General features: G+C 37.1%; 1 protein-coding gene across 1 annotated transcript; it reads right to left on the reverse strand.

Annotated features, from left to right (window-relative positions):
• Window positions 1–7375: 7375 nt before the first annotated feature.
• LOC116757526 (doublecortin domain-containing protein 1-like) lies at window positions 7376–49519 on the reverse strand. Its single transcript, XM_032639287.1, has 14 exons — window positions 49386–49519; window positions 47278–47376; window positions 43383–43482; window positions 40427–40562; window positions 38501–38654; window positions 34936–35094; window positions 33605–33805; window positions 27960–28053; window positions 20216–20386; window positions 14303–14488; window positions 12691–12894; window positions 11316–11508; window positions 8098–8256; window positions 7376–7377 (listed from the first exon to the last, which is right to left on the reverse strand). Coding segments are annotated over exons 1-14 (1992 nt in total).
• Window positions 49520–72089: the final 22570 nt, after the last annotated feature.

Consider the following 72089-nt stretch of genomic DNA (forward strand, 5'->3'; position numbering starts at 1 on the left):
CACCAGAAAGACAAGATCCATCCTCATCCACTAGAACACAGGCAACAGTCCCCTCTACCAGGAAGCCTACACACCCACTGAACCAACCTTAGCCATGGGGGCAGACACCAAAAGCAATGGGAACTATGAACCTGCAGCTTGCGAAAAGGAGATCCCAAACACCGTAAGTTAAGCAAAATGAGAAGACAGAGAAATATGCAGCAGATGAAGAAGCAAAGTAAAAATGCATAAGACGAAAGAAATGAAGAAGAAATAGGCAGTCTACCTGAAAAAGAATTCAGAGTAATGATAGTAAAGATGATCCCAAATCTTAGAAATAGAATGGAGAAGATATAAGAAATGTTTAACAAGGACCTAGAAGAACTAAAGAGCAAGCAAACAATGATGAACAACACAATAAATGAAATTAAAAATTCTCTAGAAGGAATCAATAGCAGAATAACTGAGGCAGAAGAATGGATAAGTGACCTGGAAGATAAAATAGTGGAAATAACTACCATTGAGCAGAATAAAGAAAAAAGAGTGAAAAGAAAGGACAGTCTCAGAGACTTCTGGGACAACATTAAATGCACCAACATTTGAATTGTAGGGGTCCCAGAAGAAGAAGAGAAAAAGAAAGGGATTGAGAAAATACTTGAAGAGATTATAGTTGAAAACTTCCCTACTATGGGAAAGGAAAGTGTCAGTCAGGTCCAGGAAGTGCAGAGAGTCCCATACAGGATAAAGCCAAGGAGTAACACCCAAGACACATATTAATCAAACTATCAAAAATTAAATACAAAGAAAAAATATTAACAACAGCAAGGGAAAAGCAACAAATAACACACAAGGGAATCCCCATAAAGTTAACAGCTGATCTTTTAGCAGAAACTCTGCAAGCTGGAGGGGACTGGCAGGACATATTTAAAGTGATGATGTAGAAAAACCTGCAACCAAGATTACTCTACCCAGCAAGGATCTCATTCAGATTCAATGGAGAAATTAAAACCTTTACAGACAAGCAAAAGCTAAGAGAGCTCAGCACCACAAACCAGCTTTACAACAAATGCTAAAGGAACTTCTCTAGGCAGGAAACACAAGAGAAGGAAAAGACCTACAATAACAAATCCAAAACAGTTAAGGAAGTGGTAATAGGAACATACATATGGATAATTACCTTAAATATAAATGGATTAAATGTTCCAACCAAAAGACATAGATTGGCTGAATGGATACAAAAACAAGACCTATATATATGCTGTCTATAAGAGACCCATTTCAGACCTAGGGACACATACAGACTGAAAGTGGGGATGAAAAAAGGTATTCCATGCAAATGGAAATCAGAAGAAAGCTGGAGTAGCAATACTCATATCAGACAAAATAGACTTTAAAATAAAGACTATTACAAGAGACAAAGAAGGACACTACATAATGATCAAGGGATCAATACAAGAAGAAGATATAACAATTGTAAATATTTATGCAACCAACATAGGAGCACCTCAATACATAAAGCAAATGCTAACAGCCATAAAAGGGGAAATTGACAGTAATACAATAATAATAGGGGACTTTAACACCCCACTTTCACCAACGGACAGATCATCCAAAATGAAAATGAATAAGGAAACACAAGCTTTAAATGACACATTAAACAAGATGGACTTAATTGATATTTATAGGACATTCCATCAAAAACAATAGAATACACTTTCTTCTCAACTGCTCATGGAACATTCTCCAGGATAGATCATATCTTGGTTAACAAATCAAGCCTTGGTAAAGTTAAGAAAATTGAAATCGTATCAAGTATCCTTTCACAACACATTATGAGACTAGATATCAATTACAGGAAAAAAAAAAAACTGTAAAAATTACAAACACATGGAGGCCAAACAATACACTACTACATAACCATGAGATCACTGATGAAATCAAAGAGGAAGTCAAAAAATATTTAGAAACAAATGACAGTGAAACCACAATGACCCAAAACCTATGACATGCAGCAAAAGCAGTTCTAAGAGGGAAGTTTATAGCAATACAATCCTACCTCAAGAAACAAGAAAAACTCAAATAAACAACCTAACTTTACACCTAAAGCAGTCAGAGAAGAGGAACAAAAAAACCCAAAAGTTAGCAGAAGGAAAAATCATAAATATCAGATCAGAAATAAATGAAAAAGAAATGAAGGAAACAATAGCAAAGATCAATAAAACTAAAAGCTGGCTCTTTGAGAAGATAAACAAAATTGATAAACCATTAGCCAGACTCATCAAGCAAAAAAGGAAAAAGACTCAAATCAACAGAATTAGGAATGAAAAAGGAGAAGTAACAACTGACACTGCAGAAATACAAAGGATCATGAGAGATTACTACAAGCAACTATATGCCAATAAAATGGACAAGCTAGAAGAAATGGAAAAATTCTTAGAAGAGCACAACCTTCCGAGCCTGAACCAGGAGGAAATAGAAAATATAAACAGACCAATCACAAGCACTGAACTTGAAAGTGTGAATAAAAGTCTTCCAACAAACAAAAGCCTAGGACCAGATGGATTCACAGGCAAATTCTATCAACCATTTACAAAAGAACTAACACCTATCCTTCTCAAACTCTTCCAAAATATAGCAGAGGGAGGAACACTCCCAAACTCATTCTATGAGGCCGCCATCACCCTGATACCAAAACCAGACAAAGATGTCACAAAAAAAGAAAACTACAGGCCAATATCACTGATGAACATAGATGCAAAAATCCTCAACAAAACACTAGCAAACAGAATCCAACAGCACATGAAAAGGATCATACACCATGATCAAGTGGAGTTTACCCCAGGACTGCAAGGCTTCTTCAGTATATTCAAATCAATCAATGTGATACAGCATATTAACAAATTGAATGATAAAAACCATATGATAATGTCAATAGATGCAGAAAAAACTTTTGACAAAATTCAACACCCATTTATGATAAAACCCTCCAGAAAGCAGACATAGAGGGAACTTAACCTCAACATAATAAAGGCTATATATGACAAACCCACAGCAAACATCATTCTCAATGGTGAAACACTGAAACCATTTCCACTGGAAAAGATCAGGAACAAGACAAGGTTGCCCACTCTTACCACTATTATTTAACATAGTTTTGTATGTTTTAGCGATACCAATCAGAGAAGAAAAAGAAATAAAAGGAATCCAAATTGGAAAAGAAGAAGTAAAAGTGTCAGTGTTTGCAGATGACATGACTATACATAGAGAATCCTAAAGATGCTACCAGAAAACTACTAGAGCTAATCAATGAATTTGATAAAGTAGCAGGTTACAAAATTAATGCACAGAAATCTCTTGCATTCCTATACACTAATGATGAAAACTCTGAAAGAGAAATTAAGGAAACACTCCCATATAGCATTGCAACAAAAAGAATAAAATACCTAGGAACAAACCTACCTAAGGAGACAAAAGGCCTGTATGCAGAAAACTATAAGTCACTGATGAAAGAAATTAAAGATGATACCAACAGATGGAGAGATATACCATGTTCTTGGATTGGAAGAATCAACATTGTGAAAATGACTATACTACTCAAAGTAGTCTACAGATTCAATACAATCCTTATCAAACTACCAATGGCATTTTTCACAAACTAGAACAAAAAATCTTAAAATTTGTTGGGAGACACAAAAGACCCTGAATAGCCAAAGCAATCTTGAGGAAGAAAAATGGAGCTGGAGGAATCAGGCTCCCTGAGTTCAGACTATACTACAAAGCTACAGTAATCAAGACAGTATGGTACTGGCACAAAACCAGAAATATATATATCAATGGAACAGGATAGAAAGCCCAGAGATAAACCCACACACATATGATCACCTTATCTTTGATAAAGGAGGCAAGAATATACAATGGAGAAAAGACAGCCTCTTCAATAAGTGGTGCTGGGAAAACCGGACAGCTAAATGTAAAAGAATGAAATTAGAACACTCCCTAACACCAAACACAAAAATAAACTCAAAATGGATTAGATACCTAAATGTAAGACCAGACACTATAGGTCTCTTAGAGGAAAACATAGGAAGATCACTCTATGACATAAATCACAGCAAGATCCTTTTTGACCCACGTCCTAAAGAAATGGAAATAAAAACAAAAATAAACAAATGGGACCTAATGAAACTTAAAAGCTTTTGCACAGCAAAGGAAACTATAAAAAAGATGAAAAGACCACCCTCAGAATGGGAGAAAATATTTTCAAATGAAGCAACTGACAAAGGATTAATCTGCAAAGTTTACAAGCAGCTGATGCAGCTCAATATCAAAAAAACAAACAACCCAATCCAAAAATGTGCAGAAGACCTAAAAAGACATTTCTCCAAAGAAGATACACAGATTGCCAACAAACACATGAAAGGATGCTCAACATCACTAATCATTAGAGAAATGCAAATCAAAGCTACCATGAGGTATCACCTAACACCAGTCAGAATGGCCATCATCAGAAATCTACAAATAATAAATGTTGGAGAGGGTGTGGAGAAAAGGGAACCCTCTTGCACGGTTGGTGGGAATGTAAATTGATACAGCCACTATGGAGAACAGGATGGAGGTTCCTTAAAAAACTAAAAATAGAATTACCATATGACCCAGCAATCCCACTACTGGGCATATACCCTGAGAAAACCATAATTCAAAAAGAGTCATGTACTACAATGTTCATTGCAGCACTATTTACAATAGCCAGGACATGGAAGCAACCTAAGTGTCCATGGACAGATGAATGGATAAAGAAGATGTGGCACATATATACAATGGAATATTACACAGCCATAAAAAGAAACGAAAATGAGTTATTTCTGGTGAGGTGGATAGACCTAGAGTCTGTCATACAGAGTGAAGTAAGTCAGAAAGAGAAAAACAAATACCGTATGCTAACACATATATATGGAATCTAAAAAAAAAAGGTTCTGAAGAACTTAGGGGCAGGACAGGAATAAAGACACAGACGTAGAGAATGGACTTGAGGACACGGGGAGGGGGAAGGGTAAGCTGGGACGAAGTGAGAGAGTGGCATGGACATATACACATTACCAAACGTAAAATAGATATCTAGTGGGAAGCACCTGCATAGCATAGGGAGATCAGCTCGGTGCTTTGTGACCACCTAGAGGGGTGGGATAGGGAGGGTGGGAGGGAGACACAAAAGGGAGGGGATATGGGGATACATATATACGTGTAGCTGATTCACTTTGTTATAAAGGAGAAACTAACACACCATTGTAAAGCAATTATACTCCAATAAAGATGTTAAAAAAATGATAAAATGATTGAATTTTAAGAAAAGGAAAAAAAACAGAAGCTCACAATCCAACAGGGATTGCAGTTTACTGAATTTAAACTTGCTATTATTTCTCCTCCTAATCCCAGCAACTAGAAAAGACCATTCTCACAGTAGGTATTTTATAAGTTAGCAATGAATGTACATTTAATAGCAGAAAACATAACAGTTTAGCAGTAGAGACAAGATTTATCTTAGTACTAAATTTTAAGAGAAACTACATTAATGGATTTCCCCATAATGGACACCATCTTACTAAAAAGACTGTTTTCCACAGTGATATTGTGGATGATGCCAACTGAACTTTAAATACCTTTTTAATACTTAATTATAATAAAAGCTAAAGACATGATATAAAATCAGAATTCAGTAAAAGCAGCTCTGCCGGGTGCTATTTTTAATATGTTACTTTCTATTGATTTAATTTGATAAAGAAATAGAGCTTAGAAAGCTCATTGGAGTGGATGGCTGAAATTCCATTTATTCTTTAATTAAATAATTCTACAACTATTCAGAGAACAAATTAGAAGGGTATAGAATTTATAATGTAGCATAGGAGAGACAGTCATATGATCAGGTATGTATAATAAAGTGATAAGGGCTATCGGGGGAAGTTAAGGGTATGACAAACCACACTATTCCTGACTTAGAATGTTAGGGAAGACTTTTAGGAGAAATAATGAGTAAGCTGAAAAGTAAATAATGAGAAGCAATCCAAGAGAACAGGAGAGAGAAAAGTTTGAGGCAGAGGGAACTGAACAGAAAGCTGACCCAGTAACCCAAAGAATAGATGACGATAGCTTGAACTTGGATAATGACAGTACGAATCAAGATCCTTAGAATTAATTTGAAAAAACAGATTCAAAGCAACAAGACTTACTGATATTTGCTTAGAGATAGCGAGAGTGGGAGATGCCAAGGATGACTGCCAGCTCCTTGAGATGGAACACCTGGTTGTGGTAATGCCCACAGAAGAAATGAAGGAGGCATTGGTGTGGTAACATATGAAATGAAATGGTGGTATGGTCACTATATGGTGACGTGTTAACTTCAGTTTTGGACATGCCTATGGGACATTCAAGTGCAAGTGTCAAGTAGTTGGAGTAGTAGAGGTTAGCAATAGTAATAGATGCTTTTCAGTTAGACCCAGTAATTCTTTTGGTAAAAACTGAAAAATAGCCATTTCAACCCAGAGTGCTGTCTAGTGCACTTAGGACTAATTGTCTTATTTATTGAAGTAAGATTCACATGTTTCTGACACCAGACGGTACAGATACTCAGGAGCTGAAATCCTGCTATGGCAGTTACAGAGCCTGAAATGTATTCCTTCCCAGACTAAAGTCCATAACATATTTATTCCCCAAAGAATCATTTGGTGTCTGAAGTGCTGGGAATAATACAAGATCAGGAACTTAAGATTCTGTGACAAACAGAATGGAAGAAGAGGACAAATATTGTCAATCAATCACTTTGTCTATGAATAACATATCTTATGCCGCATAACAAGATAACCTCCCTTCCGTGATAAAGACACTAATCTTTGAAGAATTTAGTACTTCCTCACTCAGATTATTTAACAAAACTTCTTCCCAAGCAATACCTAAGAAATAACAGAAAGTTTTGTTTAATGAGTAATTCCAAAGTCCATAAAATGTCAGTTCAGGAATTGTTTCAAAACCAATAGGGTGGTTATATGATCCACACATCCTCCAAATTTTAAAAATGTATATATAAATCATGTGATATTCATTTTAATATAAAATTTACAAATACAAAATCAGTACTGAAAAGACATATTAATAGGTTTTAGACTTGCTCAAGTGACTTTTGTAGCACAATATATGATATTCAGTTAAACATCTGGTATCTAAAGGTTAAAAAAAAAACTACCAGCAAATTAAGGTTAAGAATTAAAGGTTTAGAATTAAACATGGTGATACTTGATTTTGTTCATACTGACCTTTTAACTGTCTCAGTTTGTGTTTCATAGTGTCTAGATCAGCCAAAATTTTGTCCTTTTTTAGCCAGTTCTGTTTTTTTATTTTTTCTGCTTTCTTCAAAGCTAGAATTAAAAAACTACATGATATTTTATCTTGCATTCTTATTATCAACAGTAATTTATCATGCAAGCCAATAATTTATAAAGAACTTTCTGCTCCAAGAAACAAATTCAATTAGAAACAAGTAATTAAAAGGTAAGGGTCATTAAAAGAAACTTCATTTGAAAGATGACAGGGCTTAAGGCATTTCTTTATGGAATGGAGGGGGAAAAAAGAACAGTGCTGTTTTATTATATAGATTTACCATATGTAATAGCCATATTTCATTTTCTATTTCCACAAACTATTTAGAGGTGATGAAAGTCTTCCTTAGAACCATTCATTTTTTTAAACATCTACCTACTACCTAAAGGGTGCAATTCTTAAAAATGAAAATGTGCAGACAGGTCGTCTTCAGTGTGAATTAAACTCATTTGTTATTTTCTAATGTATATCATTATTCTCAGTCTTATAGACCAAGGATCTCTTTATCAATGAAATCAGACACTTTCCATGCAGAATACTCCATTCCAGTAAGAAAAAAACAGGCAATTGTGCAAATATAGGAGTATAGCTATCCTTGTGCACATGTTAATTGATGAACCTCCCGTTCTTTGCATAAATGTGATGTTATTATGTTAACATTATACACATTTAACTGATTTTCTTATGGTGACCAAAAATTTATTTCTCTCTCTCTTTATGCACTTGCTTGAAAGAAAGCAAAAACAAAACACTTACCATTCGGACTTAGAAATGGTTCACCGCAAGATACCCAGATGGCAATAGGATTTCTGAGGATGAGGGTGAGCAAAGACTTATCTATATCATCCAAACTATCAGATGTCACAGACTTTGGAAATAATTTTGTTTTCACTGTCATTCTTGTTGTTCCTGGGAAACAAATGACACATATACTATTGTTCAATGAATAATGAATAAATTTGCTGAATTCACTTGTTTATTCAAAATATTTTATTCTTCATTAATGACTTGATTTAAACAGGTTAATGCCCAAACCAGATGCAAATACATAAATTTGATCAGAAACTTCATATGCAACTAAATAATTTAAACAAATCTTATTGTAAATACATATTTTAATTCCTTTCTTACACTTTATCTAGTCATGAAAAAAATATGAGGTAGCTTACCAAAATATCTACACTGAAAAGGGATAAAATAAAGAGAAAAAAAAGCAAGGAAGGGGAGAAAGGAGTATAGGAATAGACCAAAGCCAGAGATAAGGTGCTTCAGAGAACTCATCAATTAAATGATTAATAGTATCTATCTCATTCTGCTGTTGGGATGATTATAAAAAGGAAAGTGTTTAGAATAATATTTGGTCTAGTTAATTGTGCAAGTATCCAAAAAATGCTACACAATATATTTATCATCATTATGATACTAGACATGAATACCACATTATTTTTATTTGCTGGAGATAAAGCACTATTTGGGCGCTGAGAATCCTTGTGGCTAAAGCAAAGAGGAAAACACCATTTCAAGATACACATGGCTGACAGAGAGAGATAAATTCCTCAAGATACAACTTTCCTGGTCCTGAGAAATTTATTTCAGGGTCTTCATAAAGGGGTTATTTGTGATACAGCAAACAGTATCCTAATATATAATTAATACATATTGAGAACTTACTATGTGCTGGGCATTTTACTAAGACCTCTATAAACATTATCGCATATAATTCTCAAAATGGTACTCTGAGGTAGGTCCACTCCTCTTTTGCACAGTAACTGAGATTTAGTCACATAGCCAGGCGGGGGCAGAGCCAGAATTAGAATCAAGGCCATCTGCTTCTAGAGCCAGTGCCTTTAACCACCACCTTTATAGTAAGCATGACACTGAGTTTTAGATTGATGCCTGTTTCTTTTAATTTCCTCAATGCAAACCGATGTCATAACTCCAAGTCATGATTCAGTAAAGGGGACAGCCAGCTAATGCCCCTGCCTAATTCAAGGATAACCTTTAGAATATGAGGGGAAGGGATGGCCATACCCTCTTGGTAGACCTGCATGAATAACATTACCTCCAAGCAGGTTTTAAATAAGAATTTGAAAGAAGAATGTTTGAAATTTTAAATCTTCCAGAACCTGGAGATCAGATACTCCACATGCCAAATAAAGGCAGAACTATATGCTTTAGTGATCAGCTAGGCATTAAATATTCACATAATTATTTTTTAAAACTCATTAGAAAACCAAAAAATAATATCATTATAAAATAATAGAAAAAAATATTGGTCTCTGCCCCCAGTTCCTGACACAGAGCTCCTAAATTCTTTGGAATTTCCTGGGTGCTAGCAGTGCCTTTTGCTCTAATGAGATGAATCTTGGTGGGCTCCTGGATGGGGGCTGGTCACCAGAAAGTCCAAGCCATGATTAGAAACTTGGAATTTTCAACCCTACTACCCATTCTCCAGAGAGGGACTAGAAATGGAGTTGATGATCAATCATGCCTACATGATGAAGTCTCCATAAAAATCCCAAAAGTACACGGTTCAGAAAGCTGGTTTGGTGAACACATGGAGATGCTGGGAGAGTGGAGTGTCAGAGAAAACATGGAATCTTCATGCCCCTTCCCACGTATCTTACCCTATGCTTCTCTTTCATCTGGATTTTCATCTGTATCCTTTACCATATCCTTTTATAATAAATGGGTAAACAGTAAGTAAACAGTTTTCTTGAGTTCTGTGAGCTGCTCTAGCAAATTAATTGAACCTGAGGAGGGAGCCAATTTATAGCCACTCAGTCAGAAGCACAGGTCTGGACCTCTGAAATGGGGTGAGTGGGAAGCAGTGTTGTGAGACTGGGCCCTCAACCTGTGGGATCTGACCTTATCTCCAGGTAGGTAGTGTCAGAATTGAGTTAAATTGTAGGACATCCAGCTAGATGGTGTGGCAGTTGGTGTGGGAAAAAACCCCACAGGTCTGGTGTCAGAAGCATTGTGAATGGGATACTAGTATGAGAATGAAGGAGAGACACACAGGAAGGAGTGGGTTTTTCCTCTTTAATCCTACACACAATAATGATAACTAATATTATTAAATTGCTAAGTATCAACCAGGCATTAATCTAAGTGATATATATTCATATGCATATATATTCTTATGAATACACATTCATATTTATGAAGACTGAACTAGTATATATTCATGTGACTGTTAGTGTCCTCATTTTACAAATGAGGGAACTGAGGTACAGAGAGTACCCACGATCATTCATCTAACAAGTGACAGGTAGGAGCTGGTATTTTCAGCTCCAAAATCCACATTCTTAACCTCTAAACCATGCCTCTCAACACAACAATGGAAACCTGAGACAACCGCCGAATCACTGCTAGCAAGACTCTTTTTCATTTACCAAATTGTTGTTGGGTGCACAGGCCCTGCCCTCAAGTTGTACCTAGTCTAATGAAACGCACAAAGATGTAGACAGATAATTATAACACAATGTGCTAGGAGCTGTGATAGGGGTGCATTTGCTGTAGCTTCTGGGAGTTCATAGGAGCAGTGGAGATGGGGGAGGGGAGTTGGAGGACAGGAGGTGTAGAGAGGACACCTTCTCTTCTAATAGTAGGAAGAGATTTGCATTGATCTAGTCCCACTTTCTTAAGCGGTCTCCAGTTGGTTTTGGTTCTGAATTTAAGAACAGAACCTGCTCATGTTGCATAAAGTAGCTAAACTGTCAAACATGTTTTATAAATTCTAGGCAATTTATTTATTGTTTTGGGGCTGAAATCAAATTTACATTAAAAAATTTTTTTCTTATTATTCTGCAATGTAAAAACATTATGAGAATTTCATATGAGTAGCTTCCTGTGATTTTTTTAACTCTCGAAGGGGTGACTGAATGAAAGAATTACATTTAACTTTCATATGATCAAACGTAAGTAGAATCAGCTAAATCCTGTAGAATGTAACCAACCTTCCATACTTTTAACAGGTGTCTCTTTTGTTCCAACAGGAGCTGCCTCTTCCTTTTGTCCCTCAGAGTCTCTCTGGATAAAAGATTTATCAAGAGCCCATAAAACCAAATCCCACAAGGAAAGGATTGTGGTTCCATCTTTGGTATATACTTTGGAGGCTGCTCTGGCAAGACCAAGTTGTTCCGTGCATTCTGCAAGCAGCTAAAAAACACAGACTATAAGGAACTGAGAAGAAATAGTGGTAGAACTGAGAATAATCATGACGAGCGTGTTAATTTAGAACTCTGAGAAAATCCTTTAATTTGAGAAAATAGAAAGCAATAGCTACCAACTTGATCTTTGATTAGAGATGATTTTTGATATTGGATTGTCCTACATAATCTCACAAATTAGTCCAATCCATCTGTGAAAATTCTTAGCTCCAAAAATTTAACACAGCAGCTATTGTATGTTAATACATTTTATCATCAGAGTATTTATTTCCTAAGAAGTGTAAACCTAGAAATCCATTTTCAATTGTGTGCTTAAGAATGAAGAAAATTATTCTAACACTTCAGATGAACTGCTTTAAAATAAATGAGTACTTGACTTTCAAACCAAGAACTGACACATTATTACTTCCATTTGGCAGATGGGAAATCAGGCTGAAAGGTTAATATTTTTGCCCAAGACCACAAAAGCCAGGGTCCCAGGGTGAATTCTGGAGTTGCTAACTTTTGTCCTTTGCTTAGTCCATTGAACAACAATATCTTCATAAAAAATCTGTTCGTACTCAGAGGGGTGAGTGAATGATTATGTGTGTGTGTATTTGCAAGGAAGTCTCCAGGGTAACTCCATATCATATTTAACATTGCTTGTAAAATACGTTGTTAAAGGTATGGGCCAGAATGTACAGACACAAGACAACCATCATGCAATGGAAGGACAAGGCTGGGTTTGGGTCCTGGGGACTCTCCTCCCTTCCCATGGCTGTGGGGAGCAGCCTCTAAGACAGAAATCCCATGTTCCCTCCTAGCACAACTCCTGCCTCTCCAATTTGAAAATGAAATGAAACCCCCTATCAAGAAATTAGTGCTCCGATTCTCCAGATGATAAAGGAGGTGGCATCTCTTAGGATACTGAGCTGACATACAACTTGAAGCTGGAAGGGGAAGGAAGGCAAAAAAGGCTTTCTGTTTCTCATTTTTCTAAGTCTATATCTGAAGAAATACCATAAAAAATAACATCTTTAAGAAAACAGAGATCTTGATCTCAGCAGCTTAAATTGGTAAAACTGGCCAGGGATATTTGTCACTCAATCTCACTGCTTTTTTTCTTGTCAGAGAAATCACCATTATCTTTACCTCTGATGATTCGAGAAGCATTTAAGTGATAGCCACTCACCATGGGGAATGTTCCAGCCACAATTAACTTCCCATTTCGATATCCATCTCCATTTTTGTATGCAATTATTTTCACTGCCTTCTGGTGAGTAACTGCCATGCCACTATGAGATACAACTTGCGTGCAGGTCTTCATCCGTAAAGATAACAGACGTTCTTCATAATAACTTAAAGTGTTTTCAGCCTCATAAGAAGATAAATCAGCCTGATTTTTTTTTTAAAAGAACAACATAGATCAAATCAAACTTTTTTTCTTTTAGTTTTATTATTTTGTTATACTTCAGCCTCTTGATTTGTGCGTGTACATGGGTGTGGCATCTAAATTTTGAAATGTTCACTTCATATGCTAAAAGTATTAGGTGCTGTAGTGGGAAGGACATTGGGTCTGAACTCCTCAGTTCTCTTCCCAGCCCTGTCACTGAGTCTCTAGGTGACTCTGGGCCTCTGGCTTGTGTTTCTGGCCTCCTCCTGCTTTCTACTTTGCCTTCCCCTGGACAGAAGATGGGGAAGAAGGATGCCAGGGCCAGAGAGAGCCTGGGGTTGAAGTAACGGACGCTAATAGTAAAGATATTCTCTTATTCTTTAACTTTAGGATGATGCCATCCTATGGTGGCGGATATTGATGAATGAGGAGGGGAATGAGTGAAGCCTTAACCACGTGATAATGAGGGTGGTGAACGCCACACTTCACCTTTTCCTTTTCATGGCTACTCAGGAAGCTGCCCTGAGGGAGAAGTTGTGTCCAAGATGCTGTAACACTGGGGATGCTTTCCGATCAGCTCACCCCCACCTCCTTAACACAACCCTACTGTCACCAAAGCAAAGCCAAATGCCTGCAGGCTTTCCCAGAGGACTGACTCCCCTTTTCCTTCAGTGATTGTTTCAGTTGATGTTTATTGCAACTGTTACGACCCTGCTCTTCTGCAATGTGTATCAGGTTTAGGGGAGAGAGGACAGTGACCTGGGAATAAGACCGGCAAGCCCTGAAGAGCACACCAGGTGGAAGGTTCCCACCCCTAAGGAATTGCTCCTTTTTATACAGTTGTGTAAGTTCCTCTTAGCTCTTCTCACTTCTAAACTTGAAGGAAAGGATTTTTTAAATGGTGCCATTTTAAATTAAGATCACAGGAAAGCAGCAGAGATTATTTTCTCCATGAGCTATTAAAAAAAAATAGTATTAGACATGAATGCATGAATTCAGGCACCCAACATGAAGAGTCATTAACAACAACAGATCAAATTAGCCCTGAAAATACTAGGAAAAAAGGAGTTTACCCTGTGGATATAGGCAAAAAGCTACTCCACTAAGCAAAGATTTGCAGTTACTTCCTCATCTAAAAGCAACACAGGGAGTAGTGCAAGGTGTCAGGAGATGATTAAAGCTGCAGAAGAGCCCAATTAACTTCAAAGAGTATATTGAACTATTAACAGATAATGTATTTTAAGTTACAGTGGGGAAAAGGAAATCAATGCAGGTGGAATGGTAAAGGTGCCTCAATGAAAGATGAATTGGATGAGTGGAGATGAACTTGAGTGCAAGGCAAGTAATGAATGTATCAAAGTTTCCAAACTGATGCCACACACGTGTTAGCAGAGCTCAGATCATTACATACTCTGGCCACATCGATGACCTTGAAAGGTCCTTGTGAGAAGGGCTTCTGGGTCTCGGAGCCTGAGGCACAGAGGAATGGCAGCCCTGGAAGCAACTGTTTCAGTCTCTTCTCTGCTCTCATGGATCGCCCACATGCCAAACAGAGCATTGTTTTTTTCTTTCCACTGGGTGAGAGATAATAGTATCCCTGAAAATGGAGGTAAAGATGCTTTTATTTGGTTACATCTAAATTATGATAGCACTTTTGTAGAATATTTTGCCATACAAATAAAGCACTTTTATGATCCCCAAATGCTAAATTTGAAATCTCAACATGAATGCATTATTTTGCTCTCTAATTATTATTATATAATATAATTATATTATATTATAATTATATTATAACTATTATATTATAGAGCAAAATATTTCCAAACGTTGTTGACTGAAAAAGCCTAGAGGCAATGACAACTCAACATCAATGAGTATAACTTGTATCCAGAACCAGAGTTTCTTGGAGGAATGGCCAATTCCAGATTTGGGGCAAGAAATATACAAGAGAAGCAAGGATCTCTTGCGTGCCCAGAAAAAAAGAAGCCATCCAAAAGTAAAGGCATTCTGTCAAAAAAGACACAGGCGCCAACACAAAGGACATTCCACTGGCCCAAAGTGGGACAATTTGGGAGTAAAATAAAATTATAACCAAAACACTTCAAATATGTTTGAATAGGTAAAGTCCCGTGAGTTCATAATCATGTTACAAATATAAGTAAAAAAAAAAAAAAAAAAGCAACAAAAAAGCCAACAAACAAATAAAAACAAAACCACTACTTACTGGAGTCCATTAGAAGTAAACTGGCGCCAATTTACAACTCTGAAATTGGCCATTAGAAATTGTGGCAGATTATTTGCAAAGATGGCCGTAGTAAAACTATCCCATTCTTGTTTGCATGCCCTTTTGAAATGTCATTTTGCTGCTCCTCCAATCAAGAAATAAGAGTTTCTTGCTCCTTTCCTCCTTTCCTTGAATCTGGGCAAGGCCATGTGACTTGCTGTGGCCAATGTAGCATTAGCAAATGTGATGCAAGCAGATGCATAAGAAGTGCTTGCACATTTCAGCTTGTTCTTTTTTGGCTGCATTTGGAAGCCAGAGACCATAATGTGAGCTCACTTGAGCTAGCCTACTTAAGAAGCCTTGAGGAGAGCTAAGGCCCCCACCAGACATGTGATTTGACCATTCAGACACCATGGCACCACCAAACTACTGGTGTGCCACCAGATAACTACAGCCACATTAGTGACCCTGGGCAAGACCAGCAGAACTGCCCAGTTCAGCCTAGCCCAAATTGTTGACTCAGAGCATAAAAATGGTTGTTGGCTTAAGCCACTAAATTTTCAGGTGATTTGCTATACTACAATAGATAATTTAGATAGAACAATTTAAGCATTCATCCTACCATCCTTTACAAACCATATTTCTGGGCAGTCAAATACCTAGTTGAAGAGGTAAAGTTCTTCCTTACACTAAAAGTTCAGCTAGGGGGCTTCCCTGGTGGCGCAGTGGTTGAGAATCTGCCTGCCAATGCAGGGGACACGGGTTCGAGCCCTGGTCTGGGAAGATCCCACATGCCGCGGAGCAACTGGGCCCGTGAGCCACAATTACTGAGCCTGCGCGTCTGGAGCCTGCGCTCCACAACAAGAGAGGCCGCGATAGTGAGAGGCCCGCGCACCGCGATGAAGAGTGGCCCCCGCTTGCCACAACTAGAGAAAGCCCTCGCACAGAAACGAAGACCCAACACAGCCATAAATAAAGCAAACTGTCAACAAGTAAAAATAAATATACACTATAAAAAATAATAATAATAATAAAAAAAAAAGTTCAGCTAATATATGTCAGGGAACGTAATAGAACTTTTAAAAATTGACACTTTTGAAACTTCTAATGAAATTATTGATTTAGGCAAAGATCACAAAAAAGGGAACACTAAATGAAAAGTCATTGGGAATTGTTTTTTGATGTGAGATTAGGTTGTAATCACCTGAGCCCATGGAAAATCCACACTGTAACCCTGCATAAGTGATAAATATGAAATACACAGTAAAACCTATGAAGATTCTTGTCCAAAAAATGCTGAACATAAATATAATTAAACTCCAGTGCTAAATTTCTTTTATAGGCATTATGGGAGCCAGAGAAACAGGTTAAAGGATGCCATAGGAAGCAAACAGAAAAATCCAAACAAGAGGCATTCTATAGGATGGATTCTGCGACCAGTGTCACATAGGGACCTTGTTTGAATCCTGACTCAAACCAACCAAACATAAGAATTTTTTAGGAAACCTGGGAAATTTTATTATGAACAGGGTAGTAGATGGCCAAAAATTACTGTTAATTTTATTAGGTGATAATGGCATAATGGTAATGTAAGAAAATGGTCAAATTTTTACAGGTGCATACTTAAATTTGAGGTGAAATGGTATCATGCCTAGGATTTGTAAATATTGCAAAACCTTGATAATAGTTGAATTTGGATGATAGGTATATGAGAATTCACTGAACTAGTCTCTCTACTCTTGAATATGCATGAACATTTTAAAGCACTTTTATATAGACTCTCTGATTTGCTTTGTTCCTCACAAGGCGAAAAGTTAAGTACAGCCAGAGTTAATGTCATCATTCTCAATTTACAGATGAGAAAACAAAAGCTAAGAGAGGGAAGTTTTTAATCCAAGGATATCCAAGTAGTATGTGGCAGAGCTGAAATACAAAGCTGTGACTCCTGATTCCAAGTTTTTGTTTTTTTTGCCTTTGTCATATTTCTTCAACTATTCCATTTAAATACTTAAAGCTACCTCAATTCAAAGCCAACATTTAGATGATACTTTTGAAGATGTAATTCTTAAGTTCCACTATGGATTTCTCTATATGCATATCTGATTTCCATTTTCCTAAAAATTACTGGGAGACAGAAAATTAAAACATCTCCTCTCAGATGGAATTGAATGAATACTACATACAGAGTAATTTGTACAGAAAAACACGGACTTCATGATGAATCGTGTGCCAATGGTATTTCTTATTATACACTAAAGAACCCTATTGAGGGCTTCCCTGGTGGCGCAGTGGTTGAGAGTCTGCCTGCCAATGCAGGGGACACGGGTTCGTGTCCCGGTCTGGGAAGATCCCACATGCTGCGGAGCGGCTAGGCCTGTGCGCCATGGCCACTGAGCCTGCGTGTCTGGAGCCTGTGCTCCGCAATGCGAGAGGCCACAGCAGTGAGAGGCCTGCATACCACCAAAAAAAAAAAAAAAAAAAAAAAAAGAAGCCTATGAAAGTATCTAGAAAATGTATTTTCATTCATTAAGACATCAATCCCTATGACTGTGGTGCTACTATTTTGATGGTTCCCAAATTGTTTTATTTTGGCAATGGTACACGTATACAATGCAAACGGAATTTTTGGTTAATTCATTCACCTTTAACACAACATTTAAACTGCTGCTGGTAAGGAAAATGCAATACACTGGGGTAGCTCCCTAGGTTAGGCTATGTCTACAGAATGCAAACTGAGTTTAAAAGTTCAGCAAGTCAGCTGCTGGCTCTATACACAGAATACCAAGCAATTGGTTTGACTGATTATTTTCCTCTATAAAATTTCCTTGATTTATTGAAATGACTAACTTGCTCTGTTCATTTGACCTTATAGAAATATGGTCTATAACTTGGAGTTTGTTTGATCAACAATGACACTTACTGTATATATAATAGCTTGTGTGACTGTGAATAAATTATTCGGTTTCTTCATCAATCTTAATTTACTGAATTATTGATATTGTTTATATTTATGTTATATTATTTATTATAAGATAATCTATGTAAAAATAATTAATACTGCATCAGTATCTAACATACAGTAGCTTTCCAGCATATAATGGTTACTTCGTATTAGTTTTCTTTTCTAAGCTTGCCAAGCAAATGTGGCCTAGAGGAGAAGTTCTTACCCTATGTCCAAATTGGATTTCAAGGGGAGTCTACAAACTCCCTAAAATTTTATACAAAAAGTGCTGTGTACACATGTGCATTTTGGGGGGAAGAATATCCATAATTTTCACGAGACTCTCAACGAGGTCTGCATCTCTGAAAAGGTTAAGAATTAATTACTGATTTAGAGCCTTTGTGTAGAGAGTTGTTTTTCCCAGGTCCAAGAGAGATAAGCATTTTTTTAAATTTGTGAATCCTAGAATTGATATATTATTGTACTCTTCAGATTAACCATATTAATTTCTATCAGATAGGTTATCATTTAACTAGTAGGAAAGGAAAGTTATAATCTTTTAGAAGAAATATTGTTGAAAATTGGGAAGTTTTATCCTTCCCAAATTTCAAATAAGAACTCTTTTATCATAACTATAACATCATACCTAAAATTAATAAAACCCTAATATAATCAAATATTCAGTCAGTATTCAAATTTCTACAATTCTCTCACTCCCTTACAATTTATTTGAAAGAGAATCACAATAAGGCCAATACCTTACAATTAGTTTAAATACCTCTAAGTCTCTCTGAATCTTCACATTCCTTATTTCTTTTTTCTTTTGTTGTAATTATTCATTGTACATTTTCTCCAGTTAGATTTGGGGGGGCAAGACCCCATCATAAATTGTACAGTGTATTTCTATCAAGGAGCAACTCTTTTGTCTCTTTTTGTTATGTTAGTAGCTACTGATGATCATTGCCTAGATCCATTAATTTATGAAAGTTCACAGTATAATGATATTCTGATTTCCTCATACTTTACTCATGTATTAGCTGGGGTATTTCTACGAAGTGAAGTTTCTTCTTGTGAACTGTCTTGTTATCTTGAGGTACGGTTCATAAAGGAAGGGAAAAATAAATGCTTGATTCTTTATTTACTGGTTTTCAAAGTAACAAATTTGTTCCTTAGCATCATCTAATTGTGACAAATTGAGTTGTTGTTGTTGTTGCTGTCGTTTAATATCTCTATGAACATATGGATTTAAACATATCTAATGTATGTCAATCCACTGCATTCAATAGTCATATTGATGCTTAAATTGTCTCATCTTTGGAGCCTTTTCAAGTTGACTCGATTCTTTTTAAGATGACTTCAGCAGTCTTTGGCAGCATACTGTCTAACAGGTATGAGATCACAGACAAAGGAGAAAAAGTCAGGGGGGAGAGCATAGTTGAAACCAGAGACATGCAGAATGGTATGGTACATTTGACATCTCTTATTCAGTAGAGCCAGGGAATGACGAGTGAAGAAGCAGCAGTGGTTTAGAGACGACTGAGGGGAACAGTAAAGAGGGTCTTGGGCAGTCTTGTAATGTGCATACATTATGAGATTTCAGTTTTCTGTAGGCCAATGGTTATCAACAATAGCAAGGTGCCTTGATCCACTGACCCACAAATATCTCGGGTATCTGTAAAGTATGGTGCAAATAATTCCTTACTAATAAAAATTAAAGGACCAAACTTGAGAAAGTATTTCTTTTAAAATTAGAGTATATCATACTTAGCCCTATGCTTGGTATAATGTAATATAAAGCAACTTACAATCATTGGCATTTTAATATGCTTTCTGGAGTGGAGTGACATCGAGTGTGGCCAGCACACCTGTGGGAGTGAAGTATGTGCGATTATCCTGCTTCATGCCTGTTCTGGTGAGCTGATGATGAACCAGAGATGGTGATGGTGATAGGGAGCCATCAAAACAATATAAGAAGAGGGTAATATCAATATTCCTTCATTCTTTCCTAACCAGAATCACAGAGTCTAAATGATTTCACTCACAAGTCAGTGTTTAATTTGTGTGAACTTAAGGTTTTCTGGAAAAAAGTTTCTTGCTTTATTAGACTTATCCATTCCCCCACCCCTCTTTTTTGTCCTCAGAAGGAAGGAACCACTTACTGGTTGATCAATGTGTTTTTCTTTAATCACAGAGGATGTACAAATACCAGCATAATTTGCTGCTGTGACTTCCTTATCCAGTGTAGTGCTATGAAAGGCCATAAAAGCTTTCATATTTGTCATGTAATTCCACTTTTGATTAGAAGTCCCATTGTTATGTGGTTTGTATTTCTGAAAAAAATGAGACAAAATATGGAGTCAAATAGGAGAGGTTATGATTTGTTTATAGCAGTCCTAGTTTTCATTGTATACAGTCAGGAAGTACAGATAATTACTCAAAACTCTACTATGTAGTGATAACTATTATTGATATTTGATGATCATACATATATATATGAATTCTTGGACTTACAAAAATGTAATCACAAAATGCACACAATTTGGTAATGGCATTAGTTTTGCTTGTTTTTTTTTTTTTTAAGGATATATACTATTTGATCTTAGGGTATTTTATTTTACCAATATCCAATAGTTAAACATGTAGATTGTTTCTCAGATTTTCCTTAGTATAAGCAAAAGAGCAATCAACAATCATAAAATAAATGTTTGTGTAAATCCATAACTTCTTGAGAACAAACTCAAGTAGAATTGCTAATAAAGGAACAGGATCACCCTCCCATCAGGAAACTTGCACAAGCCTCTTAGATAGCCTCATCCACCAGAGGGCAGACAGCAGGAGCAAGAAGAACTACAATCCTGCAGCCTGTGGAATGAAAACCACATTCACAGAAAGATAGATAAGATGAAAAGGCAGAGGGCTATGTACCAGATGAAGGAACAAGATAAAACCCCAGAAAAACAACTAAATGAAGTGGAGATAGGCAACCTTCCAGAGAAAGAACTCAGAATAATGATAGTGAAGATGATTCAGGACCTCAGAAAAACAATGGAGCAAAGATCAAGAAAATGCAAGAAATGTTTAACAAAGACCTAGAAGAATTAAAGAACAAACAAACAGAGATGAACAATACAATAACTGAAATGAAAACTATACTAGAAGGGATCAAAAGCAGAATAACTGAGGCAGAAGAACGGATAAGTGATTTGGAAGACAGAATGGTGGAATTCACTGCTGCAGAACAGAATAAAGAAAAAAGAATGAAAAGAAATGAAGACAGCCTAAGAGACCTCTGGGACAACATTAAGCACAACAACATTTGCATTATAGGGTCCCAGAAGGAGAAGAGAGAGAGAAAGGACCCGAGAAAATATTTGAAAAGATTATAGTTGAAAACTTCCCTAACATGGGAAAGGAAATAGCCACCCAAGTCCAGGAAGCACAGAGAGTCCCATACAGGATAAACCCAAAGAGAAACACACCGAGACACATAGTAATCAAACTGGCAAAAATTAAAGACAAAGAAAAATTATTGAAAGCAGCAAGGGAAAAATGACAAATAACATACAAGGGAACTCCCATAAGGTTAACAGCTGATTTCTCAGCAGAAACTTTACAAGCCAGTAGGGAGTGGCATGAAATACTTAAAGTGATGAAGGGGAAGAACCTACAACCAAGATTACTCTACCTGGCAATTATCTCATTCAGATTCGATGGAGAAATCAAAAGCTTTACAGACAAGCAAAAGCCAAGAGAATTCAGCACCACCAAACCAGCTCTACAACAAATGCTAAAGGAATTTCTCTAAGTGGGAAACACAAGAGAAGAAAAGGACCTACAAAATAAACCCAAAACAATTAAGAAAATGGTCACAGGAACATACATATCAATAGTTACCTTAAATGTGAATGTATTAAATGCTCCAACCAAAAGACACAGGCTTGCTGTATGGATACAAAAACAAGACCCATCTATATGCTGTCTACAAGAGACCCACTTCAGACCTAGGGACACATACAGACTGAAAGTGAGGGGATGGAAAAAGATATTCCATGCAAGTGGAAATCAAAAGAAAGCTGGAGTAGCAATACTCAAATCAGATAAAATAGACTTTAAAATAAAGAATGTTACAAGAGACAAGGAAGGACACTACATAATGATCAAGGGATCAATCCAAGAAGATATAACAATTATAAATACATATGCACCCAACATAGGAGCACCTCAATACATAAGGCAACTGCTAACAGCTATAAAAGAGGAAATAGACAGTAACACAATAATAGTGGGGGACTTTAACACCTCACTTACACCACTGGACAGATCATCCAAAATGAAAATAAATAAGGAAACAGAAGCTTTAAATGACACAATAGACCAGATAGATTTAATTGATATTTATAGAACATTCCATCCAAAAACAGCAGATTACACTTTCTTCTCAAGTGCGCATGGAACATTCTCCAGAAAGATCACATCTTGGGCCACAAATCAAGCCTCAGTAGATTTAAGAAAATTGAAATCATATCAAGCATCTTTTCTGACCACAACACTATAAGATTAGAAATGAATTAGAAGGAAAAAACGTAAAAAACACAAACACATGGAGGCTAAACAATACGTTACTAAATAACCAAGAGATCACTGAAGAAATCAAAGAGGAAATCAAAAAATACCTAGAGAAAAATGACAACGAAAACATGATGATCCAAAACCTATGGGCTGCAGCAAAAGCAGTTCTAAGAGGGAAGTTTATAGCTATACAGGCCTACCTCAAAAAACAAGAAAAATCTCAAATAAACAATCTAACCTTACACCTAAAGGAACTAGAGAAAGAAGAAAAAACAAAACCCAAAGTTAGCACAAGGAAAGAAATCATAAAGATCAGAGCAGAAATAAATGAAATAGAAACAAAGAAAACAGTAGCAATGATCAATAACACTAAAAGCTGGTTCTTTGAGAAGATAAACAAAATTGAGGAACCATTAGCCAGACTCATCAAGAAAAAGAGGGAGAGGACTCAAATCAATAAAATTAGAAATGAAAAAGAAGTTACAACAGACACTGCAGAAATACAAAGCATCCTAAGAGACTACTACAAGCAACTCTTTGCCAATAAATGGACAACCTGGAAGAAATGGACAAATTCTTAGAAAGATATAAGCTTCCAAGACTGAATCAGAAAGAAATAGAAAATATGAACAGACCAATCACAAGTAATGAAAATGAAACTGTGATTAAAAATCTTCCAACAAACAAAAGCCTAGGACCAGATGGCTTCACAGATGAATTCTATCAAACATTTAGAGAAGAGCTAACACCCATCCTTCTCAAACGCTTCCAAAAAATTGTGGATGAAGGAACACTCCCAAACTCATTCTATTAGGCCAACATCACCCTGATACCAAAACCAGACAAAGATGTCACAAAAAAAGAAAATTACAGACCAATATCACTGATGAATATAGATGCAAAAACCTCAACAAAATACTAGCAAACAGAATCCAGCAACACATTAAAAGGATCATACACCATGATCAAGTGGGATTTACCCCAGGGATGCAAGTATTCTTCAATATATGCAAATCAATCAATGTGATAAAACATATTAACGAATTGAAGAATAAAAACCATATGATCATCTCAATGCAGAAAAAGCTTTTGACAAAATTCAACACTCATTTATGATAAAAACTCTCCAGAAAGTGGGCATAGAGGGAACCTACCTCAACATAATAAAGGCCATATATGACAAACCCACAGCAAACATCATTCTCAATGGTGAAAAACTGAAAGCATTTCCTCTAAGATCAGGAACAAGACAAGGATGTCCACTCACACCACTATTATTCAACACAGTTTTGGAAGTCCTAGCCACGGCAATCAGATAAAAGAAAGAAATAAAAGGAATACAGGACTTCCCTAGTGGCGCAGTGATTAAGAACCTGCCTGCCAATGCAGGGGACCCGGGTTCGAGCCCTGGTCCGGGAAGATCCTACATGCCACAGAGCAACTAAGTCTGTGTGCTACAACTACTGAAGCCCGTGCACCATAACTACTGAAGCCCGCACGCCTAGAGCCCATGCTCCGCAACAAGAGAAGCCACTGCAATGAGATGCCCGCACACTGCAATGAAGGGTACCCCCCACTTGCCGCAACTAGAGAAAACCCGCACGCAGCAACCAAGACCCAACACAGCCAAAACTAACTAAATAAATTTATAAAAGGAATATAAATTGGAAAAGAAGAAGAAGAAGTAAAACTGTCACTCTTTGCAGATGACATGAAACTATACATAGAGAATCCTAAAGATGCCACCAGAAAACTACTAGAGCTAATCAATGATCTTGGTAAAGTTGCAGGATACAAAATTAATGCACAGGAATCTCTTGCATTCCTATACACTAATGATGAAAAATCTGAAAGAGAGATTAAGCAAACACTCCCATTTACCACTGCAACAAAAAGAATAAAATACCTAGGAATAAACCTACCTAGGGAGACAAAAAACCTGTATGCAGAAAACTATAAGACACTGATGAAAGAAATTAAAGATGATACCAACAGATGGAGAAATATACCATGCTCTTGTATTGGAAGAATCAATATTGTGAAAATGACTATACTACCCAAAGCAATCTACAGATTCAATGCAATCCCTATCAAATTACCAATGGCATTTTGTACGGAACTAGAACAAAAATCTTAAAATTTGTATGGAGACACAAAAGACACCGAATAGCCAAAGCAGTTTTGAGGGAAAAAAACGGAGCTAAAGGAATCAGACTCCCTGACTTCAGACTATACTACAAAGCTACAGTAATCAAGACAATATGGTACTGGCACAAAAACAGAAATATAGATCAATGCAACAAGATGGAAAGCACAGAGATAAACCCACGCACCTATGGTCAACTAACCTATGACAAAGGAGGCAAGGATATACAATGGAGAAAAGACAGTCTCTTCAATAAGTGTTGCTGGGAAAACTGGACAGCTACATGTAAAAGAATGAAATTAGAACAGTCCTTAACACCAAACACAAAAATAAACTCAAAATGGATTAAAGACCTAAATGTAAGACCGGACACTATAAAACTCTTAGAGGAAAACCTAGGAAGAACACTCTTTGAGACAAATCACAGCAAGATCTTTTTTGATCCACCTCCTAGAGTAATGGAAATAAAAACAAAAATAAACAAATGGGACCTAGTGAAACTTAAAAGCTTTTGCACAGCAAAGGAAACCAAAAACAAGATGAAAAGACAACCCTCAGATTGGGAGAAAAAAAACAACCCAGTCCAAAAATGGGCAGAAGACCTAAATAGACATTTCTCCAAAGAAGACACACAGATGGCCAAGAAGCACATGCAAAGCTGCTCAACATCCCTAATTATTAGAGAAATGCAAATCAAAACTACAATGAGGCATCACCTCACACCAGTTAGAATGGGCATCATGAGAAAATCTACAAACAACAAATGCTGGAGAGGGTGTGGAGAAAAGGGAACCCTCTTGCACTGTTGGTGGGAATGTAAATTGATACAGCCACTATGGAGAACAGTATGGAGGTTCCTTAAATGACTAAAAATAGAATTACCGTATGATCCAGCAATCCCACTACTGGGCATATACCCAGAGAAAACCATAATTGAAAAAGACACATGCACCCCAATGTTCATTGCAGCACTATTTACAATAGCCAGGTCATGGAAGCAACCTAGATGCCCATCGACAGACTAATGGATAAAGCTGATGTGGTACATATATACAATGGAATATTACTCAGCCATAAAAAGGAACAAAATTTGGTCATTTGTTGAGACGTTGATGGATCTAGTGACTGTCATACAGAGTGAAGTAAGTCAGAAAGAGAAAAACAAATATTGTATATTAATGCATATATGTGGAACCTAGAAAAATGGTACAGATTAACTGGTTTGCAGGGCAGAAATTGAGACACAGATGTAGAGAACAAATGTATGGACACCAAGGGGGGAAAGCTGTGGGGTGGTGGTGGTGGTGGTGTGGTGAATTGGGCAATTGGGGTTGACATGTATACACTGATGTGGATAAAATTGATGACTAATAAGGACCTGCTGTATAAAAAAATAAATAAAGTAAAAAAAAAAAAAAAACGGAACAGGATCATTAAAAAAATTATGATGTATAATATAAAGCTTTATCATAACAAATGCTTTCTAGAAAGGTTATTTTAGTTTACCCTTCCACCAATATTATACGAAATTGCCTCTTTTCCTCACATTCTTGCCAAAGCATCATGAATTTAATGAATGAAAAATAGTACCTTGTTGATATTTCAATTTACATTTCACTGGTTATCAAGGTTTTTTTCAAAAATGTGAGTACACTCCATTTTATGTATTAGAAACAGCATCTTTATTGTAATTATAAAACTTGGTTTGAGCATAAGTTAAAAAAATGAGTAGTTTCAACTTCAAGGAACTTAAACCACTAGATTAGTTCCAACTAAACATATCATGACACCTCAAGGAACTTTATAATGAATAACACCTACTTTACCAGGGAGAGATTGATAGTGAAGAGGAAAATAAATGATCTCAGGAATTGATTTAATAAGTCAAACCACAGAGCATCCCTCAGAGGTATGGAAAACAAAGATTATATTTCAAGGAACAGGGAGGGGGTTTAGTAACATTAACTTAACATGTCTCATTTTTATTATTTTACATGAACTTTAATATGTTCTCACAAACTGATTGCTTCAAGAAATAAAAACAAAACACCAAGCAAAGAAAAAACTCTTGAAAGGTAATACAAATAACTTTGGAATCAAACTCATTTCTTATAAAATGGGAACCTTAGGGGAAAAGATCCATATCTATAATTTTATGTAACAGATTAAGGTACAAAATTTGTGTCTGCATAAGGTTTTATCTCACTGTGGTCCATGCCAAAGAGGCACCTGACAGGGAAAAATTTGATGTTATATATACTGTGTCTCCTAGAATAAAATTTTAGTCCATATTTATCATCAGGATAGAAGGCTTAATTAAGCTTTAGTATTTGTCCAGATTGCTATATCCCAATTTTGGATTCAGGACCTGCAAAGCAAGTTGCCTCATTGTTATTAAAATATGGAATAAGACAAATGTTATTCGGAGACAGTATATTCTGTTCAACACAAAGATGACAAATACTGTGGAGGATACAGAAAGTAAATGCAGAGCAGGGACACTCCTAAACTTTTTCTCCTCCTAACAAGGAAAAATATATACCCATCTAGGAGTGCCTTTGGTAAGTGAGGATAACAGACAAAAGTGGGAAAGAAAAAAACAACCCCATAGGTCTTTACCCAAAATTCAAATGAAGCCAGCCTTCTCTGGAGTCTCCAAAAATTGTTTGGCTGCTATAAGCATTTGCAAAAGTATGTTGAAAGTATATTTCAAATGAGTCTCAGTAGAATTAGCATTGAAGAGCTCACACCCTCCAGAAAGACGCCTGACCACGGTCTTTCCCACCCGTTGCCAGGTGAGAGGGGACTTGCTTATGTCTCCAAATTACTGAACTTAAAATGCACGCATCTAACAGCCATTCACCTGACTGCACCCACCACTGAGACGCTATGAATGCTATTGGGGTAATTTCTCACACTTGCCATTGGATTTGATTTAAGTAACTAGCATAGCTCCTGACATGCAGCAAGCCCACAATCACCATCTGTTGGATTAAACTAAATTCAGAGCTACAGGAACATGTTCAATTTGAAATCTAGGCAGACTATTGTAAATATTTTAACAATGGCATTCAAGATAGGTTTCTATGACAGCCATTTTCTTTCTCCACAACAAGGAAGCATGGAGCTTTCCTTAAATTTAACTAAATAAAGGGCTATAATTACTCTTTAGCCTCTACATATCTTACCTGAGCAATAACCGGATAGCCACAGACTTCATCTCCAGCCTTGGTCATAGACACTGCCAGCACCAGGTCTGGGTTACTCACCAGGTGAAAGGTCCTTGGGAAAACAGGATTAGGCCCATTACAAAGCAGCATGACCAACTTAGAGCTCCCTCTGTGCCCCTCATCTGCGTGTTGCCTCTTGTCTCCATACATACTCTGTGCTAATGGATGTGAAATCCTTTGGGCATTTCTCCCCCACCATAAGCACGATGTTGAAGTTCCTCAGTGCAGAGTGCTGGAAGAACACTGAAGGAGAAAGGGGGCGCTCCTGTTCTTTCTGGCTGCTGCCTGGGGTCAGTGTTTGGGAAGTGAGGGTGTCCAGGGATGCTCTGTCCCAGCCATGTGCCCAGAATGCACGTGGTCCTTTAATACCCTCACATCCCAGGCCTGGCCTGGTGATCAACCGCTTATGGCCCTCCCAACATGGACACTACGTGCTCCAGACCTTCTGCTGTACCAGCAACCCCATACCTTTGCATCTCCACATGCCCAGCAATAGCTGCACACCCACGTAAGTTCCAGAGGGTTACTTCCTGCTTGCCCAGCAACCACACAACAGATCTGGCCATGCAAACCAACACATTTCCCCGCCATCCAGTGGACAGCACCCATACTTCTTCCAATGAGCTCTGAACTCCAGCCTTAGGGAAGGGACCCAATCCCAAGTTTGTCCTCAACCCCCTCAGCCCTAGAATACCATATAGAGGTTTTTATTTAAAAAATCTGATAGTTACTCGTTTAGCATAGCTTAATAATTCTTTATGTTAAACATCCCTTGTTTAAATGACAGCCTGTTTTCTGTCTCCAGATTGTACCCAGACACTCTCCTCACCTGTTTTGCTGTTGTGAGAGGCAACGTGGCAGAGTGATTAGGGGCATGGATTCTGGAGCCACAATGCCTGAGTTTAAATCTTGAGTATATCTCAAGACCTGCTTAACAACTCTCAGCCTCAGTTTCCTCATCTGTAAAACAGGATAATGGTGCATACCGCACAGGACTTTCGTCCTGAGAATATAATGAGCTAATGCATAAAAAATGCGTTGAATATTGTCTGGCTCATGGCACTTAGTATAAGCTACTATTATCGATTGTTGTGATTTTTTTTATAGCTTTCCCTCAAATTCTTCTTTTCTAAATGAGTATTCCCTAAAAGTCCAAGATATATATTGAATATTTTTAAGTTATCTTATATTGGAACTAAAATAAAACCTCCTTGACTGAAAAGAAAGAAAGCAAAGTACAGAGCTAAAACCCTCAAGTTCTTTCCCGTACATCACTTAAAAGCAAGAATAGACCAAACATTCAAGGATATTGTCTGCATAGAAAAAGCCAGTTCTTTATGTCTGTCAACATAGTTACATTACAGAGCAGCAGTGGCAATCCTGCTGTGGAAAATATAACTAGTCCTGAATATAAAATTTAATGATGTGGGAGTGGAGGAAAGGGGAGAAAGCGGGGGTGGGGGAGATCTGTGATAAGAGTAACGTATTTTTCCTTTCAAGACAAAAAATTCTAGATATCTAATTTAAATCTCTGAACATAAAACAAAATATCCTCATTGTAAAGCATTTACAAAATACTAGAAAATATAGTAAAAATTAAAACAGAATTTGAAACATCGTTTATATTCCTAAGACAATCACTATTAATCTTACAATGTGTTTCTTCCTTCTAGTGTTAGTTAACGAAGTGTCAGTTTAAATCCAAAGTGGGTATTCAATTTTATCAAATACCTTTTTAGCATTTATCAAGTCTGTGCATAGCACGAGAGCTGGTATTCAATATTGTTCATCTCTGTAGCCTCAGCATGTGGCATAGTTTGCATCTTGCATTTTTACTGGCACTCAGTAGTTGTCAGATGAATGAATGATTGTATATTTCCTGCAACAACTTACTGAGGTGCCTAGATTAGTTGCCTAGCTTTCTCTGTTTTTGCTGCCTAGAATAGATGTAGCAACTTCTCCCATGCTTCAGTGCCATGCTCAGCCATGACAGTGTTGACTTTTCTTTTCCTTTTTGGACTGTCAATTGTCACTTGCCCATCACAGGAGTGCTTCCATTCTGCAGGAAGCCTGAGCTTTTAGACTTCTACATAAAGCCCACTACGTGCCAAACGGCAGTGTGAGAACTGTGTCCCAGAAATATCCCAGCATGACAGCACAGCCTCTTCTACTAACCCACAGTGCAAGTGCATACAAATCACTTCATCCTCTTGAGCCTCAGTTTACCTAGCTTTAGAGTCAGGTGACTAAGACTAGAAAAATTTCAAAATCTCTTTCAGCTCTGAATTCCATGACACTGTATTTTCCCTTTTAAAATTTTGAAACTTGTTGAAGGGGATTTTTTCCCCTGAGCACTTTTTTCATATTTCCCTTTTGAGACCAAATGATTAATTCAGATTGTGCCACGGTTGAAAATAGGAGAAAGATACCAGTTTATCTCAAAAGTTGACCTGGACCATTTTTCTGTGTGACTAGAAACCAAGTAAGTGTGTCTTTGGTAAGCTCCTACTGCCCGCCAGTGCCCCCTTGCTCTTTTACTACTTACTTATACTACTCTCCTAGACCATGTGCTCTCCCAGCTAGGCCTTGTTCTCATAGTCAAACTTTCCCTTACGAGGTTTTGCTTATAATTGCTTAAGATATCAGATTTTCTAGTTATTCTCTATTTTAAATAGAAGGCCAAAATGAAAAAGTAATTCAAGACCCAAAGGACTGAATGAAAGGACTAATGGTAGAAAATTCTAGGCACAGTGATAGCACTTGGCACCTCCCGTCATGCTGGCAGTGAGCTACCGGGCTTCTGCTCTATTGACACAAATTCTGATTGGGAAGTTCCCTCAATAAATGCTAATTTACTGCCTGGGAAAAATATGGAAGATCAAAAGACTATGGTTCACATAAATGGAATTTTCTACAGGTTTCTGCTACGTAGTGTAACCCAAGTTTCTCCAGGCCTCACCAGCTTATCAGAACAAATGGGTTTCAAAACCCAGTTACACGAAGAAGAAAAATGTCAAGGGAAAATGTAGAAGAAAGCTCAGAATTACTGTCACTATACAGACATTTCTGCCATGGGACATAAGTTCCTCTGAATAATGCCCACATCTAATCATCAAGACTTCTGCAAAACCTCTCCTGCCCAAGTGTCTGTGGGAGTCCCTAAATGGTGACCCATGTGTTCAGGAGCGAACCCTGTCCCACTGCCCCTCCCCCTCACGGCTCCACCTCTTCTCTCTGGACCCTACAGTTTCCAGCCAGCGATCAGTCAATACCACCATCTCCCTCCAACTGTCCCTCTCTTCTACGGCTTGACATGGGAAGGCCTCAATACGACAACATTGCAGAGCGCTCTGGAAAGTGGAAGGAAATTGGAAGAGACCATCCTCTTTGGTGTTACATGTGGTTAGATTTTCCAAAGCAGTAAGGGAGTGCCTAGAGTTTTAGGCGAGCTTCCCTTTGTTTTTACTTAAACAGCCTTCCTGTTCTCCTCATTTCCCCACAGCACTTAGGGTGAAAACCAAAAGCAGTACAGACACTGAGCAGTACTCAGAACTTGCTCTCTCTTCTGATGACCAAGTGTTCCTTAGTTAAACTTATCAAGTGTGGTTGTCTAGTGCCTTGGGTCACTCCTCTCATTCCCCATGCCGTGTCCACCCTATAGCCCTTCAGCATACTCGAATTCCAACTTAGGCTCAAGTGGGACCTCTACTATAATACAGAAAGCCAAGGCAGTAAGATGTAGCTCTAAATTCCAGAAATGTAGAGATGGGGTAGCACTAGCTTCGTGGGCAGGAATTTTTATGTTTTGTTCTTTGCTAAAACACCGGCACCTAAAACACTGCCCTCGATAATCTTCTGCAGCTAAAGGAATGAATTCTGGTTCCACAAAGCAAACCATTCGCAGGGCCAAAAGCCTGCTTCTGAGCTCCCCTGTCGCAAAGTCAGCTTAGCTAGGATAAATGGGGCAAAAGAACACATTCGCCAGGTCTGTCTACAGGTTGGCTTTTCAGCTGTCTCTGAAACAAGGCTGCATGTGTTCCTTGCTGGCAGCTCTGAATCTCAGACAGTGAGCAGAGGAAGGCTAGCTCCTTTCCTGTCCATGCTGGGCCCTCTGCTGCCGTCTGCTGAAGATTTTACAGTCTCTCTCAAAGCAGCGATCCCCTAAGCCTTTTGCATCACACACCTTCACAGCTCTTTCCCAGAAAAAGAAAAAAAAAAAGTATTACACAGATACACAAACACATTTCTGTAGTATTTCAAGAGACTGAAGAGGGCCCTGGAGCCCCACCATATAACACTAATAGTAGACTTTGAAGCAAACCATCTAAAACCAAGGAGCTGTCATTTCTCTTGTTAAAGAAATTTCAAGCATGCACAAAACCAGAGAGAAATGTATAAGAAACCGCCACAGACACAACAGTTATCAACATTCTGCCATGCCTGTTTCATCCCCTCCCCCGTCCCCATTAAAAAATTTTTTGCTTTGCTCGAATATTTTAAAACAAAGCTGAGATCCCTCTTAATTTTATCTGTAAATACTACAATATACATCCAAGTGATTAGGACTGTTTTTAAACATAGCCATTAAACCATTATGACACGCAACAAAATTAACAAGACTTCCTTCATATCATCTGGTACCCAGACTATTTTAAATTTCTTCTGATTGTCTCAGAATTAACCTTTTTGACAGTGGTGGGCTTCAAGCTAGATCCAAACAAGGGCCAGCCATCGCACTGGGTTGATTTATCTGATTAGGGTAAGAATTCAATTCGATTTCACTGTGTGAGTGGAAGCCACATCAGTTGGTTATATGATGGAAGTAGGGGAGAGAGGGAAGGCATGCATGTGGGGCGGCGCAGAAGACTGTGTTAATGAAAAGTACTGCAAATTTTTTAAAATGGGACTTTTTAGAATTCTTACTTGATTTTATGATGTTTTCAAATCACACAAATAAGTTAGATGAGAGTCTAGCTCTCTCTTGACCTCAATGGCCCATTAAAACTATGAACCTGGGGCTTCCTTGGTGGCGCAGTGGTTGAGAATCTGCCTGCTAATGCAGGGGACACGGGTTCAAGCCCTGGTCTGGGAGGATCCCGCATGCTGCGGAGCAACTAGGCCCGTGAGCCACTACTGAGCCTGCGCGTCTGGAGCCTGTGCTCCGCAACAAGAGAGGCCACGATAGTGAGAGGCCCGTGCACCGCGATGAAGAGTGGCCCCCGCTTGCCACAACTAGAGAAAGCCCTCGCACAGAAATGAAGACCCAACACAGAAAAAATTAATTAATTAATTAATAAACTCCTACCCCCAACATCTTCTTTAAAAAAAAAAAACAAAAAAAACCCAACTATGAACCTAGTAGGCTAGACTTCACGTTTCTTACCTGAAGCTGTAGTGGATGAGTTGTGTGTAGACTACTGAGCACTTACATTTGACTTCACAATCTTTCTCTTCCTTGAGTAGGTTAAAATATTATTGGCCACATTAAATAGAAAATCCAAAGTCCTCAAATATACCCCTGCCTGGTCTGTGGGGACCATGCTGGATCCCTTAGGCTCCTATTCACCCTTTGATATATTGAGGCCCAAATATAATGGGTTTACCTGCTGTCTTCCTTGTACCTCCAGTGTTGATGACTATCATCTGCTTTTTTCTTCACCAAAACAACCTCCATGCCTGAACGCAGGCTGGGGCCTTGCACCCCCAAGACTAGCTGAGGAGAAGCATAGCTTATAATTTGCCCATCTCTGTATTCAAACTGCTGGTGGCACACCTTCTGCAGTTTACTCTGTTTTGGAGAATGGCTGAGATAAAGAAAATCCCATTAGTGGCAGAAAAATGTCCTGTGCACTGATGTGCTGGAGATAGCAAGTTCTGTTGGCAAGAGACCCGCCATGAACCAAATTCACTTATGATGCGGAAGCATTATCATCAGGACAGCAGCAACGTTATTTGCTTTGCACTGTCAAGCTGATGTAAAAAGTAGAATTCTGAGTTTATTTTACATTAGAAATAAATATTTATCCAAAAGAACATGAGAAGTTCATCAGCAAAGAAAAAATCCACTTGAGATAATTTAAAGGGAAAAAGAGGTAGGAGTAGGAACAGGGCAATGAATCAGAACAGAGAGAAATAAAGGAGTTCTGTTCAAATCATGATCATTTCTATCCTCTATCTACAGAATCCCTGGCAAACAGAATCCCATTCTCCAAGTTTTTGAATCTTCCCTAACAACTCATAAAATATCATAAACCAAAATAATGATACACTGATAAGTTAATTCAAAGGAATCTCATACTTAAGTATCTCTTAAGGCATTAAGCAGACTTACTAAACCTTATTAAAAATCACAATGCATTGGCAACTAATTTGTAAATGTCTATTAAGTCTCTACTATGTGCATGGACTAACGCTAAGTGTTGAAGTGCTAAAACTGTTTAATTCATGTAAACTGCTATAACATTAAGTAAATGTATAAAGATTATGGAATAATACCAAGTACTATAGATTCCTGTCATTTCATTGGACATTGACCAGAGAAAAAATAAAGTTAAAAAGGAAGAAATTGCATTTTACTAATTTCTTAAAAACAACAAGGCATTTTACATGCTTATTCATAAGTTCATTTACACATTCATTCAACTAATATACAGGCTCTGTCCTAAGTTCTCAGGAGGCAAAGATGGATGAGCTTACCTTCTAATAGAAAAGACACCAGTGAATGAGAAATTACATTACACAGCTAAAGCGAGAAGGTACTTGCCACCAGTACTTGTAAATACTTCAGTCAAAAACACAAGAAACACAAAAATGTGTGTGTTGATGTAAAGAGCAACTAACAGTAATGTAAATCTTCAGTAATATTTTTGCCCTAAAGTGAGTGAATCTAAGACCAGGTAGAAATCTCTAACAGGAATCCCTTGCAACTTTTTACCTGTATTTCTTCTCTGGTTCCACATTTTCAAAGAGCTCTTCTTCCATTTTCTGTGGAAGACTGTCATCTTCATCAAAGTTATGAGAAGTTTCCTGCCAGGCATACCTGAGAAGTGTGTGACAAGCCTTCATTCGGAGATGGGCTCTTGCATGTGAATCTCTATCAAGGTTCAGAAGGAAACAGAAGTCTAAGAAATCTGATTTATACTCACAGAATTTTCTCTGAGGTGTAGTCTGATAATATCCTGAATGATGCTGGTGGATCTGGAAGTCATATTTCCATAATGGTGCCTAACACTGCAAATTCACATCCTACTAATACACAATTTAGATCTTTTAATATAAAGCTGCAAATGAATCCTCAATCACACAATAAACAGCATTCATCTTTGTTATATTTACTCAGGAAAAAAATGGGGTCATGTATTATATTTCAAAAATAAGATTAAGACTACTCAGTAGTTTTGGAAATTCATAACAAACGTGTAATGAGACTCTTGCCTACTCCATAAATGTGTCATAATTCTGTCTGGAACAGACAGCCTAGATCACTAGGTTTCATAAAATTTACTCATTAGACAATGTTAAGGAATCTTAATAACTTTTCCTCTCAATAGAAAAATCTAGAGAGACTCAAATAGCACCAGCACAAACGTGCCAGGTTTTGATAGAGAATAATACACAAAAACACTTAGAGTAAATAGTCATAGTTTGAATAACTGAGTCAGCCTTGTGGCCTCTTATTAAGATGAAATCGCGAATGGAAACATAACCACCATGCAGATCTGAATATATCAAATCCCCAGGCACTGTTTAGGGTACACTTGCTTCCGTGGGATCATGACACAATATGAGGACTGCTCTGCTGAAGGCAGGCTAAATATACAGGCAAAGCAGCAAGCATACTTCAGCACTCTAAATGTGCATATGTGTAAATTTCTCTGGGGGAGGCTGTGGTCACCAAGGTGCTTGCGGTAATTCGATGTAACTGCAAGCAATATCGAATTACCCAAATCTCCAGGGACAATTCCTGCGTTAGCAGAGCAGACCATACACTTTTCAAATGTAACAGAAGTATTACATGTAGATGTGAAATTGGTGGGTAACAACAGCCTTATTCAGAGCTGCAGCACAAGCAGCTTCTGAAGACAAAAAGCTCATTAACAGTTAAAGAAACAACAGTGCCATCTTGTGTTGAAAATAAAAAGCACAGCTTTCCTACCAACTCAATTTCTTTGAGAGAAACAGACAAAAAAAAAAAAAGTCATTCTTAGACATAACAAGATTCTTCCTCCAAATCCAGATGAGATTTTCTAACTTGGGATATCTATATACTCCTCGGCTCCCAAGAAAATGAAGGACAGTCAAGTTAACTTTAGAACAGCCATTTAAAAATACATCTTGCTTTATTGATTCATGTCCATTCATTCATTCATATAACTAGTCATTATTTAATCATTCATTCCTTTAACTAATATTTCTTAAACATCTACTATATTGTAGGCACAGAGTTCTAAGTATTGGGGATAATAGTGGTGAACAAAACAGTTAAGTTCTCAGGATTCACGGAGCTTACATTCTAGTGGGAAGAAGAGAGATAGTAGATAAGTAAATGAATAAACAAACAATGGATATCACAAGTGGAATAAAACAGGAAATTGTGATGGAAACTGGGTGAGGTGGGGTAGGGTCTACTTTACCCATGGAGTTATAGAAGGATAGAGGTATTCTGAATTATTATTTCAACATTAAAATGGGCCGCTTTGTGAAATAGTGATCTCCCTGTTCCTAGGAGTATTCAAGAAGAGGCTGGATCAAACGAGCTTGCCTAGAATGTGCAGGAGATTCCTGCATTATGTTTTTTTTTTAAATTGAGGTATAATTGACATATAACACTATATTAGCTTTGGGTATATAGCATAATGATTTGATATTTGTATATATTGCAAAATGATCCCCACAATATGTCTGGTTAACATCTATCCCCGCAGGTAGTTCCAAAAATTGTTTTCTTGTAATGAAGACTTTTAAGATCTGCTCTCTTAGCAACTTTCAAATATGAAGTGCAGTATTATTAAGTCACCATGCTCCTGCATTATGTTTTGAGTGGACTCAAAGACTTTTAGCTCAAAGATTTCAGGCCTTGATGAAATCTATGAATCAGAACAAGAATCTTGGCTCCCAAAGATGCTCTTTCTTTTTGTTTTTACTTTCTATTTATTTTTTTCCAAGTGCAGTATAATAACTCAGAGGCTAGATATATTCTTTAGAAGAAGAACAAAAGGGAATGTTAGAAAAGTTTGTGGCCAATTCTCTAACAATTGAGGAAGATACAATATAGGTAAAATCACTCTCTCTGAAAAAGGCTTTCTGGTGCCTTTGTTAGTGTCAGGATGTAGGACCAGATGAACTACCCATCAAAATGAGGAAGTTTGATTCCTAACATAAAAGTTAATATTCTTGTAATTAAGGATAGAAACAGTTGTTTAAAACAGCTTGTATACCAATGATTAATGAAAATTAATTTGTATACAAACTAAATTTCAGTTATTGCAATGGTAATTGACTTGCTATTTTTGGTTTTATAATTTGGAAACGAATTCAATGATTCCTTCATTTATTCTGTAAATGATGACAAAAGTCAGTTATCCTGGTCTTCACACAACACGTGTGATAGAGTTTTTGCCCTCAAGGAATTCCCAAATTGGTGGTGGTTGGTGGAGTAGAGGGGAGGGAACTGATAAGTACATTGCTAGTACAGTCATTGTCATGATTGATTTCAATGATAAAGAATCCTTCCACAGACCGAGGACAGGGGCAAGTCAGCTGGAGAGAAATGAATATGTGGTGAGAGGCCTGCAGCAGTGCATCAGTGGAGTAGGCCACAGCCCAGAGACAGCTTGTAGCTGCCGAGCTGGAGCTTGGAGTTCATGTGGCACAAAGAAAAAGTGTGGAGTGGAGGTGGGCATGGGGGTACAAATGAGGGTTAATGACAGGCCTGGACCAGGGTCAGGAGGGCTTGGGATTCCAGACTAAACATTGTCTTCTGTCTGCAATAGGTAGCCATTGAAGAACTGTATAAAGAGGATGGTGTTTTAGAAAGATTGTCCATAGATGAAACTTCAAGGTGAATTGGCAGGAGGAGATTATGGAGATAGCAACCAATCAGAAAGCGATCTCAGCAATCCAGGATGATAGCTTATATTAACATGCATTCAACTTGAACCTACATTAAGGAAGAAGCATAATTGTTCCTGAAGCCCATGTTTATGGAAACAAAAACATGATGAATTCCTCAAATAAATGTCTCCAGTTCTAAGATTCCAGTCTTTTAAAAATAGCAACATCATATCAAAATTACTGAAAGTAGATCATTGTGCTTGTTGAACACTGAAGCTCCAGCTCTATCCTTTTGCCAGGAAACTAATTAAATACTAGCTCTTCAACTTCCATTAGTTTCATAAACTTGGCGTGGGTTCCCTGCATGGGCTCTGTGGTGTTACTGAGCTAATGAGCTGAGTTCAAATAGGAACCAGGTAACTTTTCTGGCCACACTGATTACTTACAGAATTTCACTGGAAGCATTTCCCGATGTTAAAGCATTTTTTTGCACTTGCTTTTCCTCTGGTTCTATAATTTGCTTCTCTTCTCCAAAAATTGGTTTCCGCACAGCAAGCTTGGCTCCCAACACAATGTCACTTTGGACTTCTAAAACAAGAGCTGAGGAGAAATGCACAAATTGCATGGACGTATTAGTTATGGCCTCAGAGCACTAGGATTTTGAAAACACGTGTTAAAATAAAAATGCAGAAAATTTCCAGCTATTTGGTCTAAGAGAATACATTCTAAGTATAATTGATAGTTGCTCTTTAAACTAATAAATTGGATTTCACTTAATTTAATTTTTGTAAATTCCTCTCAAGACATTCTCAGTCAAAAGTGCTAAAAAATAGGTCTTTCCAAAAATAAGTTAGTTATAAATTCTAACTATTCAAATGGGTTCCATTATTTAGATGTATGCCTCTAGGTCATTCTCTGGGATCCAAACTCCTCAATGAAAGTTCCCAATGCCTTAAAAGACACATGCAAAGCTTAATGTACAGTGTTCAAGATATGCAATAAGATAATGTTTTAAATTATATTAATGATTTTTCTCTTCTATATGTAGGACCTTTGTCCTGATCCTGGGGTAGCCTTAAGGGAAGGTGGTAGACCATGAGGAATGAGAATTGTTACAAAAGGAAAGCAAAAGTACAAATACAGTTTTGACATTCAGGCACAAGACAATGGCCATGTAAGTCAGATGACACTGTCATGAGTTAGGGTCTTTTCCAAAAGTTTTTTTTTTTTTTGCGGTACGTGGGCCTCTCACTGCTGTGGCCTCTCCCATTGTGGAGCACAGGCTCCGGATGCGCAGGCTCAGCGGCCATGGCTCACGGGCCCAGCCGCTCCGCGGCATGTGGGATCTCCCGGACCGGGGCACGAACCCGTGTCCCCTGCATCGGCAGGCGGACTCTCAACCACTGCGCCACCAGGGAAGCCCCTTTTCCAAAAGTTTTTACCTCCCATTTAGCTTATCTCAGTGTTGACCTGGAGGAAACCTACCATTTCTGGGCCTGAGGGGATCTGTGGCAGAAAACCAGCACTAGGTGTCATGATTCTGCCTACAGGCTTTGCTGCAGGAATCTTAGCTAGACAAGGAAACACTGAGGACATTGTTCAGGACATGGTGATGCGTTACCTCTTGAGCTGTCCTCACCACTCCAATCTGTGGCATAGCCACATGAACCTGGATCTGGTTTCCGGGAAGTGCAGCCATGACCCAGGATTTACTAAGAGCCATGCAGGGGAGCTTTCCAGAAGTGGCTGCCAAGCAGGGGTCAAGAGGTTCTGTAGCAAGGATTTGTAGAGATGGCTACCCAACCACAGCCAGGCTGCAGAGGGCCAGAGGGAGCAGAGGGGAGGCTGAGGCAGGCAAGAAGTACCACCCACCCAAAGCATTATCTGGGCCAAAAGAATGGAACACTGTCACCCAGCCATGGACTTCAGCCAGCAGGGCCCAGAAAGCAAGAGGATCGGCACCCCGAGTTCTTTCCTTCCATCCTAGAGAAGAACTAAAGTGAGAGTCTGGAAACTGAGAAACCTGAAAGCCTTCCCAAAAGGGACTATTTAAATTAATGGATGGGACAAGTTTAAACCCGACTGTACATTTAAAGTTTTCCTTGATGGGGGAAGCTGGGGCTCACAAAGAAGGCCCAATTTGTTAAAGACAAAATAAAGAAAGTATGTTTTCTCTGCACATCCAAAGTACAGTGTGAATTAAGATATGCAACTCTGTTAAATATAAAAATTAGTCTAAAGCTAAACACCAAGATGCAGGGGTGAAATATGACCTGTTTAAACAAAGTTGGATTTTTTTTTTAAAAAGCAATATCATCAAGTTTTTTTTTTTTTGGCTGTACATATATAAAGTAAATAATTCCAATGCTTACCCTCTGTCTTACGTGTACTGCAGAAAGTTTGAATTTTAGAAATATCTGATGCTAAGTTCCTCAGGAAGATTTGTTTCTTCTGCTGAGCAATGGACAGATCAGGATTGATCCAATGTTCTCCACATGAAACATACACCTACCAAAGAAATGAGTCTCTAATCCCAGATACAATTGCTCACAGCAGCATTATTATAGCCCAAACTGGAAACAATCAAAACACCCTACAATAGGTGAATGGTTAAACAAACTATGGCACCATACTCAGTGATAAAAAGGAATAATACTCAGTGATAAAAGGCACAAACTATTGATAAAAGCAACAAGTTTGATGGATCTACAGGGTTTTGTACTGAAAAAAGACTTCTCCATACTATCTTTGCAACTTCCTATGAATCTTTAATTATTTCAAAATAAAAAGTTGTAGAAAAAATAATTTTTTAAAGAAAGGAAAGAAGGAAGGAAAGAAGGAAGGGAGGGATGGGGGAAAGGTAAGTGGGTATAAATCAGGGGTTTAAATGTGAAATAGCTAGTGGGAAGCAGCTGCATCGCATGGGGAGATCAGCTTGGTGCTTTGTGACCAGCTAGAGGGGTGGGATAGGGAGGGTGGGAGGGAGATGCAAGAGGGAGGGGATACGGGGATATATGTATACATATAGCTGATTCACTTTTTTATACAGCAGAAACTAACACAACATTGTAAAGCAATTATACTCCAATAAAGATGTTAAAAAATTTAAAAATTAAAAGTTAAACACTGAAAAAAAATTGGGGGTTCGTAAACTATGGCTGAGGATCAAATCTCGCCGATTGCCAGTTCTTGTAAATAAAGTTTTATTGGAATACAGCTATGCCCACTCATTTGCATGTTATCTGTGAAAGTTTTCGTGCTACAGTGGCAGAGCTGATGTTTCAATAGATACCATATGGTCTGTAAATATTAACTATCTGACACTTTACAGAAAACTCTCACAACCACTGGTATAAATGAACTTGCAGTATATGTAGCAAAATGTTAATGTGGATATTTCTAGATGCTGAAATTATGGATGATACTTTTTCTTCTTGATTTTGCTTATAGGTACTTCCTAAATGTCCTTAAATAAATACATATTTCTTTGACGTGAGGAAAAATTAGAGTAATATATTGAGAAAGACTCGGTAAAAAGAAAAAGACACTCAATGTTGCCTTTTTTTTGAGCCACTGACTGATCATTACATACATACTTTGTATGTGGACCCAGGGAAAACTTTCTCAAAAATATCTTCTTTCTGATCAATAGGGTTCTTTTTCTCTCATGGACATACTTAATCACATAACTGTTCATGTTTCAATCCTCATGTTGGTGGCTCAGAACAGTTGACAGATTCATTTCTAGCAAATATGTTGGTCCGTATAACAATCACTCCTGGGTCCATCTCATCCTCCTTTCACACATACTCGCTTAGCCCTGGTGACCTCATTGACTTATCTTTAAGTTAAATTTACCTTTTTGTGTCATATGTTTTAATGCATCTACCTTAAATTCTTTCTAAAATAACACAGTGAATAAGCACAGCAGGAAAAACAAAAATATTAAAATCAAACAAACAGAAAACTTGGCAGTGATAGAATTAGAATTCAAAACACCGTCTAGAGCTTCCCTGGTGGTGCAGTGGTTAAGAATCCACCTGCCAATGCACGGGACACAGGTTCAAGCCCTGGTCCGGGAACAGTCCACATGCCATGGAGCAACTAAGCCCGTGGGTCACAACTACTGAGCCTGTGCTCTAGAGCCCACAAGCCACAACTACTGAGCCCGTGAGCCACAACTACTGAAGCCCGCGCGCCTGGAGCCCATGCTTCGCAACAAGTGAAGCCACTGCAATAAGAAGCCCGCGCACCCTAATGAAGAGTAGCCCCCACTCGCCACAACTAGAGAAAGCCCAAGTGCAGCAACAAAGACCCAATGCAGCCAAAAATAAAAATAAATAAATAAAAATAAATTTTAGAAAAACAACAACACTGTCTACCAGACTCCAAGAACAGAGGGTCTCCACTCTGCCATGCTGCCTCTGCTATTAGTCACTGGTACTTGGGTTTAAGACTTTCAAGGGGTCTTTACATTCAGAGTCTGAGTCAAGTTCTGATAATTTGGTACAAGCTTGGTTCTCTGTTCAAAGAATTTCAGGCATCAATCAAGGCAGGTTTTCTTCTCAAGCTGATACCGTAAATTCCATAAGTTGGGGGAAAGGCTGGGCAGTTAAAGTCCTTCCACTTCTCAGCCTTCTCCAGCCTCCCAAATAGAGTGTGTGAAAAACTAGATATGATTATTTTTTTCTGAAAAGGTAAAATAATCATTTAGTAAAAAATCATTAAATAACTACATTTTGAAGGCCTTGAAAAGAATACAGAATCTACCCCCTTAAAAGAGTAGGGCAAAAAAAAAAAAAAAAAAAGAAAGAGTTAAGGGGCTTCCCTGGTGGCGCAGTGGTTGAGAGTCCGCCTGCCAATGCAGGGGTCATGGGTTCGTGCCCCGGTCCGGGAGGATCCCACGTGCCGCGGAGCGGCTGAGCCTGTGAGCCACGGCCGCTGAGCCTGCGCGTCCGGAGCCTGTGCTCTAAAACGGGAGAGGCCACAACGGTGAGAGGCCCGTGTACCGCAAAAAAAAAAAGAATAGGGCAGAAACCACAAGTGGTTAATAATGTGGTCCTCTCCAGTTTCTGCCCTCATTTATAACAGAGGTTGTGATGAGCATTAAATGAGTTCTATTACATACAGCCCTGAAAATCATGCCTGACACATAGTAAGCGCTCAACAATCAGCTATTCTTATTACTTTCTGATGGTTGCTGAATTAGGATAATTCTGAGAAAAAATAACAGGAAAAAAATGGTGCTTGAAGTCTTATATTTAAAAACACTTTCCTTTTAGTAGTATCAATATATTAATATTTCCAGTTTCACGCTCATGTCTTTACCAGTTCATCTCTTTGAAGGTCTTTTAGGGCAAAGATCTCCTTCCCCTTTTCACTGAACAATCTCCGAGCTGCAGAAGGTAAATTTAAAATTTCAGTGCACCTGTAATAAGAGACACAAAAATTGACCTTGCACATGCAAAGTTTCCAGCAGAGAAGAGAGGAAATAAAAGAAATCATGGGCCTGGATCATTAACAACAACTAGCTCAGCAGGACTGTGGGATAGTCAAGAGCTTGGCTCTGGAAACCAGCAGCCCCCTTTTGCGTCTCATTCTCCCTCTCCAAGTTGTAAGACTGGGCAAATTATTTAAGCTCTCTAAGCCTAAATTTCTTACCTTTCAAGGTTGCTGTGAAGATAAAGGGTTGATTATGAAACATGCTTAGCACAGTACCAAGCATGATCAACAAATAAAAAAAAAACCCACATTATTATTTATTTTTCACTCCTCAGTATGCCCCTACTTTCCTATTTGTGTGCCTTTTCTCTTGTTCTCCCTTCTACATTAAACACCTTCCTCAGCTTTTGCTGTTGAAGTTCTACTCTCTCCAAAGTTACATCCATCACCCAGCAGTTCCTCATCTCTCTCCACCAGAAGTGATCCCTATATATAGCTCTTTAACTCCCTTTCAAATAGGAAATTTTTGCCAGGTTAAACATTAAACAGTGATTTTTTTCCCCTCAAACAAGCTCTGGGCCAGCCCTGTGGATATTGAGATGAACGATACAGTTTCCTTGTTTCCTGAAGGGCTCCTTCTCTAGTAGCGGGGAGAGACTAGTCAGCAACTGAAGTGTGATATGAACTAGTGGGTGCTGTCACAGGCACCTGGCCAGGGACGTGAGGACACAGGGGAAAAACAATGAATTCTTCCAGGGAAGCCTCAGGTAAGGAAGTAACATTCGGGGTGGGCCTTGATGAATAAACCAGAGTTCACCAAGTAGGGTCAGGACTTAGAGAAGTTTTATATGGCTGGAGCTGAGTTTGTGGACAAGAGGTAGAGCCAGATGAAGCTGGTAAAAAAGACGGAAACCAACTGAAAGCACTTAGGATGCCAGACTAATGAACGTGGCCTTTAACTCGTTAAGTATCAGGAAGTCATTGAAGGAATTATAGTAGCGGTATGGTGTTGGCAGATCTGCTTTTTAGAAAGTTAACTGTCAGAAATGTGCAAGATGGGCTGGAGGTGGAGAGGCTGGAATCTATATAGTCAGTTCAGGGTAGAGGTAAAGAGGTGGAATTCTGGGGAAGAGGAAGTAGAGCTAAACAGAGTGATGGGTCGTGTCCTAAAGAATGCTGTTTTATATTAGAATGTACTGTCTGTAGTAAATGAGTTAGAAGTGACTTTATGCTCATCAAGAAGACTCAGCTGTATGAAAAATATTTCTCAATTTTATTACCTTAGATGGCCAAAAGCAATCGAGCAGGTAATTAGGCCCTCCATTTTTCTGAGAGGTCTTAGAAGGAAATAAGCCAGTGGGAATTAAGTCTCTCCCTCTCCTGTCACAACTCTGAAAGCTGATGGGCTGGTGAGAACTGGACTGGGTTTCTCATCCATAGGAATTGTCGGGTGGAGGTATTGCGGGGCGGGTGGGAGGGAGAACTGTAAGAGAATTGAGCCCCAACCAGAAGATTGGCTTAATTCTCTCTGGATGCTGCCCAAAGACCCAACCCAATTCCTGCTACTCACCCCAAATCCAAGCATGACCTAAGGAGAGTTACAATCATGATAATCTGATCCCACTCACATTTTCCTCGGAGAATTTTGGACTATGGGAGTAACCAGTTTTAGGACAAGTGGGAGAGTAAAGTGAAGGGGAAGCTGGTGGATTTTTCTTTCTTCTTTTTTTGAAAACCTATTTTATTTTTTATTTATTTTATTTTTTCATACTTCTTTTCTTTTCTGAAATGCAAATCCAACAGTAGATGCTAAAATTCAGATCTAAATTCACTACTGTGCTTTAGAAGAGTTATCTTTGCACTGGCTACACTGGCAAAACGTAAGCAACCACTGAAGAACACATCTTTAGTTTGATGTAGCTACCACCAGGCATATATTCCTTAACTTCATCTACAGAATCACCCTGTCTTCAGTAACTCTTAAAACTTCAAATTTTATATATAGGAAGTAGTTTACTAAGTTGTTACCTGTTACTAGCCCAGACCCTTAATATTGCACAGTATTTTTAGGGTACAAATAGTAGACTCGTATCAGGAACTTTCCAACAAGTTCTGTGGAAACCCTATTTTAATAGTGCTGAATTCAACTGGTCCATGTAGGTGGGTTGGAGAGAACGGGATAAGCTGTTTCCTCTGTATTGAATTCCTCTAACTAGCTCACGTGCCAGCCAACATCAATGGAGAGAGAAGAAAAGAACTGGCTCTTAAGTGCCTAATAAGGAATGTGTACTCTGTGGTCAAATTGCCTGGGTTCAAACTCTAGCCCTCTCATGTACTGGCTGTGTAACCTTGGAGAAGTTACTTAACTTCTCTGAGCCTCATTTTCCCCATCAGTAAAAGGGAGATGTAACAGTACTTATCTCCTAGGGATATCTTACAGATTAAATGTGTGAATACCTGTAAAGCACCTGACACATATAAGTCAGCAACACATTATTAAAATGGATCACGCACTGCAAGCACTTCATGTCTACTCTCACGTTTAATTCTCACACCCTTTCTGAGAAGCCCATTTTACAGATAAGGAAACTGAGCCTGGAGATTAAGTTCCTTGCCCAAGGTCACAAAGCTAGTGAGTACAAAAGCTGAAATTCAAACCTAAAACTCTCTGGGTCTTTTACTACATCATATGGCCTCCTGAGAGGGCATCATCATAGAATAACAGGGAAGAAACTGAGGCTGAGATACTGAGTGAGCCGTTCAGGATTTCTGTTACTGAGTTGACCAAAAAAGTTCACTCAGGTCTTTCCTCAAGATGTTACAGAAAAATCCAAACAAACTTTTTGGCCAACCCAGTACATGGGGGCAAGGGTCCTAGACATGAAGTCCCTTGACCCTCACACCAAGAGTTAGGACTGATAACCATGTGGCTTGGATTTACAGAGTATCCAGAAAAGCAGAGTCTTATCTCTGACTTTGTTCTCTCAGGACTGGTTTTTCCAATGCTCCATGTTTCCTGCAGATTTAAATATCAACAAAAACGGTCTATATCTATTATTTTTAAATGGGTCTTGTTATGCTGTTAGGTCTCCCTTCAGCTTTGCAGATGGAAGAATCAACAACAACAAAAGATCCTCAAAACAGTCTAAAGTGAATGTTTAAATTACTAAAGGATAGCATAATTTTCCTTAAATTCTATAAAACTACACTCTCATATTCAGCAAGACATATTTTGTGAAAAAGTTTATACCAGGTGCTCTACTTTTGAACAGCTATCAAATTCTATGGGAATAAATCTTGTTTGGGTAGGAAAATATTGATGAAAAGAAAAATTATAATGTAATTATAAATTATAAATAATTTTTATTATAATAATGTATAATAAAAATTTTTATTATAATAATGTATAATAAAAATATGGTATAGATTAGTGACATTTAAAAATTGATTTAAAGTAGGTAAATATCCTGCCCTCAGTTCAAACAAATTCAAACCAAAGTGCTGTAAAATTGTGAAATATATATTTTTTAATGGGGATAATTTACATTTACAGAGTTTGTAGTTCAGAAGCTAGGGGAAACCACCAGACCTAGAAATTTTGGGGAAAAACATATTAATTAGCATTGGTATCATGTACTTATAGCTTACATATTTCACAGATTAAAAACTCCAGAATCACTATATTAACAATTGTTTTCTTATATAGATACATATGTATTTTGTGTCATAATCATTCAGGCACTTGAATGGAATATACCTTTGCATTTAGGGTAGTATTTACCTCTCCAAAAGTTGGTGAAATCCAGTCTGGTTTGTTTCTGTTTCAGAATATTTAGTGACATAATTTTTCACATTCCCTTTCCTTTCAGTGTCAACATTTCTGAAAAAAATGATCCAAGATTTGATTGATATGGCAGTATACATTGTCAATTATCATTCAGCTTCTTTAAGTATGTGAATAAATCGTGGTTTTAATTTATCATTATTTACTCTAAAAAAATGCCTTTCTTAAAAAAATAGGATTTCAAATACTATCACAATTAAATATTAAACTTCACAAACATTTATACTATGAACAATTTATACAAGAAAATAAATTTTCAATATCTGAATTTTTCCAATAATGTTGAACACTCTGAGATGTGAATTTATCAACTTTGAAGAAAATGCAGAGATTACATTCATTTTGCCTTTGATGTTTTATTCATATACTGTTCATATTTATATGTTTATTCGTATATTACTCAGATACTGTTTCAGTTATCAATCCAAACCTAAAAACGTTTTTAATAAAAAATTAATGACGATCATAGAAAAATAATTGGAATATACATCATTCAGATTTTCAAGTAAGAAAGAATTGTGTATTTTTAGAATCTTTATATTTTATTAAATGAAAAATATAGTGCTCAAATGTAATGTTAGCCAAAACACTCCCTATTTAAATCTTCTGTTACCAGTACTTACAGAAAGATTGGGGGAAAGGTGTGGGGAATGCTACTGATGATCCTGTAGAAAATTTTCTGAATCAGCCAAGAAAAATTAAACTATATTTAGTAGAGTTTTGATGTCAAATGTATGCCAGCGTATTTTAATTATTTGGGAATAATTAATTCATGTAGAGAACAAAATGAATATTTGATTAACCAGGACACACTGTTCCATGAACTTAGCAGAGAGTTTCACATACTCTCTACTAGAATAGCTGTCCAAATTAACAAATCTCTCAAATTACGTTTGGATTACCTGATTGAATCATGCATTTTAAAACATAAATTGATCAGATTAAATCTCTATATAATTTTGAGACACATAAAGATAGGAAGGGACAGAAATTACTTGTTAATTTTGCATGTTAAAAAAAAAGTCATATACTACTTTAAGGGCATTACCCTCACATTTTACGTCTAGTAGAATGAGCTAATTATGAAATGTATGCGTCAAAGATTTCAATTTCAGGGTTGACTTTACTTTGAAGATTAATTTTTTACTTTATCATCTTTATAGGCAGTTCAGTGGACAGCCGATCTGAATGTTACTCATTGTTCAGTGATGTATGAAGTATATTTAATCAATGTGAAGAAAGTAATATTAAACTATTATCAGCAGCCTCAAATATTCTAAACATCTCAAAAGAAAGGTCAAGAGGTAATATCACAGCTAATAATATGAGAAACAATGTGTTTAATTCATTCTTTACATCAGAGTTTTGCCCTGATCTATGATTCCTTTTGTCATAAAATGTAATGAAAATACAGCAGGTGACTTTCTCCAATGTTGCAGAAATACTGGGTGTTTGGGAAGATTTTATTCCAACCTCATAACGTAAGCTAAAGGGCAGATCGATGCTTTTCTAGGATGGTAAACTTTTAGAATGTTATTCCAAGGCAAGGATATAGATTATGTAAAGTTATATTTTGAGAACTATATTTGTTCGTTAAATATTCCAAAGATCTAAATGTAAATAATTGTGTGTAATAACTTAAATAATGTAAATAATAAAGTAAATAATAACTTAAATAAGAAATTACAAAATTAGATTTAAGAAGCAATTTATGAGCTCATTTATTTCAAAACACATTAATAAACCCAAACAATAATGCTAATTCAAAATAGAGATTGATCATAAAACTTTTTTTTATCAGAACTACTTATTTCTAACTCATGTTCTCTCATGGCCAGCCTAAATCACCAGTGTTCAAATTAAGTTCCTAACATAGAAACTAAATGAATTTTAGTATCTATTTTTACCTCCAAATATCAATATGGGAGCCCTTTTTAAAGAATAAACACAAAATTTCCCCAGAAAAACATGTGTAATCAAGAAGACAAAAATCTGTAGAAATTAGAAAGTATGCTTGATGCGAAATATGAACAAGTTGTTCTTACTGCATTTTCCGCCTAGGTGAGATGTCTGGACTGATTATAATAAGGGCTCTGGTTTTGTTCTTGTCTCCATTCCGCAAAACTCTGAGTCTCACAGGGACATATTGCTCCAGTGTCTTAGAGATGGGTTTCTTCATGGGAGGACCGTTTGGAAGAAGCAGCCCTTCTATTGGCCAATCAAACTCCTTCGGAAAGAAATGACAAGAAAATTGATAATAAGTGAATAGGAAGAGTCATTCCTATATATAAAAAAATAAGCACACTTGCTTATATCTTTAATATTTTATTCATTCATCAAACATGTATTGGGCACCTAAAGATGTTCCAGACAATTCTAATTAACGTTTTATTTTAATGAAGAGGAAAGATAGCAATTTTTAAAATGTATGTACAACCTGTGCTGTGCTACAACATGGAAGATTTATTCCCTTTCAGAGAAACATCATTCTGGAAATACAGAACTGAATTAATTTGGAATGTTTTTTGCTCCTGTATAAAATATCTCTAATCTATGTGAAGAAAGGAAGAATGTATGAAAAGTGGTTTTACAACCCGAAATAATATTGTCTTAAACTAAATCTATTTGGGGAACACTTCAAATAACAGAGTGAGATGAGTGAATGATAAAGCTTAAACAAATTTCAAATATTTCAGTTGTAGAATTTGGTTACTTTGTAGCCATCATTCACACATTTATTTATTAATTCATGCATTATCCAAATATTTAATAATTGTTTCCTATATTCCAGGCACAGTGCTAGATACTGGAAATAAAACTATAAACAAGACTGGATACTCATCGTCGAGGAATTTCTAGGGGATGCTCAGAAATTTACCTAGAAATAAACTGGCAATTGCAATAACGTGAGTATAATAACAACAGGGTACAAGGTGTGATGGGACCACTGAGTAGAACCTAACTCAGAAATGCCATGTAAGAGATCGGAAGTCTTAGTAGGAGTTAGTGCAGTAAAGGAGGGGTAAAAGGATGGGACAGTGTATGTATCAGGTTTGAGAATTAATAGAACATGATGTTCAGGGAGTAAAAAGAGGCAAGGATGGCTCCCAGGTCTGTAGCTTGGGCAACTGGGTAAATGGTATTGCCATTCACAGAAACAGACATTTGTGGAAGGAGATTAAACGAAGGAAGGGACGGTCAGAGATGATGTTAGGCAAGGTCCAAGGTCTTTCCTTCTGTCTTTCTTTCTCTTCCTTCCCTCCTTCCTTCCTTCCTTTTTTCTTTCTTTTTCTTTCTTTTCTTTTTCTTTCTTTCTTTCTTTCTTTCATCTCTCTCTCTCTCTGTGTGTGTTTCTCTCTCTGTGTGTCTCTCTCTCTGTGTGTGTCTCTCTCTCCCTCTCTCTCTCTGTGTCTCTCTGTGTCTTTCTCTCTCTGTCTCTCTCTGTGTGTGTGTGTGTCTCTCTCTCTCTGTGTCTCTCTCTCTCTCTCTGTGTCTCTCTCTCTGTGTGTGTGTGTGTGTGTGTGTGTGTGTGTCTCTCTCTCTCTCTCTCTGTGTCTCTCTCTCTCTGTCTCTCCCTCTCTCTCTCTCTCTCTCTCTTTCTTTTGTCCTGGCAGCAATTACTTTCCCATTAACCTGCAGTAACCATCTTATAAAATATGACACCTCCATTTAAGTGTGGGTCTGTTTCTGTGTGTTCTATTTTCTTCAATTTGTCAATTTCTCTCTCCCTATCCAGTACCATACTGTGTTGATTATATCTGGTAAATCTTGATATTTGGCAGGGCAAGTACCCTTACCTTATTATTCTTCTTTGGAAATTGGCTCTTGTTCACCCTTTACCATGTCATATACATTTAAAAAACAGCTCAATTAGTTTTTTTTAAAGTCTGTTTAGGACTGTAATACTCTGTAGCAGGTTAAGTAATTTCCTATCAATCCCATTTTGTTAAGATTTTTTTTCTTAAAGGTATGTTGAGTTATGTAAAGTTCCTTTTCCTACATTTATTGAGATGTGCTCATATTATTATTTATCCTTTCACTGGTTATATATTAGTTACATTAATTTTTAAAAATTTTAAGCTAATCTTGCATTCCTGGATCAATCCAAATTGGTCACAGTGTATTATCATTTTTACAGATTGCTGTATTTAATTTGCTAATATTTTCCTTAGGATTTTTGCTTGTATGTCCATAAATGATATTAACATGTAATTTTCTTAAACTATCCTCATCAAGGTTTCGTATTAAGTTTATCCTAGCCTCTGAAATGAGGTGGGAAGTGTTACTTCTTTTGTAATATTCTGAAATTTTGTTTCTTATATGTTTGGTAGAATTTGCCAATAAAACTATTTGGTAATGGTGTTCTCTTTGTGGGGAGATTTTTAACTACTGATTCTAATTTTTTCTATAATTATTGGGCTATACACGCTTTCCATTTCTTCTTGATTCTATTCTGTTAAATTACTTTTGTCCAGGAATTTGGCCATTTTACTTATTTAAGTTATAATATTTATTAACATAAATTTACTTATAATATCCTTTAATTATTTTCTTAATTTCTCGCATCTATACTTATATCTTTTTTTGTTCCTAATATTATTTACCTTTGCTTTTTTAAAATTAATCAGTTTGGCCAAGTATATACATTTTATTAATATTTTAAAAGAATCAATTTTTTTGTTTGTTTGTTTTGTTTTTTGTTTTGTTTTGTTTTGTGGTATGCAGGCCTCTCATTGTTGTGGCCTCTCCCGTTGCGGAGCACAGGCTCCGGATGCGCAGGCTCAGCGGCCATGGCTTACGGGCCCAGCCGCTCTGTGGCATGTGGGATCTTCCTGGACCAGGGCACGAACCAGCGTCCCCTGCATCAGCAGGAGGACTCTCAACCACTGCGCCACCAGGGAAGCCCTAAAAGAACCAGTTTTTTGACTGTTGGTTCTGTTTTATACTTATCACATGTTATATTGATTTCTCTAATTTACTATTGATAATTCCTTCTAATTCTTTGAGTGCATTCTACTGTTATTTTCCTAACTTCTCGAGTTGGATACTTAATTATTAAATTTTAGTCTCTCTTCTCTTTTAATATAAGCATTTAAAGTTGTAAATTTCCTTCAAGTATGCTTTAGCTGCATCTCACATATTTTTCTTTGGTTCTAAATATTTCCTTTTAAAATTTTCATTAGGATTTCTTCATTATCCCATGAGTTAGTCAAAATATCTTTTCAAATTTCTCAATATAGGGCCTTTTCTAATTATTTATTTTGTTACTTATTTCTAACTTAATCCATCAGCAGAACCTGCTTCCACTTTCAAAATATATCAAGGGCCCAATTACACTTCATCACCTCCACTCCCACCACCCTGGACAAAGACACTAGTTTCTCTCACCTAGAGATTGCAAAAGCCTTATAACTGCTTATTCCTGCTTCTACCTTGGCCCCTTTTTGCTCTATTAACCTAATGATTCTACTAATACTCAGTCAGAGCATATCACTTCTCTGCTCCTAACCTGTCAATGGCTTCCCATCTTGGAGTAAGAGCCAAAGGTCTTACAATGGCCCAAGGCCCTGCATGATCTGTAGCCCTCTCTTCTCTCTGGCCTTATGTCCTGCTGCTCTCCTCTCTCTCACACTGCTGCTGCCACATTTACTTCATTATCCATCAAACACAGCATCTCAGTTCTATGCATTTCCATTTTAAATAAATATAAATAAATATAAAAAATATAAATAAATATAAAAAATATCTGAAAGTTGTGAAGATTAAATCTTCTGAAATGGCATCTAATGCTCTAATTTGTTTGCAAGATGAGTCAGTAAATAACATTAATTTCATTTAATTAGGAGAAAAGCAACATAAATAAATGTTTAAAACTCTCATGAGTGAGTGTTTTTCAGTCTGTTTTTTCCTTTATAATTTTTGTATAATATTTTGCTTAGTAAATGTGTTCATAATAGTGGCATACCATGAGTCTAACTTATTGTACTTCTAAATAAGCAAAATTTGAATTAATGAAGCTTTACTGTATTCTTGACCTTCCCTGAGAACCTTTTACCTGTATGGAATTTAAACTGCAGACGGTAGTATTTATTTAGATATGTATCTATTATTATGAATGGAGAAAGATGGGGTCACTTTCCCTTATTATTGTTACTGAGAAGAAATACCAAAGGTTATGACAAACATTGTATATTTTCATTTGAAACTTTCCTATAAGGGTATAAGGGTTTTACTTAATATGAGAGGTGGTGGAGGAGTGGAGTTGTATAATTCTTCAAGAAGTAAGTTCAAGACGGACCTGTAATTCTTCCACAACAAAAATATTAAGCAGTTCAGAGCAAATCAACATTTGTACTAGTTTTAGACAAACTATCATGTAGCAAGGGTTGAATTGGTGGAGGAGAAAGAGAAGAACAGTCTTCTCATTAAAAAATGACTGTCACAGGCTTCCCTGATGGTGCAGTGGTTAAGAATCCGCCTGCCAATGAAGGGAACACGGGTTCGAGACCTGGTCTGGGAAGATGTCACATGGCGCGGAGTAACTAGGCCCGTGCACCACAACTACTGAGCCTGTGCTCTAGAGCCTGCAAGCCACAGCTACTGAAGCCCGCACACCTAGAGCCCGTGCTCTGCAACAGAGTCACAGCAATTAGAAGCCCTCGCACCACAATGAAGAGTAGTCCCAGCTTGCTGCAACTAGAGAAAGCCCAAGCGCAGCAACAAAGACCCAACTCGGCCAAAAATAAATAAATAGATTTATTAAAAATAAAAAAATGACTGTCACATTGACATCTTGGTGTAAAATAGCTAATATTTCCCCTTTTTCTTTCTTTCGGAACCACGGAAGGGAAAGGCAATTCTCCCTTGAGCTTAGTCTGTGAGAAGTCAGTCTGAGTTCATAGAGTTAAGATGCAGTACTAAGGTTGTTTTTCAATATCCTAAACATGCCATAACTCTGATGAATTTATCTGAAATGTGCTATCTTAGCCCCTAGTTATTTTTAGATCCTTTCACTTACTAAACTTGTCTCATAACAGGTGGTAACCACTGCAGACAGTGGCTTTAACACCACCGCAGCACTGCTGATTTCAGATGGCTTCCTTTGCGTTCCAGTTAGATGAATGAAGGCCAAGAGTCTTCTCCATGACATCACAGAAACTCAATCCAAAGAGATGAAAAATTATCATGGGTTTCAAAACTTTCCAAATGTATGAGCTATCACTGGCAGTTCTTTCAAGCTACCTCAAACCTTGTTCTAATGTTTAAGGCACTTTTACATTGTCTTTCATAGAAATAGAGAAATATGGTGTCAGGATAATGAAGGACAATAAAAACATGGATTAAACTGCCTGGAGTGCTGTTTCCTTTCCTTCCATTTTCTCCATTGGAATCCTAATGTTCCCATTCATTTCATTTTGGTTTTCTACGTGTTCACACTATGCCATGGCACAGCTGCATGGTCAGCAGACCTTTGATGAGCTGTGGTGCTCCCTTACATTGATAATTCTGCTTTTTCTTTTTCATCTCTCTCTCACAACCAGAGGCAGCTTGTGCTTCTTTTGGGAGTCCAGCTCTTAACCAGTGACCTAAATTTCTTAGTCAAATTGGCCCTCCCTTATCTATTTATTATTAATAAATTAATAGATTCTTCAATTTTTTCTTTCGGGCCTTTCTACATCTCCTTTTCCTCCCTTTATACTGACAGCTAGCTATCATCATCTCTTAACAGATTAATAAAATATGTACTTTTAACATGCTTTGTTTAACATGGGCCCCTCCAAATAGATATATTTTACTTCAGTAATTTAGAGAGATTAAAATCACTATCCAGTGGCTCATTCTAAAATTTTAAGTCTCTTTAGATTTACTTTTTGCAATGATTTCATCCTCGAATATGAAAATCCATTGCATTTTACCATTAAATGTTAAGAAGTACAACTTCTCAATTTATGACTTTTCCCATAAGGGTGAGAACTTGAGTTTCTAGAAATTATTCCAGTGAAGTTAGTCACAGAATTAACCAAAATAATTCATTCATCTTGTGGTTTTAGGAGGTTTTAACATATTTTTAAAATACTGATGTACCAAGATACATGAAATCTTATTTGCTCATAAAACATAACATCAATTGCCTTTTAGAATGAATAATATTTAACAAGGAGAAAAAGGTGAAATCAGCTGCCACCACTGAGAGAGGTAAATAGCTTGGTATTAATGTACTCTGAGTCACCACACAAAAAATTCTCATTATACATATTTCCTGAAATCTTCCCTTGGTCATCATTCTCTTTTGAAAAGTTCTAGTCAAGGAATTAGCAGAAGATTTTGAATCTCACTCAGGATAGTGTTTCTTAGATAATTTTTTTAGATTCAATAGTTTGACTTAATTTTCAAGCCCATTCAGAAAATCAGCCTAGCTAACTTTCCTCATACTAACTCTCTGGCTGAATAAACTGGCTCAGCAAACAGCCTTGAGATGGGACACCAAACTTTTTCTGTGAGTTCTTCTTTCTCTCCCTTCTTTGTCCTTTATTCACAGAGTCTGCCTTTGTCCTTTTCTGGTTCCTTCCTTTTTGACACACAGCCTATACTTCTTAAACTGTAAGCTCCATGAAGGTAGGGACAATGTCTGTCTCCATTTTTGCTTTGTCTGCATTGCCTAAATATATAATAAATAGTGGTTAGATAAGTAATAAAGTTGGTAGATTAAATCTGGAATAAAATTAACATATATGCTTATAGTGATCAAAGGGTTCTGAATCCCACAATATGAATATCACATTTCCTAATTACAGACTATTTATATGTAAAGTCTTTCCAAGAAAAAGTTAATTGTGCTTAATTACACATAGATAAAATCATCTTTTTGCTTAAAAAGTCAATTATGTGGAAGTGGGGCTGGAAGAAAATATGGTTCCTTTACATAAGATGAATCCAGACTTGAAGTCAAGTAGAGTGCATTGAACTGGAATGAGAACTATCTCTGTTCTCTGCTTGGTAAGTGTTTTCTTCTCTTCCTCAAACATTTCAAGAAATAAGAGGATCCTTAGGCTGAGTCATTTTGAAATACATGGTCCATTTTCCTCACTTTAGTTTATTTAGTGCCTTAGTCTTTTCTGTTTAGTTTACAGGTCAAAGCCAGGGTTTTGTTGGAGTACAGTGACTTATTAACGATTTCACTAAAAGCTACTGTTCTGTTTGAATGGCTAGAGAACTGTGGGGCAATCCATTTTCATTCCTAAGATCATTTAGTTGGCAAATTCTAAACTATTAGCAAAAATGTTATTGTTTTAAAAGGTAAATGTTAAAAGGAATATGGTTAAGTTAGATTTCCTAATACAATTACCATTCATCATTTAAGTCAATTAATTAGTTAACTGAATTACTTTACCTGTATACTGAGGTTGAAAAAAATGTAAGCACAATATCTGTGATGTCTACAATAATTATAAATTGTTCTCTTTCCGTGTATAAGAAAGTACACTTCCTTATGAGGCATCCCTGTCCACTTCCAGGTGGGTGGGAAACTTAATATTCCAATTGGAAGTGTCCCCATTTCTGCCAATTTGGAAAAGCCTTTTTGTCTAGTTTTTAGCTCTGTACTTTTGGATACATATTGAATCAAATTAAATGTTCAAACTTCTTACCAGAACTCTTATTTCTTTTCAAGGATATACCCTTCCTTTCCCCTGCCTCAATGTGGTTTCTGGGCATAGATGAAAGTTCAATAAACTATAAACCACTGGGAAAAAGGGTTCATGGTCTATATGTGGTACTTGTCCTTGACACTCAAAGATCTCTAAGGATGTGCTCTTCTCCTCTTTGGATACTGGGCAACCTGCTGATACCTGTTCACCTCCAGCTGAGAAGTAAGTTATCCTTTCTGCTCTCTAGGTTTTAGCCTTCCTAAACCTCTGAAGAAAAGCCTACAATTAGCATAACTCACAGTTTTTTTTCTTGGCCTATGCTGGGCCTATTTGTCTCTGTGCCACCTCTCCACCCCTGGCTCTATGTTGGCTCTCACTGTGCTGCAAACCCTGAGTTTTAGGCATATAATTCATCTAGCCACTGGCTCAGGCTACCCAAACCACAGCCTCTGGTATTTTGAAGATCTCATTTCTCTCTCTAAATAAAAAAGCCTCAGATTTCTAGACTGTTGCTTCACTACAGTCTAAATATTAGGGCATATTTGAGGCTCTAAACAATGAATTCTTGGTTTCAGCTGGAATGACTCTATCTGTCCTTCCCTTAAAGTGATGAGACTCATTGATTCAATCACTGAGGACACATAGATAATTGTGATTTAAGGGGAAAGAAAAAACTTGATTGAGACCAGAAAATTTGACAAAACAACTAAAAAAATCAGGATTAAAAAAAAAAAAAAATATATATATATATATATATATTTTTTTTTTTTTTTTCCAGATGTGCAGACTCAGCAGCCATGGCTCACGGGCCCAGCCACTCCATGGCATGTGAGATCTTCCCAGACCGGGGCATGAACCTGTGTCCCCTGCATCAGCATGCAGACTCTCAACCACTGCACCACCAGGGAAGCCCAGGATAAAATATTTTTAAAAAATCTTTTGGAACATATCACTGACCTAGCAATAAAGCAAGATATACTAGAGACCCAGAGAGGTAAACAGAGTGCTGAAGCTGGATCTTATCTTGAGGGAATTTTCCAAACCCAGCAAACTTCTGTTTCCATGGTCTTGAGGGGAAGGGTGCAGAAGACAAATTTCAAGGCCCAGCCAAGGTGGGAATTCTAACAGTAGACCCTCTCCTCTCATAAAACAAGAACAACAAAAGGATAAATTTCATTGAAAAGGCAAGTCAGAGACAATAACTCTCAGTGGTTGCAAGTAAAATAGACCAACTCAAACATTTTCTCTGTGTGGAAGAAAAAATAACCTTCATTGAGAATTCATACCATGGGCTGACCTCACTTGCAGTTTAAAGCATATTAGATAAAGATGAAGAGAAAATTAATAATCTGAAAGAAATGTCTCAAAATATGATCCAAAAATACATCATAAAGAGGCAAGGAAACGGAAAATATAAAAGAGAGGTTAAGAGACAAGAAGGTCAAAATGAGAAGGTCTAGCATACACCTAACCAGAGTTTTCTATAAAGAACAGAGGGGATAAGAGAGGTAATACTTGAAGAGATAATGGGTGATAATTTTTCAGAAATGATGCAAGATATCAATCCACAGATTCAAGAACCTTGAGCAGGAAAAATAAAAAAACTGAAGAGACTCAAAGAAAAGAGAAGATTTTAAAAGCAGTCAGGGAGAAAAGACAGATTACCTTCAAAAGAAGAATATTCAGAATTATAGCTGACTCCTCAAAAACAGCAAAGTCAGTGATGTTATCTTCAGTTTGCTAAGTGAAAATACCCTATGTGAATGAGGGCAAAATAAAAGACTAAGTTCACTTAGTAAAAGTAAAATTAAAAATAAATTTTTAAGTAATCTAAGTAAAAACTGTTTGCTACCAAAAACTAAAAGAAGGGTATACTAGGCAAAAGGAAAGTAACCCCAGCTAGAAGGACTGAGATATAACAAGGACTTAAAAGAAGAAAGAGGAAAAATTAGGAGTAAATCTAAATTAATATTAACCACATACAACAATGTTAATATCTTGTGGAAATTTTTTAAAGATAAGAATAAAATAGATGACAATAATAGTGTATAAGTTACAAATCAGACAACTGATGTTAAAGCATTCTAATGTTCTCAATTATTTAAGATAAGAGTAAGTATATTGGTTAACTTTAGATTTTGATCATCTACATATGCAAGCTAAAATGTTCAAAGTAATAACAAAAAAAATGGAAATAGAGGATATAATTTCCAATCTAGCAAATGGTAAAAATACAAGAAAAAAATTAACCTAAAAGAATATAAGAATGGTGAAAAATGAAACAGAGAAAAAAGCAGATAATAATCCAAATATATATGTCATTACAATAGATAGAAAAGACTAAATCCCTTGGTTTAGAAATGAAGATTGTCTGACCATTTTTAAAAATTAACTATATGCTGATTACTGGAGAGTCCCCCTAAAACAGAAGAGTATACAAATATAAAACGTAAAAGGATAGAAAGAAGATATATAAGGCAAATAACAACAACAACAAAAGCTGATATATTTCTATTTGTATTGGATAACTGAAGATTTTACTAGAGCTAGAGAGAGTCTACATAATGATAAAAGTTTCAATTCATCAGGGTGATATAATATTTCTGAACATGTGTGTGTCTAGAACTAAATTTCAAAATATATAAAGCAAAATATGACAGACTAGAAGAAGAAATAAATTCCATATCCATTCCATATTGGATGACTTAAATGCATCTTTCTAATTAATTGATAGAACAACAGCATCAATTGATCACTTGCACCTAACAACTGCAAATCAAAAACTTCATGGAAATTTTCACACACATTGACCACATACTGGGACTTAAAATAAGGCTCAACAACGATGTCTTATACTAAGCAGTACAACCTCATTAAGTTGGCCACTGGGAAGGACTGGCCACATGTAGGTAAGCTTATTCCAGAGAGGATTTTCAACTCTGGAATGTTTCCACTGGCCTGGCTTACCAGTCCCTTCATGTTTTATGGCCCACCTAAAACAAGATAAAAGACAAAAAGGAATTTAGCAAGGTTAAATATCACTTTAAAATATTCATTGAGTACTTCTTATTAGGTAGGCAAAAACTCAGTTTGAATTAAAAACCCAAATCTGATAATTTACTGTGTACAAGAGACATAAATAAAAGTAATTTTTAATGAAAGAATACATTTTTAAAAATTGGGATAATAGACAGTGGAATTTGAGGCAGAAGGCAAAGTAGAATAACAGTCAATTTATAATAACGATGACATAAATAACAATACTAACAGAAAAAAAATCAAGCAAAACTTTTTAGACATTTAAAGAGAAACCAACATATATATAATCCCTGTGGGAGACGTCATTACATCACCAACAGATTATGAACTACTAGGTAAATTTTTAAAAATTTTTATTGGAGTATAGTTGATTTACAATGTTGTGTTAGTTTCAGGTGTACAGCAAAGTGAATCAGTTATACATATACATATACCCACTCTTTTTTAGATTCTTTTCCCATACAGACCATTTCAGAGTATTGAATAGAGTTCCCTGTGCTATACTGTAGGTCCTTATTAGTTATTTTTTTTACATATAGTAGTGTGTATATGTCAATGTCCCAGTCTCCCAATTAATCCCCCCTTCCCCGCTTACCCCCTTGTACCGCTTATATGAGGAATCTAAAAAGCTGGTACAAATGAACTTATTTACAAAACAGAAATAGAGTCACAGATGTAGGTAACTTTTTTTAAGTAAAAAGTAAGGACATAAAATACTTGACTGCTAAAACTAGTAAATGGAAGTATGACCATTTACTTATAGACATTTTAGTCTGTTAACAGAAAAATGTGTCTTTCTCAATAATTCTTGAAACATTGTAATGTTTCCACACACTAACAAATTAAACTTCAATACAGTTTTTTTTTTTTTTTTTTTTTTTTTTTTTTGCGGTATATGGGCCTCTCTCACTGTTGTGGCCTCTCCCGTTGCGGAGCACAGGCTCTGGACGCGCAGGCTCAGTGGCCATGGCTCACGGGCCCAGCCGCTCCGCGGCATGTGGGATCTTCCCGGATCGGGATACGAACCCGTGTCCCCTGCATCGGCAGGCGGACTCCCAACCACTGCGCCACCAGGGAAGCCCTTCAATACAGTTTTAAAATAAAAATTGAACAAGTTACACTTTGAGACAAATGACACAAAATTAGATATAAATGAAAGTTTAAATTTCACAATTTCAACCACAAGACAATTTTAAAAATACATTCTCTCTCCCAAAATACTATTATACCAGACAAGGGGAAAAAAATGACATGATCAGTACCTATTTAGCAAGCAATGAAAATAATAATCATGAAAACTTAAAGAATACATTTAGAATTATATTGAAAGATAAATTTATAATGTTAAATGCTTACTTATTAAGAGCTAAACAGAGAAGGGAAATTAATAAAGCATTCAACTCAATAATTTATTTTAAATATATCTCATGGAACACAGATGAAAGTAGTAAAGATTCAAATATAAATAAAGAATTAGAAAATATTTAGACTATTAGTAGAACGTTTAAAGAAATGTTTTTGAAATGAAAAGTAAAATAGCAAATCTCATGCAAATAAATTTAGACTAAAAAATACACAAGCCAAATAGAAAAATCAAACAAAATATTTTGCATAGAGAAGATTAAAGAGTATATTATGCATGTATATGTAATAAATGCACAACTTTTGAAGAAATAATTTTTGAAAACCCTTAAAGATTTGAAATAGAAAGTATGCTCTTGCTCATATAAGTTCACAGGACATGGAACAGATCATTTTCGTGCTATATAAAACATTCTAAACCATAAAGATATAGAAACTAGCTAATTCATTCCATGAATGGGAGATAAGCTTCATAATAAAGTCAGTCACTGGTAATTTAAGAAGTAAATCAACAATCTTACTTAAAATCAAAGATGTGAAATTCCTAAATCAATATTAGCCAGTAAAATTTAACATTATGGAAAGAGAATAATCACTATAGCTAAGTAATAGTCATCCTAGAAATGAAATGATGGACATTTATTAATATAATAAATCACTGATTAATGAATAAGAATAGAGAAGCAGCCCATCACCCATAATTTTCTAGCACACGTGATGGTCATCTGAGCCTAAAAGTTTTCTGAGCTTGCCCAGCCTCATCAGAACCATTTGCAATATCCAACCCTCTGTACAAGGGCACAGGTGTCCCAAAAGCTTGCTGGAAGTTCTTGGGGCCTGGATATTGTAGGGTGGTGGCAGGAGAGACTTGCTCTTTACCAACCTAGAACCTGAACTCCTGCTACCGTAGAGCTGTTCGTGCTCCGATCTAAGGCCAACACTTCTGCTTGTTGGCTAGATCCTTATCCTCTCTCATCTAGGACTTTGTTCCCACCCTGAACTATTAATTTTCCTGCCTTTCTGGTCATTCCATCTGCATAATATCTGAAAGCTTGATATCTTAAAAAAAAAAAAGAACTTTCTCTATACCCCACTGTCCACCTCCAGCTGTTGCTTTATTTCTTTGTGTTCCCTTACAGCAAATTCCGTAAAAGACTCATCTCCTCTTCTTCTCCTCCCTTTTTTCTCTTAAACCAATTCCAACTAGATTTTTTAGAGATCTCAGAAACTCCAGTGAAAATGCCCCATCAGGGTTTTAACATCACTAAAGCCAAAGGTCATTTCTCAAGACATAACTGAACTAACATCAGGGTCTAACATGATCATTCCCTCCTTTTAAAAACACTTTCTTGACTTGACCTGACTTCATTTGACTTCCATGAGACTACTTTCTCCTGCTTTCCTCCCATTAGTAGCCAAAATTGTTAGTCTCCTCTTGTGTGCCATAGGGTGGGAACTATAGCCTATGAAAAATCCAGGGCCTGCCACATCAATAGAGTTTTTAGATGTCCACTGGTCTGATGCGTGTAGGGCGATTACCATAAGGTAAAGGACAGGCTATTGATGAAAAGATTCATCCTTCTGAATGAGATGCCTATGTAATTTCACCCCATCAGGGTGTCTTTAAAAGGAGCTGGTCAAGTTCAACATAACACTGTTAATAAACATTCACATACAGCAAAGGCCATTGGACTGCAGAGTTCCAGCACAGTGTGAGCTTTTATGTAAAAGCAATAAACCTCTTAATATGATGTTTTATAAATGAAAAACTGACAGACTCTTAACTATAATGGCACTAGCAGGCCCAGCTATAATGACTGTACACGTGCATAACATAAATTAGAACTTTACAGCATCATTAAGGACTTTGGAATCTTAATTCCTGAAAGTCAGCACTAGGTGGAGACAATGATTCGTGCAATGCTTTCAGGCAGCCTTTTTCTTGCCCCTCTGAGAACTTATTTTTATTTAATATTTCCCATTCGTTTCTTCAGTATGAAAGAAGGTGTTCTTAGATAATCGTCATTTATAATAGAAACACTATATAAAACAAAACATCTCATGTTTTGAAAAGACTTACTTGAACACACACATATATACACACATGCTACAAGGTAGCGAGATAAGTTTCAAAGGCAAGTTTGCTTATTTAAAACAGTATCTTTATTAACCCTGCCTTTCCATTAAAGGTAAAATTCTACTTATGATATTTCATGAGTATCTACCTTCATGGACAGAAGTATGACCAAAGTTAAAATATCTTCCTGGATTTACATAAACCTAAAAGATAAAAATCTTAGAGGATCATTCCTCAGCATTTCAGTTGACAGATATCTCTTCCCTCAAAAACTAAGTCCAGAATTGATATCAATTTAGTCTGATTAATGGAGTCATTAATCAGAATGCTCTATTCAATTAATCTTATAAAGGAATGGGAAACAAAAACACTTTAGATAATGTTTTCAGAGTCTAGTGCCTTTGATAGAACTTCAGCATTGTGACAGGCTCTGAGACGTCATTCAGGACTGTATGCACTGTGACAGAAAAGTATTATGTTGCACTCTTGGAAATCAATAGTAATATAAAAAGAAACCTAAATGTGTCCCAGTTGAAGAGAAATAGTCTTTTTTCATATTCCATCAGGACACAATTACATTGTTTCCAACAATGTAATGAACATAGCAATAAAATATGATGCAATATATAATTTGGATCTGATACAGTAAATTATAAATACTACGGTAAATTCCAACTTAAATCAGCAGTCTCTAATAAACATGCATGTAAAAATGACCAGATGCGCATCCTACAACTGTCAAAGAAACTCTAACTCTTTGCTTTACACCAGGACCTGTTTATTTATTTAACGGGTCATTTTTCAGTTTTTAAGTTTATCTAAGCTGCAAGATTAGACCACTTAGAATTCATCTATAATTAATTCAAAATTGCATGGCTCCTCAGAAGTAATGAAAACCCATTATTCATACAAAACAGTTATATGTTGCATACATGGATCTTGATAGAAATCAGTTTATAAGACTAACATTGGGTACCCCATCTCTGAAAAGAGAAAAGGATAGGAGAAAGAAACGGGCAGATTGCAAAAATGGTAAGAATAGTAGAATAACTACCTATTTTGATGGGATTTAATAATAGCCCAATAAATTTCCATAGATTTGAACTATTTTGAAGTTTCTAAGAGTCTAGTCCTCTAGAGAGAGAAGAAATTATTTGAAATCAGGAACTACATATACAAGCTCATCTTAAACATTGTATAAGGGTTAAAAGATTAGATACATAACTAGAAATCTGAATCCATCCGTTATCAGTCTCTAGGCTTTTACTAGGATCATTGTATCAATATTTTAGGCTACATTAATCTTTCAATTTAGACTGAATATTAAAGCTAAATTTAATAGTTTAAGAAAATAATTATTTTAAGATTTAAATTTTAAATAACTTTAATAGAAACAAGGCACTGAAGACTGCAGTGTTTTTAATTTACAAGCCAAAATTTACAAAGATCAAGTAATTTCTGCATATTAAACATTATTCTACTTTTTTCCTAGAATATCTTGTAGAAGCTAATAAATACACAGGGAATTTGTTCTTCTGTTTTATATATTCCCATTTGCTCCATCTCTTCACATTATTTTGATAACTAGGAAAGTACTTAAAACAGAGAATGAATTTTAATGGCAGCTAAAGGCTAAGAGGGGAACTCAGTGATCATGTTTCCATCTTGCATAACTGGGAATTTTTAAGAATGAGAAATAGTTCCAACAATTATGCTGAAAAGAATACTTATTTCATAACAATTTCCATAATTGTATATTATATTCTATCAATTGAAAATCATCAATTAAGACTTAACACAATTTAATTTTTTAAAACATCAATTATGAAATACAGCGGAAACCTATAGTACATTAATGGTAATTGCCAGGAGTATGTATGTATTTAGTCTAGAAAAATAAAGGGATATACAGATGGATCTAAAGTCACACCTGACATCTCTTGCCAGTTTCTTTTTTTTCAGAAAATGTCTTTGAGGGCTTCCCTGATGGCGCAGTGGTTGAAAGTCCGCCTGCCGATGCAGGGGATGCGGGTTCGTGCCCCGGTCCGGGAAGGTCCCGCATGCCATGGAGCGGCTGGGCCCGTGAGCCATGGCCGCTGAGCCTGCGCATCCAGAGACTGAAAAAGTCTTTGACCTGCTCTATTTTGTTTAGTTTTTCTAGTTGGTTGAGCTTTCTGGTTATTTAGATTCTGGATACATAGACGTAATCTATATTCAGCACTAAAAACCTATCATTATCTCCCATAGTCAGGGAGTTTTATACTTGTGTAAAAGCAAAGCTCTCTTTGCAAGTACAGTAAAATCTCGGTTTGTAAACAAAAAAACCAGTTTCCCTTCAAATACTTGCTTATGGTGGGATTCGATGTGGTCTCTGAGTTCTTGAATCTGTTTAATTAATCACCTATCTGGGCCTGATAGCTTAGCTTTGGTATCTGAGGTCTTTGGGGTATCTACTACCTGAAATTTCTGTATCAATTTTTATGCAAATAAAACAAATTAATAGCTGTCTATTGAGTGCCTGCTCTCTCTCCCCTGCACTATGCTAGGCACTACAGACAATGCAAAAGAAGTTAGAGAGGGCTTTTGCCTTCAAGAAAATTATAGCATTTTAGGAAGAAGCAAAAATTACATACCTGGTAAGTTTTTGACAACAATACAAGACAGTATGTAATGGGGAAAAAAATGGCACTTTCAATAAGACTTATAATAGGTAGACCTAATGGAAAGAAAATAATATGAGCTTCATATTACAGAAAGAAACTGTTGGGGTGGGAGAAGAATCCTTGAAAAGGATGCGTGAATTCTGTATACATGGAGAATAAAGAGTTTGGGATAATGAGAGGGAAGAAGAAATATGCCATTTCAAGATATGGAAAAAGGATACAATCTTTTGGTGTTACATAATAGCTCCAATGTATATGATTTTTAAAGATGCAGAGTTCTAGCTAGAAGAGAGTTGATTTATGTCTATAGCTTTTCACTTCCCAGTCTGTTATATCTAGCCAACTCCTTTGCTTAAAGCAAAGTGCTTCACCATTTAAGGCTCTTGATTGCCTCTATTTATTCATATCAGGAGGGAGCAGTTATCCTCCAGATCAATTCTCCCTTCTTTCAGTAATAATAGTTTTTATATGGGCACATGGATACCCAGCTAAAGACAAGATTTCCTTGCATTTAGGTTTAGCCATGCATCAAAGTTCCAGCCAAATGAGCTGTGAGTGGATATGGTATGCTTCACTCATAGACTTCACCTTTCAAACAATTGGACATGTGCGCCCCTGGTCGCTTTTCTCCATCCCACTGGCTGAGATGGCAAGAGCTGAAACATCCACTTTAGACCCTTAGGTAGAAACCCCATGATAAGAATAAGAGCCGCCTACCAGCTCCTAGCACCTCCTATCTATAAACCATCATGCAGAGAGAAATGAGCTTCTGTATAAGCCTAAAAGTTTTGGAGCATCTGTCAGTATCTGTCAGAGCAGCTTAGCCTACATGCTTTCTAGTATAATCTTGGTCATTTCCATGGCTCCAGTCTTTTACTTTTTCCTGTGCTTCCTCTGAACCTTTTACTGATATTTACCTCTGAGGAACATTTCATGGGTTGCTGCCACCATTGATGGCTCATCTCTTTCCTAATTCTCATTGCTGCTTTCATCAATTTCTGTCCTGTCTTTTCCTTTCTTTGATGTTCACCCACTGGTCTGTCCAATGGTCACTTTCTCTGACTCCTTTAAGAAATGCTCTTAGAGACAGTGACTGATAGCTCTTCAGAAATATTGGCATTAAAAAGATAGACCCCACTTGCCTGATCTAAGGTGGTGCTGTGTGGGTTCCCAGGGAATCATGGGATGTACTTTAGTTATCACTGTATCACTATTCAGGAATGGTCCAAAGACACTGGCACTCATGAGAAAGTGAGTGGTAACCTTTTATAAGTATTTCCTCTTCAGGAATATTTTCCCAAACAGATTTTAAGGTCTTTGGAGTGCCAACTGTGAGTCACATTTTAGTTCTGCATCAAACAAAGATCCCAGAAAACAGATGAGAAAAAAGACGGACAAGCAACTGAGAGGGAAAGAACAAAGTAGAGGCTCCAAAAGAAAAGGACAAGAGCAGTCATCTAAAGAAAAGAAGTGATGAGGTATAAGAGCACTGGAAAAATAATAAATATTAATAGGAAGTCCACAAAGTTCATCAAGTAACAGTAAGGATCTTTTGCCTAAAGTTAGTCCTTGGAAGGTCCATCCAACACATTTTCAACATTTATGCTGCTGGGTGCCAGGGATCCAAGGAACTGAGACAGTTTCTACCCATGAGGAGTCCCAGTTTGGTGAGAAAATGGACCAGTGAAACAAATACCAGTGACACAGGTGATGGGAGATCATGGGGATTATACAAGGTACTGCAGAGAACTGAACAGAGAGTCACTGATTCTTCTTGGGGGGGCAAGGGGGGTCAACATGGAAGAGATGGGAAGTTGATTTTCCAAAACTCAGGCAAGAGTCTGGTCCTTAGGACATGCTCTGTCCACTTAATAAAGGAATGAATGAATGAGCTAATCTGGACTATATTTAAAATCTACTTAGTGAATCTGGGTTCTCAATTCCCCATCAATTGATACCAAAATTCTTGAATTCTTAACTCTGAAGTGAGAGAAGATAAGTAACACGCAAGACTCCTCTTACATGTAAGTAAAGTAAGAGATCGTTTGCATAATATGATTTGGTAGATAATAGAATGGCCCTCTACTCAAAATTATGTCTCAAACTAGGTCCTGAAATTCCATCATTACCAATTAATTTCTTTATGACCAAATAAATATTTCGTTGTTTGGCCAAGACCATTGCAAGATTTGCAAAACAAAGTGTCAGTACATTATGATCTGTGGTAGGCTGTAAAATGGCCCTTCAAAAGATACCCATGTTGGGCTTCCCTGGTGGCGCAGTGGTTGAGAGTCCGCCTGCCGACGCAGGGGACACGGGGTCGTGCCCCGGTCCGGGAAGATCCCACATGCCGCGGAGCGGCTTGGCCCGTGAGCCATGGCCGCTGAGCCTGCGCGTCCGGAGCCTGTGCTCTGCAATGGGAGAGGCCACAATAGTGTGAGGCCCGCGTACCACAAAAAAAAAAAAAAAAAAGATATCCATGTCTTCATCCCTGGAACATATGAATGTTACTCTATAAGGCAAAAACAGTCTTTGCAGATGTGATTAAGTTAAGGATCTTGACACAAGGAGATTACCCCTAATTACCTGAGTAGGTGTAAGCATGTGTCATTATAAAAGAGAGGCAGGGGGAAATCTGACCCTACAGAAGAGAAGACGACGTGACCAGGGAAGCAGAGACTGGAGTGATGAGGCTACAAACCAAGTAATGACAGCAGCCACCAGATGATTCTTTTCTTGGATCTGAAAAGAATTTGTGGGCTACTTTATTTAACCTATCATTTCTCAGTGAGGGAAATGAGGTCCAGTAAGACTTACTCGGCTGGTTATAGGAAGGGCTTGTAGTAAACTTAGATCCCTACGTCTCAGTGAATCACACAGTCCCTATAGGAAAGCATACCTTTAGACATAAAGAGCCTTGACTGTTCAGAAAGTAACCTAGTATATGCAGTAATTCTCACAATTCAGTTCAAGTATTACTGTCATAAAGGAGGTACACAGTAAGTGTTTGTTGAGTGAACTGTTAAAATCAGGATGTAAGATGGCCCTCCTTCTGTTCTTTCACAGAAAAAGTGAGTTTTCTCTGAGAGACAAGAAGCAACAGTGACTTCTCATAGTCTCTGAACCTTTCGAAAAATGGTTTTCTATATTTTTCTTCTAATGCAGTGCATTATATAGAAGAAACTTCTAATAAAACACGTGTGAACAATTCTACGTTTGTCACAGTATGATACTGCGAGCAGCATAAAATTCAGTGTATGAGAAATGGTGTCTACTTCTACTAGACTGTAAATTTCATGGGGATTTTGTCTGTTTTGTTAACGGTGCATCCCCAGTGCCTAGGTCAGCATCTGGCAGAGTTTGCACTGAATAAATAGTTGTAGAATGTAGTAGCAACCGTAGACCTGGGCAACAAGTGGTCCTACCCTGGACCACAGTTTTGTCCCTCCCCTGTTTCACTCAGTGGGCGAGGAGTGCATGGCACCAAGGGGAGGTGTCCAGCTGGAGTTCACGTGCCTCTTCTCCACTTCCAGACAATTTTCTGAGACCTCAGGATACCCTGGCCAAACAGCCCCAAACTTGCTTCCAGGGACTGGAGCAGCCTCCATCCAAGCTCTATCCTGATTGTAAACCTCCTGCTGGCATGCAGTTCCTAGTATTGAAAGGTGGCCAAGGGACTGCACTGCTTGGGGTGGAACAGGTATTGGACGTGGGAGCTGGTGTGGCTACCTATACATTTTGGATGCCATTAAGTGTTAGATATAGCTGGGGCTGTGAAGAGACGATGAGTAGGCTGTGGGCAGGGAGTCTCTATTTTATCATGGGATAAAAGGATTGCTTTTATCCCAAACCTGAAAATTTAAGAGGAGGATTGATTGAATAAATGGATGGATGGATGGATGGATGGATGGATGGATGGATGGATGGGTAGATGGATGGATGGGTAGATGCATCAATAATTGCATGGATGGGTAAACGAATGAAAATAATGCCTCAACATGAACAAATGAACTATACCAGGGACAGAGAAATGAATGGGGGCACGTGAACTTTCCCAGAGACTCAAGTCTGTCAAATTGGACAAGGATCTCTTTTAGTGCCTTTAAGGATTCATCTCAACAGTAACAATATTGTTCAGAAAAACAGTGACTGTTCATGTCTCATGATCTTAAAGTGACCAAAAAGGTTCTCCAATTTTAGTCGAATGATGACATAAATTGTAACTTTTTAAGATAAAGTTTTCAACCAGATAAAAATTTTAAATGTGTTACTTGACACATTTTGATATCAAAATAGATTCAAGCTTCAATTATAAAAAGAAAGTTCTAAAGTCACAAAAATAAAGCACTTTCTCTTGCCAAGACTCCACCTGGCAGCAGATCTGGCACCTAGATGTGCTCACCAGGCATTTGTCAGCAGAGCAATGTCATTGAGAGCAAGCAGTCTGATGCCAGACCCCTGGGATTAAATCTTGGCTTCACCTCTGACTAGCTGGGTGACCTCGGACCTGTCACTCTTGGGATAACAAGATACCTACTTCAGAGAGCTGTTATAAAGATTAAACACATCATTATCTATAAAGGAACAGAACAGTGTCCGGCCCATAGTCAGCACTCTGGAAAGGCTGGCTTCCAGAGTTAAACGCTATGTTACTGTTAAATGACATAAATGGTATGTGACCCATAGTGTTAGCTATGCTCACTATATGACAAATTATATTTAATCTCTAAAACAGGCATGGTCTCTAAGTGTTGGTCAACTTAAATTTTAAAGGCTATTCTCTAAGCTAACTACAAAGCAACTCTGGTAATAACAGTAGATTTCAACCATCTCAAAATATCTTTTGTGTGTTGCCACAATCGACTTTGGTTAATGTAACATTAATTCAATGGGAGTTTTTAAATCAGCAGGTGGAAAGGCTATGTTTTAACTTTGTCTTCCCTGGCTAATGAAGATGTGTTCAACGTTTCAATCACTTAAATCTATGCTAAAGTTATAGAATAATAAGAAAGAACCTAATATCCACCTGTGCTAGAAAGCTGTAGGTAAACTGTACACTGAGAACACCAAAGCAGCACCAAGGAGAGCTACCCAGAAACAAAGATAAATGGATTGTATAACCTGTAAAAATATTAATAATAATAATGATGATGCCTTCTACCCATCTTTTGGAGTGAAAAATGACACCACTTACATCTCTTTTTATTTAAGAAAATTTTAAGGTTTTATTATTTTCCTTAGAATAGCTAAATATAAATTCTTAACCTCAAATATGCACATAAATTACATGCGTGAAAAGTCATGCATGTTAATGGTGCACTAAAGGCAGTCCAAAGAATTTCTGTTTGGGGGAATCTCACTAATAGTTTCTATTTCCCCCATTATTAGTATTGCTGTTGTTTTTCTTAAAGCATCTTTTTTTAAGAGTACACTTCATGACTTCTTCAATGTTGCCACTGAACAAAAACCTTCAAATTTTAACATTACAACTTTAACAGGATCTGGGAAGATATTATCAGAAGTGTCAGCAGCATGATGAAATTAACACACAATACCCACCAAACTTCATAATATTACCTCCTTTTTCACACAAATCAGACTGATTTGATAGATAAGCATTTGTTTGAAAATTAATAGCAACATTCTTTTGTTTCATTTTATGTAGCTTTAAAGACCTAAGGAGACTTAGGAATTAATTGCAGGTTTCTAATAAACACAATGATGTAATGACGTATTTAACATTACCGGTTTTTGTTTGATTCCAAATAAATTGCAGATTTTTTTCTGGGTGCGATACTAAAACAATTACCATTTTGCAAAAAGGATAATTAATCTGCAATTTTTTCACATTAGATCATATATCTCTAAAGAGTGCCCACGGATTTGATAGTCTTCAGCTGCTGTGTATTTATTTTTCATTTTTTCTACTGATTTTTTCTACTGCCCCATCAGTGCTGACAT

Source organism: Phocoena sinus, chromosome 8 (genome assembly GCF_008692025.1).
Source record: "Phocoena sinus isolate mPhoSin1 chromosome 8, mPhoSin1.pri, whole genome shotgun sequence".
Classification (NCBI taxonomy): Eukaryota; Metazoa; Chordata; class Mammalia; order Artiodactyla; family Phocoenidae; genus Phocoena; species Phocoena sinus.

What these genes read in the sequence shown, in the direction of transcription:
- LOC116757526 (XM_032639287.1), bottom strand. Translation starts at nt 49,519, where the DNA reads ATGAAGAAACCCATCTCTAAGACACTGGAGCAATATGTCCCTGTGAGA. An exon ending in AATGCTTCCAGTGAAATTCT is followed by an intron (nt 35,095 to 38,500) that starts GTAAGTAATCAG and finishes GAACCTTGATAG; the next exon opens with AGATTCACATGCAAGAGCCC. An exon ending in AAAAGAGACACCTGTTAAAA is followed by an intron (nt 8,257 to 11,315) that starts GTATGGAAGGTT and finishes TTTGTTTCCCAG; the next exon opens with GAACAACAAGAATGACAGTG.